General features: G+C 38.0%; 8 protein-coding genes and 1 pseudogene across 15 annotated transcripts; 4 read left to right on the top strand and 5 right to left on the bottom strand.

Moving 5' to 3' along the window:
• The window catches only part of LOC112194127, a 20139-nt pseudogene extending 14650 nt beyond the window's left edge, over positions 1-5489 (bottom strand).
• Positions 5490-17527: 12038 nt separating this feature from the next.
• Positions 17528-18025, top strand: LOC112194126 (uncharacterized mitochondrial protein AtMg00810-like). Its single transcript, XM_024334382.1, has one exon. The coding sequence runs from the start codon at positions 17528-17530 to the stop codon at positions 18023-18025; it is 498 nt and encodes a 165-aa protein (XP_024190150.1).
• A 2393-nt stretch (positions 18026-20418) lies between these two features.
• On the bottom strand, positions 20419-21006 carry LOC121052266 (tropinone reductase homolog). The gene is made up of 2 exons (XM_040516956.1): positions 20713-21006; positions 20419-20589 (listed from the first exon to the last, which is right to left on the bottom strand). The coding sequence occupies exons 1-2, from the start codon at positions 21004-21006 to the stop codon at positions 20419-20421; spliced, it is 465 nt and encodes a 154-aa protein (XP_040372890.1).
• A 7570-nt stretch (positions 21007-28576) lies between these two features.
• On the bottom strand, positions 28577-30309 carry LOC112195001 (tropinone reductase homolog). Its single transcript, XM_024335280.2, has 4 exons — positions 30120-30309; positions 29781-29988; positions 29363-29689; positions 28577-29250 (listed from the first exon to the last, which is right to left on the bottom strand). Exons 1-4 carry the CDS (start codon positions 30194-30196, stop codon positions 29080-29082), a joined length of 783 nt encoding a protein of 260 aa, XP_024191048.1. The 5' UTR covers positions 30197-30309; the 3' UTR covers positions 28577-29079.
• Positions 30310-31872: 1563 nt separating this feature from the next.
• On the top strand, positions 31873-34140 carry LOC112193712 (tropinone reductase homolog). Its single transcript, XM_024333940.2, has 5 exons — positions 31873-32050; positions 32183-32390; positions 33220-33436; positions 33539-33648; positions 33762-34140. Exons 1-5 carry the CDS (start codon positions 31974-31976, stop codon positions 33930-33932), a joined length of 783 nt encoding a protein of 260 aa, XP_024189708.1. The 5' UTR covers positions 31873-31973; the 3' UTR covers positions 33933-34140.
• Positions 34141-37911: 3771 nt separating this feature from the next.
• Positions 37912-38633, bottom strand: LOC112194125 (sucrose synthase 2). The gene has a single exon (XM_024334380.2). It carries the CDS (start codon positions 38631-38633, stop codon positions 37929-37931), a length of 705 nt encoding a protein of 234 aa, XP_024190148.1. The 3' UTR covers positions 37912-37928.
• A 5423-nt stretch (positions 38634-44056) lies between these two features.
• Positions 44057-45350, top strand: LOC112194124. Its single transcript, XM_024334379.1, has 3 exons — positions 44057-44486; positions 44833-45007; positions 45125-45350. Exons 1-3 carry the CDS (start codon positions 44057-44059, stop codon positions 45348-45350), a joined length of 831 nt encoding a protein of 276 aa, XP_024190147.1.
• Positions 45351-46039: 689 nt separating this feature from the next.
• LOC112195176 (ultraviolet-B receptor UVR8) lies at positions 46040-49655 on the top strand. Of its 5 annotated transcripts, none has more exons than XM_040516208.1 (11): positions 46040-46400; positions 46501-46574; positions 46666-46750; positions 46980-47117; positions 47225-47461; positions 47640-47855; positions 48134-48177; positions 48568-48750; positions 48949-49039; positions 49124-49187; positions 49282-49655. In XM_040516208.1, exons 1-11 carry the CDS (start codon positions 46202-46204, stop codon positions 49331-49333), a joined length of 1383 nt encoding a protein of 460 aa, XP_040372142.1. In that variant the 5' UTR covers positions 46040-46201; the 3' UTR covers positions 49334-49655. The 5 variants fall into 5 exon arrangements, with proteins under 5 accessions (XP_040372142.1, XP_040372144.1, XP_040372141.1 ...); XM_040516207.1 differs by having other exon boundaries at positions 46043-46400; positions 49147-49187; XM_024335547.2 differs by having other exon boundaries at positions 46050-46400; positions 49144-49187.
• On the bottom strand, positions 49505-54743 carry LOC112195175 (transcription factor bHLH155). Of its 4 annotated transcripts, none has more exons than XM_024335541.2 (11): positions 54511-54743; positions 53957-54433; positions 53295-53501; positions 52749-52842; positions 52626-52667; positions 52397-52500; positions 50934-52137; positions 50731-50838; positions 50121-50261; positions 49897-50022; positions 49505-49811 (listed from the first exon to the last, which is right to left on the bottom strand). In XM_024335541.2, the coding sequence occupies exons 2-11, from the start codon at positions 54052-54054 to the stop codon at positions 49722-49724; spliced, it is 2214 nt and encodes a 737-aa protein (XP_024191309.1). In that variant the 5' UTR covers positions 54055-54433; positions 54511-54743; the 3' UTR covers positions 49505-49721. The 4 variants fall into 4 exon arrangements, with proteins under 4 accessions (XP_024191309.1, XP_024191308.1, XP_040372140.1 ...); XM_024335540.2 differs by having other exon boundaries at positions 53957-54364; XM_040516206.1 differs by having other exon boundaries at positions 50934-52130; positions 52441-52500; positions 54511-54741.
• Positions 54744-70413: the final 15670 nt, after the last annotated feature.

Below are 70413 nucleotides of genomic sequence, written 5' to 3'. Positions count from 1 at the left end.
GCTTTACTCTTTCTCTAACACTGTAATACTTTAGATCAATATGCTTGGAATTATTTGACCTTTTGCTGTTCTTGCTAAAGAAAACTGCAGCCTCATTGTCACAATAAATCACACAATGTGACTCAATACTTTGGTCTGCATGAGAAAATTCCTAATCCAAAGTCCTTCACACACAGTTTCATATACTGCAATAAATTCGGCTTGCATAGTAGAAGTTGCAAACACGATCACTGAATATGATCTTCTGTTACTTACCAACTTGCTTCTCAATGGACAGAACAATATGCAAAACGTGATAGTAATCAGGGACCAATTCATCTGTATATATATGAGACTTAAACCTCAATAAGCTTCCCATTAAAGCATTGCTTGTCGGTTTAGGTTTCACTGTTAGATTCCTAATGTATCACAATCTTGTAGCCTTTCTTGTAGACTAAGCAATGGATTACTATCCTTAATGAATTGATACACTGCTTCATTAAGTTACTAGTATTGATTTACAGTTTGTATCCATGTTAAACTAGGTTTGACATTTAGCTAATCACCAATTACTTTATGATGATATGTGTTAAGTCCATATTTGATCTAACATCTTTAACTATTGAAACCTGCCATTGATAATTTTGCTTCTATATGTATGCGCGCAACTCTCTCAGTCTCTCTGTTACTCTGTATATATATTTGCTTCCTTTACGTGGTTAATTGACAGGCAAGAAAGTTGTTAACCCTGTTTGAATGTTATAAGCAAAGAATGAACCAAAATTTGGATGTGGGGAAAAGCTACGAAGCTGTGTATTGACATAAACCAAAGTGTAGAATTATTAAGTGTGAAGGCGAAGGGAACAGACAACGTATTCCCCTTCAGTTGCTAAACCGTGTAGAATTTTTTGTCAGTTAGTTAGGGATGGTCAATTCAATATGTAGATTGGAATATAGAATCATGCTGTAAGACATCCCTAGATCTAGTTTATATGGTTAACCTAATAACTACATATACAAGGAGGAACCTTTTTTTTTTGGGTCAATGAGGAACTTGTTTGATTCTTTTAGAATTTCACTAAGAGATACATTTTTTTTTAAATTTTAAGGGATTTTTTGTGAGGCCTACTTTTCGATCGCATTTCGGCATCTCGATCGCTCAGTTTTTAGGTCCTAATGTATAGATATTTTCTGTAAATTTTCAGCCAAATTGATGATCATTAAGATATCAAAGTAGATTAAATTAATTGACAAACCGAATCTGTCCAACTTGAACCGTTCATACTTATAATTGTAAATCGTAGGAATGAATGCCTTAACAATAATCAATTTATCTGAAAATTTGTGGAAGTGATCTACTCATAGAGACTTCAAAATTAAACGGTTAAGATGCCGAAATGTGGTCAAAAAATGGGTCCCATAAGAGATCAGTAAAATGGCCAAAAAAAGGGATCGCTTAGTACGTGGAAGGGCCATATATAGAGAAGCTCCTTATTTTAAAAATTTGAGGATTTTTACTACTTACTTGTATATGACCTAATCCAATGATTTCAACAGTTGATCCTTTAGATTCCTATGTAAGAATTGTGTCTACAAAAAAATCAACCAAAGTCATAATCATTGGGTCATTCAAAATTGTGTAAACAAATATAGTCCGTTAGATAAAAGTAAAACGAACATAGTTCTAATCAAATAGTTAAACGTTTTCCGATTTGACTAATTTATTATAGGATTTATGTGTGTATATAACTAGAGAATGAATGGTTTAGATTATTAAACTAGATGCTAAAAATAAAAACATCATCACATTTTAAGTTTAAGGAGGTTATCTCTAGATCCTCCCTATACAGACAGACAGACAGACACACACACACACACACACACACACACACACACACACACATACAGATGATCCGGATTATGGGACACATTATTTTACATAAATTTTTACACACACATACACAGAGCATCCGGATTATGGGACACATTATTTTACACAAATTTTTACACTTCTTTTTAGCGATTAGATCTGTTAATTTCAATGGTCTTGATTAATTTCCCTAATGATGTGGCGAGTGACATGGAATTAATTTTTTCCTCAACCAAAAAAAAAATTAATTACAATCATTTTATAAACATAAAACTAAAATAAAAATTTCAAGAATACAATGAGAAGAGCATAAGACTTATGTTCTTCAGAAAAGAAAAAAGAGGAACCAATGCGGTCGGAGAAGACAACAAATGTTGGCAACATGGGTTTGAATTTGGGGTGGATTATAAAAATTAGGGTTTTTGAGTGAACTGAATCAATTGATGAAGGCGGTGGTGTGTTAAATAAAGAACTAGGGCTTCAATTTGATAGTCCAATAATTACAATCTGGGGGAAAATTGTTAGCGTTCATGTGGGATGGTGGTAGTGAACCCAGAATATTTGCTGAACATGATATTGGTTGCTTGGTGATAATGATAATTACATGAACTCTTAACAAAAAACATTGCTTTTGTGATGGTGTGAGTGAGGCAAATTGTGGTAGAATAGACTGTTTGCTTCAATTCGAATGACATTGAAGTTCTCTTCATCATCTAAAGCTAGCCGTTTGGCCAGCTCAATCAAAGACTCCTCCATTCTACAAACCAACTAAAGAAAGCAAGACACCCACCACACCACTCGCACTCCTTGCCACACGCGCGCGCGCGCGCGCACACACACATATATAGATATAGTAAAGAAGGAATGAATGGGAAGGATGAGAGAACTCTAGGAATTGAAACCCTAGACCAAACCCTTACTCATCCAGTGAGAAGGGACATAAGTTTTTTCAGGTTCAATTTTCTCTCCAGAAAAGTTTAACTTGAATTTCTTTAGTTTTTTGGTTGATGATTTTTTTAATTTCATGTCATTTCCACATCATGAGGGAAATTAATCAAGATCGTTGAATTTAGCTAGATCTATTGGCCAAAAAGAAGTGTAAAAATTTTGTGTAAAATAATGTGTCTCATGATCCAGACCCATACATATATATATATATATATATAAAAGTCATTCTAGTGAGAGAATCCTTGTTTTGGCCATTTTAAGAGATCGCTCATTAGACCTGCTTTTCAATCACATATTCACATCTCAACCGTTCAGTTTTTAGGTCTATATGAGTAGATCATCTCTGCAAATTTTCAGCCAAATTGATAATCATTAAGGCATTCATAACTGCAATTTACAATTATGAACACGAACGACTCAGGTTAGACAGATTCAGTTCACCCATTAATGTAATCTAGTTCGGTACTTTAACGATAATCAACTTGGCTGAAAATTTGCAGAAATAATCTATACATTAGGACCTAAAAACTGAATGATTAAGATACCAAAATACGATATAAAAGTGGGTCCCACAAGGTATACCTTAAAATGGCCAAAGAAAGAAATCTCTTAATAAGAGGACCCTCGATATATATATAAGGGTGGAGCCACAGTGGAGCCTAGTGGGTCCCGTGACCCACTAGAGTTTTTATTTTATTTTTTATTCTGAAGTATCTGGTTACGTATACATAAATTGGTTTGATTGATTTAATGTATGGTTGCTCTAGTGTAGTGGATGCTGGCATGATCCACAATATTTAGGTGTTGGGTTCGATTGGTATTGGTTGTTGTGCTGGGTTTTATTTTTTTTTCTCTTGATCTGAATATTTGTGTTCAAACATCTTTTGGATATTAACACTACTTTTATTCTACTTTTAAATTATTTTTTAAAAACTTTAGTAGTTATTAGCTGATTTATTTTTTATTTTTTATGAAGTTTTTTTTTTTTTTTTTAGAATATTTTTATGAAGTATTAGGAACAACAAAGCTAGCTAAGAACAATATCGTTGGTACATGAAAATGAGCAATTGATGCCTAATTGTAGGGCTCTGCAAATTAAGTGCATGAGAATTCTTTAATTAAGTTATAACTGCCCCCTGTGCTCTGCAGACCTTAAAATTTTATTTTAATTCATATTGAGAACTGAACTAAATATTCATGTTCTTGTTGCAGACATAGCGATTCCTTAATTCATTGTTCTTGCTAACAAAAATAAGTTTTATAAGTACCCCACTTCAACTCAAATCCTATATATATATATATATATATATATATATATATGCTGCAAAAATGGCATCCTGCTTAAACTGGTTGGTTGATGTTATTCTAATGATTTCTTAATAAAACAATTAATAACACTATTGACTTAATGGATGGAATTGTTGATTCATTTAGAATGAACGAAAGGTTTGATTAATTGACATTTTCTGTGGATTAGTTATTTAGGATATCAAATCGCACGCAACTAGCATTAACACTAGGACTCTACTTCCTAATTATAGTCGTATGTATCACGCATTTGACAATGTTAAGATCGCACTTTCTCAACCCTAGAATAAAAGCTGATCTCTTCAGTATTCTAAAAAATACAAAGACCCATACCCGGCCGTCAACTTTCTTTTTGTTAAACGCTGGGACTATCAAATTTGTATACCAATTTGTATATATGAAGATAAGTGATACAGTGTTTCAGTTATAGGTTTAGGTTCAAAGAACCGATCACTCCACCACTTGGTAAAGACGTTTGGCACTCAAAATTATATATCCTTAGCAATATTGAACTCGTTACTACTAGATTAATATAATTTTTTTTTTTTACTACTATGAGACGCATATTACAATCACACAAATCAATCAACTGACGTACCTAACTATGGACGAACTCGAGCATGAAGAATTGAAGATACGTACTAATTATTCCAGTGAAAGAAAAGGATGAGTGGATGAACCTTCAATTGAGGGCTAAAGATCAAGTGATTTTCGATTAACCATGCACGTCAAAAACTTACAAGGTTGACTTTGATGAATTCAATTCAATAAAGGTCGTTCAACTTACCAATTCTAATTAAGTAACCATTAATAAAAGATAACAATGGTAAGGAACATGTACGGCGGTACTAAACGGATGGTACGTGTGATTGAGTTTCTGGATTGGAGTAGCTTATTGCCGAAGTTAGAAAAATAGAAATGGAAAACCACGCACGTATAATTAACCAAATAAAAAAATCGCTGAGTTATCTAGGTTAACTGTTATCGAAGAGTACCAAAACCGCTTACTTTTTTTTTCTTTTCGATCCGGGTTCCCTGACCCCACAGCCTGACTCTATCGAATTATCGATTGAAACCATGGCGGCGCCGTCAGTGCAAGATCCAAACCGCCACGACCTGCATCACCAGTAGCCCAAGCTACGCTGCCGCAACCTGCATCACAACTAACCAAACCATCCCCGATCCCAGCCTTGCAAACCACACTGCCAACGATCAAGATCCATTACGCCGGCGGTCCAAGAAACCTATAAGCAGGGATAAAATACCAGCCCGGACAACACGACCATCATCATCTCCACCATCCCAGCAGAAACAACTGACAAAACCAGAGAGAATCCCCCGACGGTGTCCCATGGTAGTTCTCCCGTCCGGCAGCATACCCCATGACAGCGGGAGGTCAGAGACCAGATCCAACGTCCAGGCGCCGCCGGAAAAGAAGAAATTTGCAACCTGAAGGTTTTAGGGTTTAGGTGATCCTTTGAGTTTATTCTCCCCAAAACCGCTTACTATTAGATTAAATACAAAATAATTACAAAGTGTAATTTTTTTTTGTATATTCCAGAGCCATGGATTCTCAATACTAAGTTTGCAAATCTCTACCTGGGATTCAACACTCTCTGCTTCCTTCTGTGCTTCCCTCTTTGCTTTCTTCTTCGATCTCTCAGTCCCTTCTTCTTCGATCTCTCTGGTTTCTTCAAGATTCAAGATCTGACGTTTTTGCAGCAATGGTGGCCACAACTATAGTCTCTCTTCTTACCAATCTCTCCAGTATAATCTCTGTGAAGCTCGATGACAACAACTACCCTACATCGCATTTTCATATGCACTCTCTGCTACGCGGCCATGGTCTTCTCAAATTTGTTGCCCAGAAAAAAAATTTATATATAATTTATATATGTCGTTGGTTATAGATGGATTCACTGTTTCTTTCCAATGTCAATCGAACTGGTGTACTGGTGGTTAATAATAGATGGATTCTATTATTAATAATATCAAATATTCAAATAAAAATATATTAAATAAAATATTTCTTCCGTCTCTAAAAGTAATAGAGATACCTTAAATTGTCATTGGCAGTTATTGTCCATGTGGCAGTGAATAAGTAATAGAGACGGAACTTTTTATCTAAGTGTCTCTAATAGGTTTTAGAGATGCAACCTATAGGGACGAAAGTCTAATTTGTCACTCCTTCTATTAGAGACAAATTTAAGTATATTTTAGTCACTAATATATTTTTAGAGACGTTTTGTGGCTGTCTCTAAAATATATATTTGGTGTAGTGCACTCTTGTCCATCACAATACTCCATTTCTGATGATGGTCATCTTACCTCAAATCTGACTGAGGATCTTGAAGAATGGCTTGAACAAGATTGCAATCTCATCTCCTTGATTACTGCTACTTTATCTCCTGAAGCCCTTTCTCATGTTGTTGGTTGCAACTCGACCTTAGAGGTATGGACTACTCTGAAAGATATATATGCAACTGTGTATAGATCTAATGTGCTACAATTGAAATCTACTTTACAATCCATTGAGAAAGGTTCAGATAGTATTGATAAGTACCTACTTAGGGTCAGGAATGTCAGGGATCAACTTTCAGCTATAGGCGTTAAGATTACAGATGAAGATATTATGATACTCATACTTAAGGGTTTACCATAAGAGTTTAGTACAGTTAGAATGATGATTAAAGTTAAGCATGCCCAATCTCTATGTCTGAGCTTCGATCCTTGCTTCTTGCTGCTGAATCTGAGTTAGAAAATGAGTCCAAGACCCTTGCTTGACCATCTATGTTACGTCCCGAACCAAGAATTTGCAATTTACTTTCGTATTAGACGGTGAATTGTTAAATATTTTCAATTTTGAACCTTTTTGGATGTTTTAGTGGCCCTAAAAGTTGACTTTTTGTTCGGGTCAAAATTTGAGGAAATGTTCTTCACGAAAGTTGTAGGGGACGTTAAACCGAGCGCGTGGTTATGTGGTTCGTAAAAATCGGACTTCGTATGCGAAAGTTATGGCCGAAAGTTCACGGTAATTTTTGATTAAAACAGAAAGTTACCTAGGGTAGGTTTCCATTTCCGGAAACCCACCCTTCCCCTTTTCTCTCTCCTCCCCCCCGAGCTCTCTCTTCCTCCGGTTCGCCCCATTCCCTTCCTCCTCCGATTGCCGGCGATTCCGGCCACCCCAAGGCGTGCCACCGGTCATTCCAGGATCGCCTCCTCCCTCTGAGCACCCCAGCAGCCTTGGTTTTCCACGATTTGGCCGGAAAACCACGGATCGAAGCAAAACCTCCTCCGGCTGCAGTTTGGGACTTTTGCCGATTCCCGGCGATTCCAGCCACCTCCGGTCCCCATCTCTTCATCGAAGGTTTGGTTTTTGCCACTGATCATTTCCCTTATGGCCTTGTAACACGATTTGAAGTGTAGAGGCCGGATCGAATTAGGGTTCTTGAATTTTCTGGGTTTGTGTTCTTGGATTGATTTCGACTGTTTCTAGTTGTTATTTGGAATTGTTGTAGTTATGAAGTTGAATCAGTGTGTTGAGTAGGTGTTGTATCTGAAATTTGGTGGCCGGAGGTGGAGGTTGGCCACCGGCGCGTGAAACCCACGCACCGCCACTGTAGGTGGCGCGTGAAACAGGGTTTTGGCCGGAAATTGTGACTGTTGAACATGTATTCGATCCATTTTACATCTAGTTAATTAATCGAAGCTTGGAAATCGATTTGGAAGTGATTTGAATATAAATTTTGATGGTTGATCAAGAAAATTGGTGAAATTATTAAACGAATTATGAGGAATCCATCCATCGGATTTCCTCGGTTTGGCTTTGAGCCTATATATTAAGGAGATAATATTATTGAAGAAGATTGGGAGAAATTGGGCAATGAAAGTTGATATTAGGGTTGATTTTAATTAATCCAATTTGGTTTTCCAACCCGAAATTAAAGTTACGAACGTTATATTGTACAGGACGTGAGGAGGATTTTCTCGAGGAGGGTTTGAATCGACGGCAAGCTTAGCCGTACTTTGTGAGTGGACTTTTGTTTTCAAACAAGTGATGCATGCATTTACTTATTAAAGCTTGATTTATTTTATTAACGTATTTTTTTCCGAGCATATAAAGTTAATTGCGAATTATCTCATGGAATTACTTTTAAATATTGTTTCTCATGAAGTATTTATGATTTGTAACGGTTGTGAGTTTTGGATATAAAGTATTTATGCTCGGATTCGAATTTATTTGAGACTTTACTTATAAATTGAGTTTGGTTAAAATAAATCTCTATGATTATTTATTGATTACGATTTTGGCATTGGGAATGCCTCGTTAATTTATACGGTTTTTACGTAATTCCAAGTACGGTTGGGAATCGTACTCGTATGTTCTTTATACGTGGGACTTGGGGAAGCTTTAAGGATTTAACGGTTTTTAAACCGCCATACCTAGGGTCGTTATTTATATATTATATTACTGGCTAGCCTATTATTACTCCTCCCTACTTACTATGTGTTCGTACGTGAGTAGAGGAGAGCATGGGATGCTCAAGAGTGTGGGACACTCCGACCCGAGCCAATAAGGCTCCCTTCTTTCGTATGGTGAAAGTTCTTCCCCATATTTTAATATGATTTGACTAGCGGGGCTAGTCCGATTTATTTTATCCAGCGGGGCTGGAATGGTTTGTACGAGTTTTGGGTTTAAAGAAATACGTTTTATAAACGTTGCATGCATCGAGACTTTATATTGTAAACTTGTGGGAAAGTATAAATTTATCTTCATTTATACTTATTTATTTTGTCCACTCACTCTAACGTTTTTATGTACTTTCCCCCTGGGCCCTTTGGTTTAAATTGCCCAGATCACAGTGTTGCGGACCGGCATAGGAGCGGAGACTAGTACCACCTTTGTCATCCATTCTCAGTAGGTTATTGATTAACCTACTTATTGTATTATATTCCGAGTCTATTCCTTAGATTGCTCTGAATACTTGTTGAGAGTGGATTTATACTTTTGTATAATTATGTGTGTAAGAGTGGTTTATTTTGGGAGATTGTTGAACGATTGAGTTGCTGGGTTGTATTTGTTTAAGATGTTAAGATTGTGGAGTTTGATGTTTATACTTGGAAAATTATGGAATGTTGCTAAGAAGCAGGGTGGCTTCAAGCATAGCATTTAGAGTATTTGAGGAGTGTTTTCAGCAGGTTTAGGGTTGCCCATTTTTAGGGGAGGTTCTGTCGAATTTTCTTGAAAAGTGGGTCCCGCAGGTCCACCTAGGAGTTAGGAGGGTAATTCCGGGGTGGGTCCTGACAATCTATGACTGCCATGGTAGCCAAGAATTCTTCTTGTTCATCTGAGTCTCAGGATGCTAAGGGCATCTTGCCTACACCTACCTATCATGGCTATAACGGCCTTGCTGCCTTCCATAATGGATTTAGGAACAACAATGGTGGCAACTATGGAGGTTTTAGAAACAATAATGGGGGAAATAATGGAGGTTTTTGAAACAACAATGGTGGCAACTATGGAGGTTTCAGAAACTATAATGGCGGAAACAATCCTAGTGGTTGGAATAATGCTTACAAAGGAAACAATGGCTCAAGAAACTTTGCCAACAAACCAACAAATGGATTTCAGAGTTCCAATGGCTACAATGGACACAATGGTGGCTTCAAACCAATAATTATTTGTCAAATATGGGATAAGCCAATCCACTCTGCTCAAACTTGCTGGCATCTTAGCAAAATTCAAGGCAATATGGAATCTCCCTCAGTCATTGAGTGTCAACTCTATGGCAATCTTGGACACTCTGCTGCTGAATGTAATCAAAGACAACAGTTTGTCAGTCTTCAGGGGCAACACACAGCCATGACAACCTCCCTCCAACACACTCTTGCCACACCAACTCATAAAGTTTGGATCACTGATTCAGGAGCTTCCTCACACATGACATATGATATTCAAGCTCTCAATAATGTCACAACTTATGTAACTGGTGATCATGTCCAGATAGGAAATGGTGCAGGTTTGACAATCAAGCATATTGGCAATGGTTCTATCTTTCTTAGTAAGCATGCTGTTCTTGCATTGAAGAAAATTTTGCATGTTCCAAAGCTTGCAACACAATTCTTATCTGTTTATCAGTTATGTAAAGATAACAATTACAGAATGATATTTGATGAATTTTGCTTCTTTATACAAGACAAGGTGACAGGCAGGGTGCTATTCCAAGGTCTCAGTGAGCATGGCCATCCCATCCCAGTCTCCATTTCCAGAAACTTCACTACTAGAATAATGCTAATAGACATCATGTCTTTAAAATCAGTTAGGATTTCAACTGATGTAAATTGTGTTTATAACATCGGTTCTAAAAAATCTGATTTCTATAAAATAATTAACATCGGTTCTTATGCTGAACTGATGTCTATACTTTTCAAACAAAATTTAAAAAAAACGCGGAAATGTACTAAGTCAAAAATTAAGGAAGCGGGACCAAATTTTTAACTCCCTCCCAACACTTAAGTCTTTCCACGACTGATTGACTAGCTAGGTTTTCCTCTATTTTTCCCCACACCGGCCGCGATACAGAAACACCGCAACCGATCATCCTCTTTCACCCACACCGCGACCGATCGTCCTCTTTCACTACACCGCGATCGTCCTCTTTCCCCCGTCCAGTAACCGACGACCTCTTTCGCCTTCTCTGGCTCCGATGGTTTGATTTCCTCCTCCTTGGCCGCCTCCTTCTCTCTCATCTCTCGTCTGAAATCCAGCGAATCTCCCAATTGCTGAGATCGAGAAGCCGAAGCCGGAGCTGCAGTGGCCGTCTGTCCTTTCTCTTTCCACGGGCCTCCCCTTCTCAGCCCCTCTCTTCGACCGTCGAGGCGGCGACGGCCATCGCTCTCATCGACGGTAATTTGCTTGAATCTATAGTTTTCTGGGTTTTTGATTTCGTAAATTTGATTCATGCTTGTGCTCTCTTTAATTCTGATTCAATTTTCGTTACCCATATAACGGTTGGAAATAAGATTAGACTTTTGTATTTTTCTGAATGTGATTTTAGGCACTTCTGAGGCAATCACGGCTATTAAGGAGCAAGAGAAGCAAATTAACGATTTTAGACAACATTGGTGGGATTATAAGACCTTCAAGGTACTTATCTAAGCTTCGACTAGTACTGAGTTACTGGATTTTCAGTCCAGTGAACTTTAATAAGATATTTGGTGCTGTGTTTCAGATTGACGTTGTTATTGGGTCCACCGAGCTCCGGCAAGACGACGCTACTATTGGGAGTATTGGCTCTCGCCGGACGCCTTGGAACTGGTCTTCAGGTAGTGGTTTATCTTGCATACTCATGACTAAGGGATCTTACTGGTTGGCCCTTCCGTTTTTAATTCATTGTATGAAAAAGTTTATGGGGATGCTTGAATATGAAAGCTCCATCTTACTCAATCAAAGTTTAGTTTCTCTGCAAATGTACGGGGCAGGATCTTACTGATCTTTGTACCACTTTCTTTTCCTTTTATTGTTGTTTTGGTTGTCGAAAATGTTGAAATCAGATAGTATGTCGAAAGAAAATTTATCAATTTTCAAGAAACTACTAATATCCTAACTTGGTTCTTTGGACAGCTCTGAGAGGATTGGATCTGTGGACTGGCTTTTTTCACCTTGAGGCAAATCAAAGCTCCCACTAATAACTTTGATCCTGTAAACAACATTGGGGAAGGCAATTTTGGTTGTGTCGACAAGGTACTGTAGTTTTCATTTACCATCTCTGATTATAGGCCTTGATTTCATAATGATTGAAAATTGAATAACCTGTTTAATGCAGGGCATCTTATTGGATGGCATTACAATTGCAGTTATAAAGAGAAAATCATTTAATTAAACAGTAATTTTCGTTCTTTACTCAGAAATCAAGCAAATTAGAGAAAATGAGAAAGAGAGTGGTTTTGGTTTTTGATTGATTAGTCAAACACAAGCTTGGCACTCGGCCTTTGAAAACATAAATTTTGATATTGTCAGCTTTGTTGTTTCTAATTCAGCTAAGCAACTAGAAATGATTTGAATTAAGGTGTTTATATATGTATGGGGGATTTTGTGTTTGAGAATCCAGAGGATACTTTGCAGTCATGGCACATTGATGGTTATAGTTTTAAATGTTCATGGGTGAATCAACTTTTCTATTTCAAAAGTTCAGATTAACTATTTTCGCTGTTTGTTAAGTTTCTTAAACAATATGGTTTTGATATGGACTGTATGGATAGTGGAGATTGGATATGAGCAAGCAGATTAAGATACAATTTGCAGGACACTATTTCACATTGCATTGTTTAAATAAACTCAACTATTCTTAACATGACAAATTTTTTTTGGCAAACTTCAGTAGTAGTTGTCTTAATAACCATGTGTTTATGGTTCATTTTACTGTGACTTTTCTAACCTCAATTTGACATTTCACAGGTCTATCTAAATTCATGGACTGCAATTTACTTACCTTTGGACAATGTGGGAACGTGGAATGTGAGATATGAGAATTGAGCCCGACAGTACTTAGGCAGTCCTGCAAATTTAACTTTTCTCAATCATTTACTTTTAATATTTCTGTTTAGGATGATCTTAGCATATCATGAAGACCAATGCTGTGATAAGGGTTCTCTCATGCAATGTAATTTGGAATCAAGGTAGTTACATCTGTCTCTTACATATATTTATAAATTGTTTGTTACTTAACTCTAGTGTTTTTTATAAGCTCAGTGCAACTTCATTCTATTTTTATTCTTATTTTTTTAAGCGTGTTATTGGGGCTGTACTGTAAGTCATGAGCTTATCTGAGTACTTTACTGGTTAGTGCTGCTTCTCAAATCTCAACTATATGTAGGATAGCAGTGCATTTAATTTTAGGAAGTCCCAGCTATGATGCATTAGCCAAACATATTACTTCTATGCACATCAATATATTTATGGCTACTACATTTATGTTTTACCTCAAGGAAAATGTATTTAACATAGACAAGCATAGGCTTCAGAATGTTTTAATTTTTGTTGACATGTTAAATGCGATTTTTTGTGCCTCCTTGATATGTTGATATGTATTACTGTGGATATTTACTGGGGATTTTTGGCAGGAAAATTATTGGCAGGATATTTGTCTACTTATTGGTGTACCATAGAGTCCTATCGATCTCTTTAAGGGTTTGCATGTGTTTACTTACACATGTTATTGATCTGACTATTGTGTACTGGCTGGCTGCAGGGTTGGAGAGGTGTGGAAAGAGTTGCAGGTTGAGATGGATAAACTATTTGAGACCAGAACTTAAGAGAGGCTGAAATCTGAGAACCACACACAATGAAAGGAAGACATTGAAGATCAGCAGCTCTCCACTTGTTAATAGTTTCCAAAGTTAGTGATAGGTAAACAATTTTACTAGTTTTTGTTCAAGTGTTTGAGACTGAGAGGAATTTATAGTACTTGCATTGATCTTTTCCCCTTTGACGTATATGTTATAATAATGTTATAACGATTCAGACTTTAAAAATAAAAAACAATTCCATTTAGCTTGGCTTGGATAGTACTGTACCTCATCTCAACGGAATTTATGCTTCTGAAGGATGGTTCATGAGGTTGATGGAGGGAAACAGGCAATTCGTCACAAGAGACCCAGAAAAGGCTCACTTATTTTATCTTCCTTACAGCATGCGCCAATTGGAGTTGAAGCTTTATGTACCTGGTTCACATCAAATTAAACCACTGGCAATATTCCTCAGAGACTATGTGAACATGATTGTTGGGAAGTATCCTTTCTGGAATCGCACACATGGGATAGATCATTTTCTTGTTGCTTGCCATGACTGGGTTGGTAATCTTTGATCCTTGTCATTTCCTTGTTACTGTCCCACGAAGAGTACCAAATTCCTGATGATCTGTTGTACTGTTTTGTATGTCTTTAAATATTATGTGTGGATTGTAGTAATTGATCTAGAAAGTTGAAATACAAAATTAGCATTTTTTTTATGAAGAGCAACATATACAAGTTCATGCAGCTGTTATACAGTTGTTTCATGGTTAGTATCCCGAGTTCTTTGAACTGAAACATGGATGAATATTTTCTGGGATGACGGGGTTGGATGCCAAACTGAAAATTCTTACTGCAGGTATGCTTTTAATGATAAATTTAAACCCAGTTTGTCTTTCTGCCTAAGTTTATGTAGAGTATGGTTTCCTGTTTCTTTTAAGTTTTGTTTTGGATTCTGATTTTGGGTCTTTTTGATGCAACAAATCTGATATAATTAAAGAGCATAAAGGTGAGGCTAGGGGCGATTAAGAAGAAGAGGAACGCTGTGCTGAAGTATCTGAAGAATAATGTTGCTGTTCTTCTCAAGCCTTCATATTAATGTATATGGAGGGTTAAGTTTCATGGCTCATTAGTTTTAATGTATATGATGTGTCAATTTTATCATTGTTTTGCTTGGCCTTAATAGAAATTAATACATTCCCTAATATTTAAAGTACATTTGAATTTCATGTTATTTGTGGATCAACTTTCTAGTACCAAATACAGCAGGAAAGGGATATGAAAAAAACATCAGTTACTTATGAAGAACTGATGTCAGAAAACACAAATTACATCAGTTTGAAAACAAAAACTGATGTCAGAAAAGAGAAAATACATCAGTTTGGAAACCAAAACCGATGTCAAGAATGAGAAAATACATCAGTTACCAAACAAAAACCGATGTCTAGCATTACTATGAACATCGATATATAAACAAAAATGATGTCTAGTATAAATATAGACATCAACATATAAACAAAAACCGATGTCTAGCATTACTATGGACATCGATATATAAACAAAACCGATGTCTAGATTACTATGGACATCGATATATAAACAAAAACCGATGTCTGGTATAACAATGGACATCGATATATAAACAAAACCGATGTGTAAAATAAGTATGGACATCGATATATAAAGAAAAACCGATGTCTAGAATAACTATGGACATCGATATATAAACAAAACCGATGTCTAACATAAATATGGACATCAGTTCAAACTATACTATAGAATATAGATTGAATGTCTAGTGAAATATTATGTACCAAACACACGAAAAGCTTATGAACCACAAGAAAAAATTTATGAGAACCGATGTCTAAAATATTATCAGACATCGTTTCTAAATCAGAAATGATGTTAAAATGGATAATTGTATTGTTAGACCTATATTTCATTAAGCATCTAATGCCAAAATATGAAGGTTTGGCAATAGCTAAACACACCAAAATGGTGATCACATTAATGTTTTTACATCGGTTCTGGACCTTAAACCGATGTCTTAGTTTTGGCGATCTTTAACATCGCCCACTAAGACATCGGATTTTTTTTTTTTTAACATCAGTTGTGAACTGATGTCTATGACCTTTATCCTAGTAGTGCTTGTTCGCACCATCTTCAACCTCACACACAGCCTTTCTTGGTTCCAAAGTATCTCACGCACTTTGGCATAAGAGACTTGATCATCCATCCAATGATATTACTTCCCCAATGCTAGCAAAGTCTAATGTCAGTTCATCTTCTGATTTCTCTAGTAGTATTTGTGAGTCATGTTTAGCTGGCAAATTCACAAAATTGCCTTTTCCAAAGTCTAGTACTAGATCATCTATTCCATTTCATACAGTCCACTCTGATATATGGGGGCCATCTCCTTATGTTTTCATAGAAGGTTACAAATACTATCTCACTCTCATATATGATTTTACCAGATTCTGTTGGATTTTTCCATTACATAATAAATCAGAAGTTTGTTCCTTGTCCATTGCCTTTCACTCCTTCATTTCTAATCAATATTCTACTTCTATTAAAATTTTACAAGCTGATGGTGGTGGTGAGTATATAAGCCATAGACTTCAAACATTTCTCATCAAAAATGGTATTATTCATAAAAAATCATGCCCCAACAAAATGGCCTTGCAGAAAGGAAAAATCGACATATTATTGTTGAAACAGCTCTTACACTTCTTCATCAAGCATTTCTACCTCCCAAATTTTGGTTCCATGCTTGTGTCATAGCAGTGTTCCTCATTAATAGAATGCCTTCTCCAACATTGTCTATGTCCTCACCATTCGAGTTACTTCATTCTAAATCTCCATCACTTGAATCATTAAGAGTTTTTGGATGTGCCTGCTTCCCACTTATGAAACCCTACAATACCAATAAGCTTCAAGTGAAAACTGTCAAGTGCATTTTCCTAGGTTATTCACCTAGATACAAAGGGTTCATTTGTTTTAATTTTTCCAACTCCAAATTCATTATCCAGACATGTTGTTTTTTATGAACAGTCCTTTCCACATCAATTCATACAGTCGAGCTCATCAACTCCTTCTGCTCGTAGTCCAAGTCCTCCAACTCCATTTCTTCTTAGACTTCCCTACAAGCCTCATTCATCCACACACCACCATGCCTCACACCTCGACAAGTATTGCAGATGTGACTGCTCATGCAGATGTTACAGTTTCCTCCCCACTCTCTACTGTCCCTGCTCTTGTTACTATAAATGATGCACCAAGCTCATCCACTGATCCTAGTTTATTTCCTGGAGAAGTCTACATTCCTATATCTGCTGCTGCAAATGTCCATAACATCCAACCTCAGTCCACAGCTAGCTACTTTAGTTCTCAACACTCATCTGCAAGAATGGCATATACAAAAAGAAGGCTTTTGTTACCTCCATTACCTCTTCTCCTGAAACTGTTAAGCCTCAGTCCTACAAGAAAGCCATGATGATTCTAGTTTGGAAAGAAGCTATGCATGAGGAATTCAATTCTTTTACCAAACAGGGAACCTCGACTTTGGTTCCACCTCACCGTGACGAAAATCTAGTAAGTTGCAAATGGATTTTTAAAGTTAAGAGAAACTCTTATGATTTTATTGCAAGACAAAAAGCCAAATTGGTTGCAAGGGGATTTAGCCAAGAAGAAGGTATTGATGATGCTGAAACCTTCAGTCTTGTTGTCAGGCATACCACTGTTAGATTAGTTTTGGCATTAGCTGCCCAATTTGGTTGGAAACTTCACCAACTCGATGTTAAGAATGCCTTCCTACATGAAGTATTAAGGGAAGAAGTTTATATGTCTCAACTGCCTGGTTTTGAGGACTCAGAGCATCCAAATTATGTATGTAAGCTACAAAAATATCTATATGGCTTAAAGCAAGCACTAAGAGTCTGGAATGAGAGGTTTACATCTTTCCTACCTCAGCTAGGATTCAAGTCCTGTATTGCTGATCCTTCTCTATTTGTCAAGAGCTCGAGCTCCTCTCATGTTTACTTACTCCTCTATGTTGATGACATTATCATCACTGGCAACAATGCTAATGCAATTCAACAAGTCAAGTCTGCTCTTCAATAGGAGTTTGACATGAAAGATTTGGGATTGTTGCACTATTTTCTTGGTCTGCAGATCACATATGTTCCTAATGGTGGTCTATTTCTTTCACAAACCAAATATGCCTCTGAAATCCTGCAAAAAGCTGGTATGCTGGATTGTAATGCAAGCATTACTCCTTGTCTTCCCAATTCAAAGTTGCTCCGAGATGAAGGTGCTCCATTTATAGATATAAAGACTTACAGGAGCATTGTTGGCTGCTTGCAATATCTCACGTTTACACGACGTCCTGATATTGCTTACAATGTCAACTCAGTTTGTCAATTTATGCAAGCCCCCACAGATGTTCATTTTCTTGCTGTGAAGCGTATTCTTCGCTATGTTAAAGGTACCTTGAACTATGGTGTTACATTCAGGAGAGCTCCGCTTGAATTGAAGGCCTATACTGACTCTGACTGGGCTGGCAACCCTAATGATAAAAGAAGTACTACAGGGCTTGTCATTTTTCTTGGTAACTGTCCAATCTCATAGAGCTCACACAAACAAATTTCAGTTTCTCGTTCTTCCACTGAAGAAGAATATAGAGCAATGGTTGATACAACATCTACAGTTCTTTGGATTCGGCACTTTTTACATGACTTGCAAATTCCCTTGCCTTCTGCTCCTACCCTTCATTGTGACAATGTCTCTGCACTCGCTCTTACCTCCAATCCCATCCACAACTCCAAAGTGAAGCATGTCGAAGTTGACGTCCACTTTACTCGGGAGAAAGTTGCACATGGTGAACTGGCTTTGAAATTTGTTCCATCCCTTCAACAGATTGCTGACATCCTCACTGAATGCCTTGACTCTCCTCGGTTCATATATCTTTGTGGCAACCTCATGGTTGGTCCTAACCATTCGGTTGAGGGGGGATGTAGCAATGATCAAACTAGTGATGAAGTCAAAGTCAACAATCAAGTCAAGGCTTCCCCAAAGTCCACGTGTAGGGCTGAAATTGTTCAGCAAGAAACGAAGTTAGCTGAGCTTAACTAATTAGGGTTAATTAGTAACTAATTATGGTTAATTAGTAACTAATTAGGGTTAATCAGTTACGATTAATTACAGGCTTTGGAATATAGAGACAAGCATAGCTACAGTGTAATACTTCAAGCTTAATCAAACAATTACATCACTATTCTCAATTCTCTCTCTCTTTCTGTTACATCCTCTTCTTCTTCAACTTCTTCTTTCATCCAAACCCTACTTTCAGTAGACAATTGGTAGCACTTGCAATCGAACGCTTAACAGCTGTTGGATTTCATACCCAAGAAAGAAGAAGAAATGAATAAAAAATTGCAGGTAGTAATTGACTATCTATACTAATGTTTTAAAAGGCTGAGGCGTAGCCGGGAGAGCCTCAGCAAGGCATTCGCCTTGAGGCTTAAGGCGTAAGCCTTACGTATAAATTAGTTGTATTTATGTATAGAACTAGTCTTATATATAGAACATGTATTGTAACAAAAAAAAAACATTATAAATTGTCATCCATTCATAATAAGCAAGTACTAAAACCATATGATTCAACAAAATCACCATATCTAAAATAAATCCAAAGATTTAAAGTTGAAAGACCAAAGAACAAGAACAATTATTGAAACCAACTTCATCCTTGGAAATCATCATCCTCATCAATTAGAAGATCACCATCCAAACTATCTTCACCCAAACTATCACCTCCATCACTATCATCACCCAACTATATACACTGACCTCACTCTCCTATAGATTTGGAGGAAAAGGCTCTGTGAGTAGTGATTACATTGTTTCTATTGTGCTATTCTTTATTTCTTTTTATGTTTCATGCCTTTCTAAAAGAGATGATATATAGAATCTAAATTAGGAAAAACAAAAGCATATATGTATCATATTCTTAATCAAAACACAATGCCATAAACCGTATTCAAAATATCACCACAGTTAATAAAAACAAATGGAGACACATATAAGACTCCACATATCTGTAAATTTGTTTCAACCAGCTAAAACTTCAAACTAATCATCAATTAATGGTAAAGGATAGAGAATTTAGCTAAACTGACAACATCTAATTTCTCTTCCCCAACTTGATCATGTGATTTAACTCTCTAAAACTCATGAGTAGGTGTTGAGGAACCCAGACTCAGCAGGAATTGGGAATTTGGGATCGAACTAGCAGCTAATCTTTCAACAATCAATTTCGATCTGTTTCTCAATATAAAGTCACGGACTCATGGTTACTTCTGCTTCACAGTGCCATCGAAAACAGTTCATGTTCAATTCCAAAGAAAAGAAAAGAAAAAGAAACACGAAATATTGCAGAGAAACACGAAATATTGCATTGCAAATCCAAATTTCAATTCCAATTGCACATAACAAAACAAAGAAACATGAAATCCAAAGAAAACAAGGAAATCGAAGCATGATCATACCTTAAATTCCTTTTCTTCAAATCGAACTACAACTCTCCAACTCTCTTCAAATCGAATTTATTTCTTCCTCCAATTATGCAAATAGTCTCCTTTAGAACCAAATTCTTGAGAAAACTTATGGGCTTCATGATTTTATCAAATTTTCGAGTAGGGTATTGGGATCGGCTGCTTTGAGAGTGAATTTGTGGTGGGGGGCGGGGGCTGCGACTGATTTGGGGCTTGGCTAGACTTCAGAACTGGACCTAAATGAATTTTTCTCCCAAAACATCAAAACAACGTCGTTTTGGTGTTTTAAAAAAAATAAAAATCCCAGGCGTTCGCGCAGGACGCCTTAAGGCTTGCTTTGAATGCCTTCCACGCCTCCATCTCCGCCTTGAGAGCCTCTGCGCCTCATCTGCAAAACAGACTCACTTTTCTTCACGCCTCACGCCTTTTACACTTCTTTTTAAAACATTGGTCTATACAATGAGTTTCCTAGAAACTGCTAACTGTAAATCCTCCGTCAACACTAACAACTTGTCCATTGATGTAAGAAGCAGCAGGAAGGCAGAGAAAAGTGACCAGTGACGATATTTCATTAGGCTCAGCAATGCGGCGAATCGGAATTAGACCTATTAGCTGTCTGAAATCGTCAGAATGATCATCCTGTTGAAAAATGAAGTTTAAATGTAAGCTGTTATCTCAAAATAATTATAAACTAGCTAGTATAACATAAGTAAGCTAGGTTAAGTTCTATTATAAAGTGGAAGGTTTGGAGAGGAAGCCTACATTTTCAACTTTAACGCCGGTGTTAACTGCCCATGGTGTTACAGTGTTTCTGCGAATGCCATCTTTTGCCCATTCACATGCCAAATTCTTCGAAATTTGGATGACGGCACTTTTCGTTGCTGCATAGGCAGATAGTCTTGTTAGAGCTTTTATACCGGCAATGGAGGCGACGAACACAATACTTCCATTTCCTGAGGCCGTCAAGAGAGGATAAGAAAGCTGACAAAGATGGTAGGGAGATTCAACATTTGTACTCATCATGCTTGACAAATCTTCCAATGCATATTCTGACATTCTGTAGTACTTCTCAGTGCATTGTTTACCTGAAGCAACATAAAGGACATTGATTAGTTAGTCTTCAATACAACAATTAGATCAAGAATGAGAGCGAAATTAATTTAAGGCGCCAACTTACAAGGATGTTGAGTTTGCTGTTAAAGACAGATGAAACGGTCTTTATGAGCTCCTCCCTTTGAGATTTAGAGGTTAGGTCACAAACTGAACCACTCACTTTGAATCCCCGGTTCTCCCATTCACGAACCCTCTCGTCAATCAGTTCTTGGTTACGAGCGCAGGTATGGACTGTTGCCCCAAGTCCTGAAACCTGCCATTGGTATCTAGTTTTGCTTCTGTATTAGTTTAGGGTTTAGAAGGCAAAAGCTGTGTATGAGTGTAATAAGCAGAGAACGCTCAGGATGTGTGGGTACTCGATGAAAGCTGTGTATATATAGTGCATTCCTGTCGTACACCGATATTGACATTAACCAAAAAATGGATTTATAAATTTTTGAAGAAGAAATTCGGACAGCGAATAATTGCATTTCCTCCTTAGGCCGAGTCAAACTTTTGGTCAGCTATACTTATGGATGGTCAATTCTGAAAATTGATGGGAGCATATATAGAACCATGTCAAACATATATATGGCATCGTGTATATATAATCATAATCGAGGAAGAACTTAATGGGAATTCTGTTAACGTGTGTATATATGCAGTAACCGCTGCTGCAAAAATGGCATCGTGCTTAATTGATTTGGTTAATGCTATTCTAATTCTTTCTTGGCAAATAAGTATACTAATTACGGAAGATGTACGGTACCGGTACAGAACGCAAGGTATGCTTAGTCGACTCTGTTGAGTTGATTAATTGGCATGCAGGTAGGATTAGTCAGTTGTTAATTAGTTCTTTCTCAACCCTAGCTAGCTAACACTGATATTATTCTCTCCCGCATCTCTCTTTTCCTCAAGACCAACCTATTGCGAACAAAAGAGCCATATACCCACTTTCTTTATGCTTTTTCTTTTTTGTTGGTTAACATTGGCGAAAAAAACAAGGGGATAGAGAATCCTCTTCCCAAAATTTATATATGCACGTAGTATTCGACTAAATGATCAATTCGTATAACTATAGTGTGATCGAATACTGAATCCATCAATTAATATACTCGAATAAAAAGAATGGAAAATTTTACAATATGTTAGGGCATCTCCAACAGACTAGTTATTTCAACAAAAAGTTATAAATTTGGCTAATTTGAGATAGTTTAGCACTCCAGCAGAATAGCTATATGAAAGTCAAATTTGGCTTTTGCTAAAATCTCTAGCTAAATTTAGCTAGGGAGGAGAGAGAAAATAACAAAAAATTAAACACTCCACGTTCAATTTTTTTAGTTTAGCTACACTGCTGTAGAAAAAGCTAGAAATTTACTATCTAAATTTAACTTTTAGATGATTTAGCTAAAAAAATAGCTTTTACTGTTGGAGATGCTCTTAATGTATGACATGCATATAATTACCTTAAAGTAATAAAATGAGTCATCAAAATAGTAATATTAGTCCTCATAGTGATAACATGAGTTCTTAAAGTAATAAATTTTCTTATTTACCACATGAGTCCTCAAGTGGTAATATAATTCTTCAAAGTTGTAAAATGAGTCCTCAAAATAATAAAACTAGTTGATGTATGAGAAATGTTAATATATCATAGCATTACCCAAAAAGAATAACCCTTCACTTAGGGGTAAGCATCCATATAAAAAACTTATATTAGAAATTGTCTGTGAGGTTGGCTTTGATTTATTGCATGAAGTCAATAACGGTCATCTTAGTTGATTCCGTTAATTGTTATTCTAAGCATCCACTTGTAGAAAGATAATCATGCATACTAAGGCAACGAACGCATGCTATTATTACCCAATTGAGAAACGTTAATCTGCCAAATATGCGTAGCTATTGTAAGATTTATATATCCAATTGGATATATAAAATTGATTAACCAGATGGTCTCATTAATCGGGTATTTTAGAGACACTTGACAGCTCTTGTAATTTTGGGTGTATCGCATTATCAGGTTTTGAGTGTTCTGCGGTTCCATTGTGCGTCGGGTTTGATCAGGATCAAATTTACTAACAGAAATTGACTTGGCAAATGAGGGTTGCATGCAAGTTTTTCAAGAGTACAATGTAACAGGAATGCTAGTATTATGTTCTTAAACTTAACTTCCAGTCTTCCACAATTCAAAGTGTTGTTTTTCAAGATCCTAAGTGTTCATTCTCACGATCAATATCACCTTTCCAATATTGTTTATATAATAGATCAACCAATTCAGAAACTGTTAAATCATCTAATTACTATATATAACTAGCTAGCTAGTCTAGTGACTTTTGAGGTCCTTTTGGTTACAGTTTTCGAAGTTCCTTTACGTACAAATGTATTATGTACTGCTCATTCATATCTTTGGTATGCGGTGCTGAAATGTAAGATCTGGAGTTTGCAGAGAAGTAAGAGAGAGAAAGAGAGTGAAGAAGATGAAGAATAGTGACTGATATTGAATGAATGGTCCACGGGATTCTTACATAGCCTTTATATAGAATTAGGCTTAACAAATTCTGTTTTACTCTAACAAACTCAGCTAATTACTTATAGTAACTAATTCTTAATAACCAGTCTTATCATCACACGTGTCAGCCTTAGTAGCCACGGCTGTTGCCTTGCTTACTCGTAAGACTTATGAACCTTGACCATCTTGACCATCACTATAATCCTTACATCCCCCCTCAAACTGATGCAGGGAACCAAGCACCAGGTTGGAGCAGAGATATTTGAACTGAGGAGAACCAAGTCCTTTTGTCAAGATATATGCTAGCTGTTGCAAGGAAGGAACAAACTGAGTAGCTAGCTCACCTCTGGCCACTTTTTCCCTAGTGAAATGCACATCCACTTCCACATGCTTGACCTTGGAATTATGAATTGGATTCGAAGCAAGGGCCAAGGCTGAAACATTGTCACAGTGTAATGTAGGAGCAGAAGGTAACTTGACATGAAGATCATTCAACAAATGTCGCAGCCAAAGAACTTCTGAAGCAGTGTCGGCCATAGCTCTGTACTCGGCCTCTGTTGAAGACCTTGAAACTGAAGTTTGCTTGCGTGAGCTCCAAGAGATTGGACAGTTACCAAGAAATATGACAAATCCTGTTGTGCTCCTTCTATCATTAGGGTCACCAGCCCAATCCAAGTCTGTATAGGCTCTTAACTCCAATAAAGCAGCTCTAAAAGTAATACCATAGTTCAGAGTACCTTTGATGTACCTTAGAATGCACTTGACTGCCAGAAAATGTACTTCAGTCGAATTTTGCATAAATTGGCACACAGAATTGACACTATATGCAATGTCAGGTCTGGTGAAAGTTAGCTACTGCAAGCATCCTACAATACTCCTGTACGTTTTGACATCTTTAAATGGAGCTCCCTCATCTTTGAGCAACTTGGAATAAGGTAAGCATGGAGTGATGCTGGCATTACAATCAGTCATTCCAGCTTTATCAAGAATATCCTTTGCATACTTAGCTTGTGAAATGAATAAACTTCCATTTGGTAAATAGGTAATCTGTAATCCCAAGAAGTAATGTAATAGTCCCAAATCCTTCATTTCAAATTCCTTCTTAAGAGCATCTTTAACATACTGAATTGCAGAAGCACTATTGCCTGTAAGTATAATATCATCTACATATAAGAGGAGATATACATGACAAAAACCAGAACTCTTAATGAATAAAGAGGGGTCTGCAATAGAACACTTGAATCCCAGCTGAGGTAGAAAAGAGGTAAATCTTTCATTCCAAGCTCTTGGAGCTTGTTTAAGTCCATAAAGTGACTTTTGTAACTTGCAGACATGAGTTGGATACTTTGGATCCTCAAAACCAGGTGGTTGGGACATATATACTTCTTCCTTCAAAATACCATGAAGAAAAGCATTCTTAACATCCAATTGATGTAATTTCCACCCAAATTGAGCTGCCATAGCAAGAACAAGTCTCACAGTTGTATGCCGAACAACTGGACTGAAAGTCTCTACATAATCAATACCTTCTTCTTGACTAAAACCCCTTGCCACCAATCTTGCTTTCTGCCTTGAAATGGAACCATCCGAATTTCTCTTTACCTTAAAAACCCACTTACAGCTTACCAAATTCTTATCAGCTTGAGGAGGAACTAAAATCCAAGTTCCTTGTTTGGTTAATGCGTCAAATTCTTCTTGCATTGCTTGCTGCCAAACTGGTATTTCCATAGCCTTTTTATACGAAGAAGGTTCTATAGCATTGAGGTCACACGATGCAGAAGCAACAAATGCCTTCTTTTTGAATATTCCATTCTTGCTTCTAGTTGTCATGACATGAGGATTAACAGAAACTTTAGAAATCTCATATTGAGGGATGAAGGTAGATATAATACCAGCTGTTTCTGTAGCAGGAGGATTCAAATGAATCTCAATGGCTGAGATAGGAATATACACTTCTCCAGGCTAAAGAACAAAATCACTTGAAAAGCTAGGAACAGTTTTATCGATATCAGATAAATGAGAAGGAGTAGATAGCTGAAGTTGCCCTGCAATAGGAGACACTGAACTCTGAAGTTGTACTGCAGGAATAGGCACTAAACTTGAACAAGATTGATCTTGTGTTGATGTAGGGAGGACAGGTGTGGCTAGGTGCTGTGCAGAATGGACTGTAGAACTTGAATTTTTATTTCTAGAAGGGTGTCTAAGAATAACTTGAACAGGATGAGAGGATGATGATGTAAAAGAAGTAGGCTGAGATGACGAACTAAGAAATTGATGGGGAAAAGAAGACTCATCAAACACAACATGTCTGGAAATGATGAACTTGGAATTGGAAGGATTAAAACAAATAAAACCCTTATACTCTGGTGCATACCCCAAGAAGATGCACTTAACAGTTTTGACTTGGAGTTTGTTTGAATTGTAAGGCTTCATTAAGGGAAAACAAGCACATCCAAAGACTTTTAATGACTCCAGAGAAGGTGGTTTTGAGTGTAACACCTTAAAAAGAGAAGACATAGAGAAAGTGGGAGTAGGCATTCTGTTTATAAGAAATACTGCAATTGCACAAGCATGGAACTAGAATTTTGGAGGGAGAAAGGACTGATGAAGAAGAGTAATTGCAATTTCTACAATATGTCTATTTTTCCTTTCTGCAAGTCCATTTTGTTGTGGTGTGTATGGACATGACTTTTGATGGATAATACCATTTTTGGCAAGAAAAGACTGGAAAATATGGCTATGGTATTCACCCTCACCATTAGTTTGTAAAATTTTAATAACAGAAGCAAACTGAGTTGTTACAAAGGAATGAAAAGCAATGAACTTTGAACAAACTTCTGCTTTATTATGTAGTGGAAAAATTCAACAAAATCGAGTACTATCATCTATGAAGGTGAGATAGTACTTAAAACCTTCAATGAATACATGTGGAGAGGGACCTCATACATCAGAGTGAACTATATGAAAAGGTGTAGATGACCTAGTACAAGTTGTAGGAAAAGGCAGTTTAGTAAACTTGCCTGCAAGACAAGACTCACAAACACTAGATGACTCAACAGATTGAAAAGGTACTCTAGACTTTGCTAACATAGACGATGTCATAGCATTGGAAGGATGGCCTAATCTTCTATGCCATAGAGACTGAGTGACTTTTGATCCAAGAAAAGCTGACTCTGAAATGGAAGATGAGTTGAAAAGATTTCTGGAGGTTGACACAGGTATAGGATAGAGTCCATTCTCACTGAGACCTTGAAACAGCACCTTGCCCGTCACCTTGCCCTGTATGAAAAATGAAAACTCATCAAAAATCATTCTGCAGTTATTGTCCTTGTATAATTGATAGACAGACAGAAGCTGTGCAGCAAGCTTTGGAACATGTAATATTTTTCTAAGTGTCAACAAAGCATTTTTGTTAAGAAAAATTGAACCATTGCCAATATGTTTGATAGAAAGACTTGCACCATTACCAACTTGAACTTGATCACCAGCTGAATAGGATGTGACATTATTGAGAACTTGAATGTCTGATGTCATGTGAGAATAAGCACCAGAATCTGTGATCCACACTTCATGATTAGGAGTTGTATGATTCTGCTGCAAAGAAGCAGTCATTGCACACTGTTGACCTTGCAGTTTAGCAAACTGAAGTCTCTGACTACACTCAGTTGCAGAGTGTCCATTTGTGCCACAGAGTTGACACTCAAGAATGTTTGAAGCTGAAGTAGAACCATTGACCTTGCTGAGATGCTAGCATGTCTGAGATGAATGACCTGGTTTGTCACATATCTGACAAACAATCCGAGGCCTATAACCACCAAAACCTCCATTGTTACCAAAGTTTCTGTTTCCATTTCCACCAAACTGCTGTTGATTCCCATTCCTATTCCCATTGTTCCAACCAGAGTTGAAACCATTGCCTCCATTGTTTCTGAATCTTCCATTTCCCCCATTGAATCCATTTCCTCCATTGTTTCTGAATCCCCCATTATAACCTCCTCCATTGTTCCTATAGCCTCCACCATTACCTCTGCCTCCATTATTAAAAGCAGCAAAGCCATTATAGCCATTTTGCATAGGTGTAGGCAAAATTCCCTTGGAATCTTGAGAAGCAACAGAACCATTCTTTACCACCATTGCAGTCATAGAGGTCATAGACATAGATTTTGTGTCACATTCTAACTCAGACTCAGCAGCAAGAAGCAAAGATCGAAGCTGAAAATGCCATGTGGGATAGTTGTTGTCATCGAGTTTGACCGAGACGATGCTTAAGAGATTAGCAAGAAGAGTCACAGCAGTAGCCACCATTGTTGCTCAAGAACAAAAAACTTGAATCTTGATAAGATCGGAGAAGAAAGATTGAGAGATCGAAGAGGAAAAGAATGAGAGATCGAATAGGAAAAGATTGATCTTCTGCTTCAATATGTACCTCAGAAAGTCAAACTACTGATGTTTTTACCAAAGGTCTTCATAACCCAGTGTTTAAGCAACATTGTACCAATCTCAGTGTGCTATCCCCCACTGAGATTGAGGGGAGCTGTTAGCGAGTCAACATGAAGTGCATGGTCTAGTATGAAGTCATCAATCTGCCAATAAAATGTTGTCCAGCTGTAATGCATGAAGTAGCCATCTGTTGCTTATGTGGCTTTACAGTCTGTAATAGCTAGCTACTAGTGTGTTTTTCTTTTTCGTGGTTTTATGTTTTTGTTGCTATAAATAGCTCTTGTGTTGTAATAATTTGTACTGGATTCAGTTTGTGGAAAATATCTCTCAGCTATTTTGTCTGAAACACTCTCTTCCTCTCGGTGAGTATATCGTCTTCTTTCTTAAGCTCTAAGCTTATAGCATCATGGTGGTAATGTTATCATGGTATCTGATACCATGCTAAAATGTAAGATCTGGAGTTTGCAGAGAAGTAAGAGAGAGAGAGAGTGAAGAAGATGAAGAATAGTGACTGATATTGAATGAATGGTCCACGGGATTCTTACATAGCCTTTATATAGAATTAGGCTTAACAAATTCTGTTTTACTCTAACAAACTCAGCTAATTAGTTATAGTAATTAATTCTTGATAACCAGTCTTATCATCACACGTGTCAGCCTTAGTAGCCACAGCTGTTGCCTTGCTTACTCGTAAGACTAGTGAACCTTGACCATCTTGACCATCACTATAATCCTTACATGCGGAACGGTTTGATATCATTTTTCTGGAGAGATCCTCTTATTGTGTAATTGGAATGCAATATATACGTTGTCTGATAGATGTTGAGCCATATGACAAACTATTCACATTTGGAAGATCTGAACAATTCTGTACGTATGCATATTCAACTGAGGTGTATTTACAATTTTTTTACGAAGTAGTATAAAATATACACAAAGACCTTCGACATTTTATTGTTAACAACTGCACCACAATTTACTGATTGTGAAGCTGGTGATTTCACCAAAAAAGAATAAAGAATGTATGGAGTACTGTTATATATAGAAAATGTAGGGATTGACTAATTGGCAATCCTACATCGAGTTTCCTAAAAACCGCTGACGGTAAATCCTCCATCAACACTAACAACTTGTCCATTGATGTAAGAAGCAGCAGGAAGGCAGAGAAAAGTGACCAGTGATGAGATTTCATTAGGTTCCGCCACGCGACGGATAGGAGTTCGACTTATAAGCCGTCTGAAGTCGTCAGAGTGGTCATCCTGGAGGTAAAATGAAGTTTAAAATGTTAGATATCTCAAATTCATTAACACATGCAGAACCTTCAAGGTTAAGTTCTATACATATAGTTGCAGGTTTGGAAGGGATGCTTACGTTTTCAACTTCAACTCCGGTGTTAACAGCCCAAGGTGCTACAGCGTTTGTTCGAATGCCGTCTTTAGCCCATTCACACGCCAAGTTCTTTGAAATCTGGATGACGGCACTTTTCGTTGCTGCATAGGCAGATAGTCTAGGTAGAGCTTTTAAACCAGCAATGGAGGCGACGAATACAATACTTCCATTTCCGGAGGCCTTGAGGAGGGGATATGCAAGTTGACAAAGATGGTAGGGGGATTCAACATTTGTGCTCATCATACTTGACAAATCTTCCAGATCATATTCTGTAGTATTTCTTAGAGTGACTGTTGCTGCATTATTTACCTATATACACATACATTTATACATACCAGCATAAGTACACTTGGTTTAAGAAAGGTGGAAAAAGAAAAATAATGAAACCAGTGAAGCTTACAAGGATGTTAAGTTCGCCGTCAAAATTAGAGGAAACAGTTCTCATGAGCTCCTCTCTTTGAGATTTAGATGTGAGGTCACTCACTGAGCCACTCACTTTAAAACCCTTGCTCTTCCATTCTCGAACCCTCTCGTCAATCTGTTCTTGATTACGAGCGCAGGTATGCACTGTAGCCCCTAGTCCGGCCAGCTCTTCCACGATGGCATATCTAAAGCATACCGAAAAATTGATATGGTTAGTTCTGAGATTAACCAAATAAGATACCCATCAACGAACTAGTGAACATGAATTCAGAAATACAGAAATGTTTGGTATGAAGATCGAGAAGCAAAAACTAACCCAATGCCTTTAGTTCCACCAGTGACGAGTGCGGTCATACCCTTCAGAGACCATCTTTGGCTGTTGAAACCTGCCATTGATCTTTTTGCTTCTGTGTATTTGGTAGTACGTACTGGAAGTTCGGGCAACAAATTAAGCTAGCTGCGTATTTCTTGACTTATAAGAAAGAATTAATGAGCTGATATGTGGATGACTGTAATCTACGAAAGCTGTGGGTATATATAGCTATCTTGCAGATCACCGTTCTTGAAATACCAGAATTTTAGATTGATCATGAGCAAGAAAGGATCAAACAGCGTACTGGCCCCTCCTATTTGGCTGAGTCAAACTTTTTATAAATTAGGAATTGTCAATTCAATACATTGATGTTATTGGTGGAAGTACAGAACCATAACACGTCAAGAGTCTATATTCTTGACTATGTTTATATCATAATTATCACTATTTTTGTGAAATCAACTTTAGATTCTCTTATAGCTATTACGTTTGCAGTTTCATCTAACAAGGTCATCCGTCGTAAAATGTACGCTACAGCCTACGGGTATAGAACAATAGGGTATAGTTGACTTTGTGGAGGTAACCCATACTGCCACACTTAAAATTAGCATGGTCGTACATTCACCATTTGCAAGCAAATGAAAGTATTGTATCATGAGAAACTGAGTAGTTAAAAAAAAAAAAAAATTACACATGGGATGTTCAGGGTACTAGTAGTCAGTTGAAAGAGAAGTCCGGCCTAGAGGAGTTTCATTCAATTTGAGCAATTCCCACTTTTATATGTTATTTTTGTTGGTTTAAGAAAAAATAAGTATTATTTTACTTCAACCGCTTCCTGTATAAATGTACAGGAAGACTACTACAAACACATGTTTCACATATTTTAATTTTTTCTGAAATCTGAATATACCATAAAATAGAAGGTCTTAATTATGACTTATACTTCACAGATTATCCAAGCCTCAATTTTCTAACCTTGAACTTGAAGAAAACCTAGCACTAGTTTAGATTTTGATAATGAGTGTTCTTCTAGTGTTATATATATGCTAGGTTTTCTTGCATGATACCAATTGGCCAAATTTTCTGCTTACTTGGTCAAACCACTAGAGCTTACAAAGATAGAGTAGAATTCTTACTTTGAAAATGTAGGTAAATGACCAATGACAGTATAAAGATGACCATAATAGGAGCAAGCCGTATCTGAAAGCTAAAGAAATTGAAGCCAACGGATAATTAATTGCACTAGGTCAACTAAGTTCCAAGAGGTCAACAACACCATGCCCTTCAAATTTTTTTGTTAATGCTATTATACTATCAAATTGAATTCTAATATATCAAATGATCGATAATTAGAATAACATCAACTGAATCAATTAAGCACGATGACATTTTTGCACTAATACTGATTAAATACATTAATGTCATGTAAAGAAGTCCAGTTTACGTTCCTCCTCCTGTATTGAATCGAATATATGAACAAGGTCAACCCTATACAGGAATATATAAATATTTGACATAGTGCATGGTTCTATATATTACGTTCAAATTCAATATATTGAATTGACATTTCCAATCACTAATTGAACAAGAAATTTGACTCAGCCCAAGGAGGGCAAAAACGCTGTTTGATCCTTTTTTGTTCTCATTAATTAGATGATTTTAATATTTCATTTGGTTCAATTCATGTCAATGTCAATATCGGTGTCTACCAAAAACCCTATATAAACACAGCTTTCATAGCCTATCTAAACACCCACATATTAGTTCTGCTTCATTATTATTCATACTCATCATACAGCTTACTAATTTCTTTCCCCTACCTGTACGTTAACCAAAACCACTTGAACAAACAATTTAATGGCGGGGTTCAACAGCCAAAGATGGTCTCTAAAGGGTATGACCGCCCTTGTTACCGGTGGAACTAAAGGCATTGGGTGAGTTCTCTCTTCTCGATCTTCGTCAATCGTTTCTGTATTTTATAATTCAAGTTTCACCAGTTCGTTTCTCAGAATCCTCCGTATGATTTGGTTCCAGGACTAACATATCAATAATTTCGTATGATTTAGATATGCCATTGTGGAAGAGCTAGCCGGACTCGGGGCAACTGTGCATACCTGTGCTCGCAACCAAGAACAGATCGACGAGAGGGTTCAAGAATGGAAGAGAAAGGGGTTTAAAGTGAGTGGCACAGTTTGTGACCTCACGTCCAAATCTCAAAGGGAGGAGCTCATTAAAACTGTCTCGTCTGTCTTTGATGGCAAGCTCAACATCCTTGTAAGTACATCTCCTTGATACACACACACACACACACACTTACATACACAGTCCTTCTTGGCTAAGGACATCCCTTAACTTAGCCTTAGGAACGGATTTCCAGTTTTTGACCACTTTTCGATCACATATTCACATTTTAGCCATTCAGTTCTTAGGTCCATAATGTATAGATCATCTCTGTAAAATTTCAGCCAAATTGATGATCGTTAAGGCATTCAAAACTGCAATTTACAGTAATGAACACGAACGGTTCCAATTCGACAGATTCGGTTCGTTCATTGGTTTAATCGAATTCGTTACCTTAACGATCATCAATTTGGCTGAAAATTTGTATAAGTGATCTATAAATTAGGACCTAAAAACTGAACGGTTAAGATGTGAATATGTGATCGAAAAGTAGTCAAAATATGGAATTTCGTTCCTTAAGCTAAGTTAAGGACCTCCTTAGCATAAAAGACCTACACACACACACACACACATAGGGCCCTTCCACTAAGATATCCCTTTTTTTGGTCTTTTCTAGAGATAGGGCATTAGACTAACTAATCCGTCACATTTTGGCATCTCAACCATTTAGTTTTTAAGTCCTAATGTGTAGATCACTTCTGTAAATTTTCAGCCAAATCGATGATCGTTAAGGTATCAAACTAGATTAAATCAATGGACGAACCAAATCTGTCAAACTTAAACCGTTTACACTTATAAAGTTACAATCTTAAATCGCCATTTTGAATTTGTCAATTTTAAAACACTTGCAAAAATAGTCTAGCAAAATGAGATCGAGAAACTGAGAGTGGAAATAACATTTCATTTAATTATGTATATGCAGGTAAATAACGCTGCTTCAGTTACCCTGAGAAGAACCGAAGAATATACTTTAGAAGATTTATCAAGTATGATGGGTACCAATGTTGAATCTTCTTACCATCTCTGTCAACTTTCATACCCTCTCTTGAAGGCCTCAGAAAATGCAAGTATTGTATTTATCGCCTCCATAGCTGGTGCCATAGCTCTACCTAGACTATCTGCTTATGCAGCAACAAAGAGTGAGTCATAAATATCTTAATTTCTTAAGCAAAAAACTATTTTCTGTTATAAACTAATTGATGAGCTTAATTCACTAATCGTTTTTTGTTGCTATTTCGTAGGTGCTGTTATCCAAATTTCAAAGAACTTGGCATGTGAGTGGGCAAGAGACAAAATTCGAACAAACACTGTAGCGCCATGGGCTGTCAACACCGGTGTTAAAGTTGAAAATGTAAATATGCCCTCCGAATTAACCTACAATTTGATAGATTTTATTAACCTAGCACAATTGTGTTTTGAGACCTATATCGATCTAACATTTTAAACTCCGTTAATTTTTATTAGGATGATCATTCTGAGGATTTCAGACGATTAATAGGTCGAACTCCAATTCGTCGTGTTGCTGAGCCTAATGAAATTTCATCCTTGGTCTCTTTCCTCTGCCTTCCTGCTGCTTCTTACATCAATGGACAGGTTGTTAATGTTGATGGAGGATTTACAGTGAGCGGTTTCTAGCATACAGATCAATACAAGAAGATGCCAATTGCCAACTTTCTTTATTCGTTGTATGTGGATAATTAGTCCCTCCAATTTGTTCACATTTCAGGTTTAAAAAAACCTTTACCTAACAGTAAAAGTGCATCACATTGTTGGCGAAAGATGTGTGATTTGGAGTTTACTTTCTAGAATTTATTAATAAATTCGACAACTTAGTTTGAATTCAGCTAAAGCTGAACTCTACCCAGTTGCTTAGATCTTTCAAATGCAAACACTATGGTTGTCCAACATTCTACTTGATAGCTAATTCTGCAAGGTTTACCGAATTTCCGTATTAGCTAATTCTGTGGTGCTTGATAGACTTCATGAAAAGGTGGGGCTTGGGTTATGGTGGTTTCTGCTGCATGGTTGCTGATGAACTATAGGTGTGTTTCATTTATATGGTTGATGCGTTACTGCATATCCTTCTTCTATTCATCAGTTTGTAACTATTACTTAGTGCTCACTTTGAGTACTTTACTTCATTTTGTTCTCAGAGAGGTTTTGGTTCCTGTCCCCCTCTCTCTTCTTCTATTTTCTTTTCTTTTATTAATAAGGGCTAAATATTGTTTACTACCTTGTAATTTGGGTCCAAAATCAATTCAGTCCCTAGACTTTTAATTTTATCAAAAACACCCTCAGACTATGATTTCTCATCCGATAGATCACTTCATCATGATTCCGTCAAATGGAGCTGTTAAAGAGATGACGTGGCATTCCAACTTATCTCAAGTGGGTCCCACATGAAAGGCAAAACTTCCAGAATTTCAAAACAAAATTTCAGAAAAATAACAAATTTATTTCTCGGTTTCTCCCTCATCTTCCTCTGCAATATCTTCTTAATTCTTTATATTCTGAAGACACATAGCAGAAGAATTCTCTCAAGAATCATAACCTAAGCCAAGTCATGGTGAGACAAATTCATCACCCAAAGCTGTACCCAAACCAAAATCTCCCTCCACTATCAAGAATCAGTATATATATGAGGCTTTAGCCAAGTCAACCCTTCCCTTCGACAATTTGAAATATTTCTGAGAACATTGATAAAAGTTCAAGAGATATTTACTTGTAGTTGTGACTGTGGGGATTGTGGATATGTATCTAATTCCTCCGCCATTACTGTCTTCGTTATTGCTTCCACTGAGAGATGATACGATCTCCGAGATCGTAACAGTGAAACGACATCGGTGCAAAAGGAAGGAAAGGAAAAACAAGAGGAAAAGCTAAGCAAATAAAACTGATATATTTCTTTGATAACTCCATACAATTCCTATCAGCTATTTAAGCAAAGAAAGCCTCCAGAGGTAATGGACTCATGTAAGGAAAAGCCCAAATAGACCCAAACAACAATGATGGCCCATGTACAAAGATAGAGTCGTAACATTTCCACCCGCTCAAAGAACAGGCTTGAGAGCTTGACCTCAAGCCTGATTTGTCTTCCAAAACTTGTCCCTGCTTCATCATCTACGTCACCAAAAATTATCTTTGACATCTAAGGATCCAGAACTGTAGATATTGCCAACCACAAGAAGATTTTATCCCAATACCTGCCAAATGCATGGAGTGAAGTTCCAAGAGCATAATCAAGGATGCTGACTAGCTGGACAGCCCATCATATTGTCAAAAGCAGACCCCAACTTGTAAAAGAAGCAACCATAAATGGAGACAGGAGAGAAAAAATCAAGGTAGAAAATGAACAATGTGCTACCCCATTGCAGAAGATGATGAAATGAGCCTTGAACCGGTATATTCTTATGCAGAACCCATGATACCATAACATCTTGTATCTTGAAAATAGCATCAGGCCCTCCAACTCTATACATTGCACCAACAGGACTCGACAAACCAAGAACTAGTCCAGCCAAACCCCAGAGATCTTCGAGAGAGTTATTGCAGTTCTCTTTTGACAACTCAACAGTTATACTGGTAGTTATATCATGTCTGATAGGTGGGAAATAAGCAGAGGAACTTTCCAAAATATCAGGAACCACATGAGTGATCTCTCTTATCATGCATAATGATTCCTTAATTACGTCACCGAGCAGGTCCCTTTCTGACATCTTGTCTAGGGTGCTTTTGCTACTACACATCACCTCAACAAGTCTTGTTATATTCTCAAACTCCCACTTATGATCAGTAACATGTAGGCAATTTGAGATTAATCCAAGAGAAATTGTAGCAGACCATTTGCGGTATTCATGCTCGGGCTAGACCAACCAATTTAATAAAAATTTTGAGGCAGTTGCTTTACTAAGATTGGAGATAATTTCTCTCCCCTCAACACGTGCATAATAGTCTTCATCAATCCATAAAGGTAGAATCACAACAAGAATTTTATGCACATAAAGACGTATCATTGCATGTGAGACTGATATCAGCAATGCACCAAGAATCATAAAGGTGGAAAGTGGAATGGTCCTCCATGCAAATATCCCCATTGATGCACTTGAGCCGAAGGCAATTGCCAATGTAGTTTGATCAAGTTGCACACCCCGAAACTGTATTTCCCTGAGAATCTTGATTACCTCCATGTGGTCTTGCTTCTGGGAATAGACAGAGATAAAGGCATTCACTGAAATCACATTTGGGCATGAGATGTTATCGGACATTTGATGGCCACTTTTTATATCACCAGACTTGACACATGCTATAAGCAAATTAATATATGTGACCTCATCAAGCTCAAAGCCCCGAATTTGTATTCTTCGAAGATATGAACTTGAGATCTCAGGTAGATAGTCAACAATCACTTGAGCATTGTCTCTAGCAAATTTAAGACCCTTTTTGCATCCCCCATGATACAGGATAAAAGCAAAGGTGAACACCACAGGAGCGTCTTGAGGGTGACTGACCAGTGCCATGTGAAAAGCTAGGAGAGCTACCCATAAACTACAGTCAGAAGGTCGATCAACTGTGACAACTTTATCCAAATTAAAGAATAGTTTCATCAACATCGTGGAATTATGAGGAAACTTCCTAATACTCTGTTCATCCAAGTATGCTACATGAATTGGAAGTAGAACTCTGAGTAGATTGAATCTCCAAAGCAGACAGAGAGATGGCTCAGCAGCTCCATAAGAAAGCATATAGTTCATTTCCATCATAATTCTACTCGTTGCCAATGTCAAAATGGATGAAGAAAACATAGATATAGTTGTCTCGGTTTCTTTTGGAATTGACAAACTCAGACAAGCAACAATTCTTAAGCCACGTAAAATTCGTGCGCAATCCTCTTTAAATGACAACTTGGCGGAGCCTAACAACCGTACCTTTAAGGATCTCAAATCTGCCATCCCATTTGCATAATCAAAGATTTTATTTGATAAAGGATCAAAGAACAAATTGTTAATTATGAAATCTCGATGCATGCTGTTTCTCCAGCGGATGAAATCTTTCTTATCACAACCCTTTGGCATTTGAGAGAAAGTAACTTCTTTATCAGAGTGTTTCACTTTTACCACCGTTTCAAAACTGGATACCTCTATGACAGAACCTTTAATATGCACCATACATGTAGCAAATCGTTGTCTGACAATTTGTGCACTATGGAACTGCCTCTTGATCTGCTTAAGATTAGATGTAGTGATCACATCAAAGTCTTTAGGAATTCTTTTCAGGCCCCCATCTGTAATTTTCTTCCAGTAGCTAGGATCCTCCTTACTACATTGAAAGAAATCAGCCACAATTGCAGCCATCTGTTCAGAGTGATAAGGGTCGATATGATATCCGAATATACCGTGCTCAATGATCTCTGCAGGACCACCGTGGATTGTGGCAAATGTCGAAAGGCCACAAGTCATGACCTCCACAACTGTGAGTGCAGGCTGAACAAAAGCACCTCCAGTATCTGCAATGTAACGATATAGCTCACCATTACGTGCTCGGTTAGTGTGGGAAGATATCCATCGAAATTGACCTTTCAAGTTGTACTCCTTAATGAGAGCATGCATCTTTTCAATCTCATCGTATTTTTTTCTAGTAGATATCTGAATCCGGATATTTTGTTTTCTCCAAAGCATGCGCGATGGTGCACTGTGTAACCCCCATTTTATAAGCCAACAAAGATGCAACAAGATTTCCATAACTGTAATTTCCAATAATAAAATCTGGATGTCCCTGTAACTTAGCAGTAGTTTCACCTGCAACATCCTCAGCAAAGGTCTCCAAATAAGACCATACATCAAACCTTGATATCCATTTACGAAGAATTCCATTCTCTGATCTGAAAGGAACTCGCAGAATATGGCTGTGCTCTGTTCCAGTGACTCTTTCTAGCCGCTGGTTGCATGTAGTTTCAGTGACTTTTTGGCGCCTTTCATTCTCGAGGGCACACACTTGGTCCAGTATATAGACAACCTGCCCATCGGTGTCTGGTAAGCCTAAGACATTCTCTTGCCCAAAGTATCCATGTGGAGACAAAATGACATCATTAAAAACCATTGGTACTTTCCCTAGAAATGTCTTCAAGGTAGTAGGATCAGAAGCCTTTACGATATCTCGGAGAAGATGTATCAACTCCAATACCTTTGCTGTAGTGTCTCCCCAACCTCGCTCAAAACCCAATCCTTGTAATACATATTCAAACTCACAATAGGGTGGCTCAGATGGAAGTGTAGAAAGATTATCCTCGGCCGTAACCAAAGCTGCTTGAAGCTTGGATATGCTCTGTAACCAAATCATGGCATCATAAACACTCAACGCCTTTTCCTCCTAACCATTTCGGACCAAAGAAGTAGTCAGAGTTTTCCACGAGAAAATGTTCCTCTCAGGCATTTTTAGAAACAATTCTCCAGCATCCATTAACCCTTCAGCTTTACAGTAACAACCCAATATAGCATTCCATGAGTACAAATCTGGCCTAGGCATTGTATCAAACAGGTAGAGAGCATGGTATTCGAACCTTGCATCATTCACTTCAACGTCATTGATAGACCATGGTTTAGCTTGGTGAATGGAGGTTCCATCACTGGCGTTCTCTTGGGAGCCCAAGCTACTGTTGTAGCAAATGCCTGCATTTCTATTGCCATCATGTAACGTGAATCTCCGTGGTTCGGTCTGCTTGAACAACCAAGACGGTTGGGCCACTGGTTCTGGATTCACACCATGAATTTGAGAATTCACCCCGTCGTCACCCCCCAAACCCGCTAGCTTAGTAGAAATGTTGGTTTCTACCATGTGACCCGTCTCAAGTTCGAGAGTAATTGAAGAAAGATCTTCATTAGCCACGGTTGGAGTTGAAAATTGGGGATCTTCCAAGTGTTCTACAAGAGGAACTCAGAGCAGTGGAGGGATAGACTGCTTTGTGGGGATGAAATGAGGCTGGGTAGGTGGGTAAGGGTAATAGATTTCACTTGGATGAGGGTGAATTGGAATTAGAGGTGATTGGTGTGTGGTGTTGAGCAGCCCAGTACTTGTGTAACATTGGTTCGGAGAACATGGGTAATTGTGTGGCAAAGCTGCAACGGTGCTCGATTGAGCATGATTTGCAGAAAGGTGTGGAAATTGGTGAGGAAAAACATAACCATTGATGATTGTGTGGGAAGGTGGTGGTGGTGGTGGGTAGCTTGGTTGAGATGGAAATTGTGAAGGAGGTGGTGGGTAGCAAGGGCTACCATGAGGGTGATGAGAATGAGCGTCTTAACACCCACCGGATATCACACTGCCGCATACCGCCGGACTCACGGGAAACAGGCCCAGGTGCGGGCTCTGATACCAGTTGATACGATCTCTGAGATCGTAACTGTGAAACGACATCGGTGCAAAAGGAAGGAAAGGAAAAACAAGAGGAAAAGCTAAGCAAATAAAACTGATATATTTCTTTGATAACTCCATACAATTCCTATCAGCTATTTAAGCAAAGAAAGCCTCCAGAGGTAATGGACTCATGTAAGGAAAAGCCCAAATAGGGCCAAACAACAATGATGGCCCATGTATAAAGATAGAGTCGTAACAAGAGAGCACGAAGTCCTCCCGCCTTGTTCTTGTCGCCTCTCTAGCTCCGATTTCTCTCTCAGGCTCGACACCCTGCCGTTCGGAGATGACAAGCCATTTTCGTCTTCGAAAACCCTCATCACCGGCGGCGGCGTCTGGACCATGAGAACAGATCTGATGGGAAAGAAAAAAAAATCCCAAATGTGAAAACATACCAATGAATCCAAAAAACCCCCCAAAAACTCATCGATGAGTATAAAGATATCGAGTTACCAATGGATTGGCATCTTATCATAGATTAATACTTTAATTATTTTATTGCTTTCATGTTGAATCATCAATTAATACTTTCATCGAATCATCAAATCACTTTGGGATCTATCTCTGTTTTATTGTTTTCATGCTGAATCATTGTTTCAGCTGGTTCCATGGATTCAATGGAAATTGTAGATTTTGTGCGTTGCAGACTCTTGCAGATGAAGATGAAGTAGGAAGATATTGAAGAGGAAGATGAGAGAGAAATTGAGAAGAGAGAGTGAGAGACAGAAATGAATTTGTTATTTTTTTGAAATTTTGTTTTGGATTTTTGAAATTGTTGCCTTTTATGTAGGCCCCACTTGTACTTAGCTGGCATGCCCACGTCAGCTGCTTAACGGGTCTATATGACGAAATCATGATGGAGTGATCTATCAGATGAGAAATGATAGTTTGAGGGTGTTTTTTGATGAAATTAAAAGTCCAGGGATTGAATTTATTTTGGACACAAACCACAATGTAGTAAATAGTATTTAGCCCGTTTTAATAACATAAAATAGAGGGATGGGCAGTGGGTTCCCGGTTGCGATGACCCCCTTTCTTTCGAGATTGTGGGTGGGTGCTAGTCACCCCAAATCGGCTATCGCAAAGGAACTAATATCGCCTAATCATCTATTTAATTTATTTTTTTTAAAACATTCTACTTAATACACTATAGAAAAATATTATATACACAACCCTAACTACTTAAAACACACCCTTAAAATTTGTTTGTCCAACATTCTTTCCTCTTATACTCCTCTTCTAAAAGACAAAAAGAGAAAAAGGAGGCGATGACCATTGTTGTTGCAACATCACTAGCAAGCCACGTACATATATGATCTCTGATGAACAATCAGAAAATATATATATATATATATATATATATATATATATATATAGGATTAAATTTAGTTTACAGCCCTGAACTTTGGGGTTAAAATCAGTTTGGTCCCTCTCTTTGAGAATTAACCGCTTTGGTCCCTATACTCTCAAATGACATCACCTAAGTCCAAAATTTGAATTTGGCTCGAAACATGACGTCATGTACTGAGTTGGAGCCGACATAGGGGCCCGCTTTTCAGACTTTAGACCCCACAAGGAGGGCAAAATAGACATTTCTAATTTTTTTTCTCTATATTCTCTCTCTCTTTCTCTTTCTCTCTCTCTCTCTCTCTCTGAAGCGGCCATGGAAACAAATCGAGCTTCCTAGCGACCTTTAGGCATCCGCACCTGCAGCCAATCCCAGATCCAGCTCCACCGCACCTACTCGGGTCAGTCATCAACAGCTTCCTCATTAGCTCCAAGTCAGACCGGAAAAGACCCAGACCCATCTATTCTTCCAACGGCAATGACCTCCTCAACTCGAACTATGAATTGAATGGCTGGTTGTGATTATTGATTGGCGTTGTTGCTCTATCTTTTTGGGGTTAATGGCGAGGTCGTGGAGCTTCTTGGAGAGGCGGAGGGTGTTGTGGAAGAGCTCAGAGGTGGCGTGGAGGTTGGAGAGCTAGAGAGTAAGGGCATTAATGGAGTAGAAGAGAGTTGGGAGAGTGAAGTGTTGATGGATCGGGCGTGGTCAGCGTGCCCGAGGGAGGAGAGCTAAGAGAGGAGGTCGAAGTGGCGGGAGAGAACCTCCGAGCGGAGCTGGGACCAGGGGCGTAGCCAAGACAAGGGCTACTTGGGCTACAGCCCAAGGGAAAATTTGGCCCAAAATCGATCAAGTATGGGTATAGCCCAATAAAAAAAATATATATATATACTTCTGCTTGTAGGTCGATTCTCAGCTCTCCCCTTCTCCGGTTTCTCCCCCGTGGGTTGTGGCGCTGTCTCCATTTGCTTCCCCCTTCCAGCCTTCCAGAGTTCCAGAGTTCCAGGTTCGATTTGCTAGTTCCAGCAGTCCGCCGAGCCACGGCCACCTCCACCGCTCCACGCCTGAGCCACCTCCTCCTCCACCGAGCCACCTGCCCACGGCCTACCTCCAAGGATCCACTGCGCTTCTGCGACAGTCGCAGTGCGACTCCTTCAAGGCTTCAATCAGAGATGATGTAGGTCGACTCTCAGCTCTCCCCGTCTCCGGTTCTCCCCCGTGGGCTGTGGCGGAGTGGCACTGTCCCCATTTGCTTCCCCTTCCAGCCTTCAAGAGTTCCAGATCCCAGGTATTGGACTTTTGTTGATTGATTATCATTGTTGATGGGTTGTTGATGATGGGTAATGGGTTGATAATTGGGATTTGGGAATGTTTTGGATTTTTGGTTGATTGATTGTGTGGGATATTCCCAGATGATGTAGGTCGACTCTCAGGAGTCTCATCTCTCCTCTTTTTCGGTTCTCCCCCGTGGGCTGTGGTGCAGTGGCACTGTCCCCATTTGCTTCCCCCTTCCAGCCTTTAAGAGTTCCAAATCCCAGGTATTGGATTTTTGTTGATTGATTATCATTGCTGATGGGTTGTTGTTGATAATTGGGAGTTGAGAATGTTTTGGATTTTTGGTTGATTGATTGTCATTGCTGTAGTGGGAATGGGTTGTTATGTTGTTGAATGTTTGATAATTGATTGTCATTGCTGATGGGTAATGGGTTGTTGATGATGGGTTGATAATTGGGAATGGATCTCTGTATCGGGTTGTTGCTGATGGGTAATTCATTGTGTTAATTGTTATATTGAAATGTATGTATATATATTATAGGTATTGAATAAAATGACGGATCGCCGAAAACCCAAGCGGTACAAAAATATTCTTTCATGGTTTACAAGTGACACTCCATCAAGTGGTACTAGGAATGAAATTGGGAGTGGGAGTGGGAGTAGAAATGTGACTGAGAATTATGTGAATGATGTTCCTATAAACACTGCTCCACCTAGTCCACTAGAAGAGTGTCGTGATGAAAGAATTGAGATAGAAGAAAATGTTGATGTTAGTTCTCTTGAGCGTGATCCAGGAATACGACTTCCAATATGCAAGTACCATTTGAATGAGCGTGCCAATATTTGAAGAGCTTATGTGGTCTTAGGACCATATCAACCTCAGTTAAGCAAGTATCCACCTTCTTTTGATGGAGGTCAATGTCAAAAATTTAATGCCAAATGGTTCAAAGATTGGCCTTGGCTTGAGTATTCCGAAGAGTTGGACAAAGCATATTGCTTCCCGTGTTTCCTCTTTGATAGTTATCCATCCCACCATCCAGCATTCACTAAGTGTGGGTTTCAAGGTTGGAAGAATGTTATGTCCAAACAGTCTGGCATTCTTGGTCACGTGGGAGGATTAAATTCCCCACATAATGCTGCCATGCATAAGTGGGAGACACTAAGAAACCCATCTAAGCATATTGAGAGAGTGATTAGCACACAATCATCACAAGAAGTAGCAAATAACCGACTTTGACTTATTACTACTATAGAGAGTGTAAGGTTGTTAGCCCACCAAGGATGTGCTTTTAGAGGGCATGATGAATCCATTGATTCATCCAATAGTGGAAATTTCAATGCAGTAAGGAAGTCTTTTGGAAGAATGAATATAGAAGTTCAAAAAGTCTTAGAAAATGCTCCTGGAAATGCTAAGTATATTTCTCCAGAGATTCAAAGACAAATTGCCAATATTCTTGCCAACAAAGTTAGAACCAAGATTCGTGAAGAAGTGGGAGATGCCAAATTTTGTATCCTAGTTGATGAAGCGGTTGATGCATCTAATAGGGAGTAAATGGCTATCATTCTTCGATTTGTTGATTGTTATGGGTTTATTAGAGAACGGTTTTTCAAAGTTGTTAGTGTTGTAGACACTTGTTCTCAAACTCTGAAAAATGAAATATCCAAAGTGCTTGCTCAATATGATCTTCAGGTAGAAAACATGCATGGCCAATGATATGATGGTGCTAGCAACATGCGGGGTGAATTTAATGGTTTACAAGCTTTGTTTCGTGAAGAGTGTCCATCTGCATATTATGTGCATTGCTTTGCTCATCGCTTACAATTGACTTTAAATGCTGCAGCTAAAGGAGTGCATGATATTTGGGAATTTTTCTCTACTCTAAACTTCATTGTAAATTTTGTTGATTCTTCTACAAAACGACATTCAGCATTAAAAGTTATCAGAGAAGAAGAAATTGTAGAGTTAGTGGCTGCTGGTACACTTGGTACAAGAACAGGGGCTAATCAGGCTTGCACTTTGCAACGAGCAGGGGCTACTCGTTGGGGTTCACATCTTCGATCTATATCAAGTTTGATTAAATTATTTGGAGCCACCCGAACAACTCTTGCCGAATTGGTTGCAAACGGACCAAATAAAGTACAAGGAGAAGCAAAGAGTGTAGGTAAGGCTATGGAGCGTTTTGATTTTGTGTTTTGCTTGCTTTTGATGCATGATGTCATGAGGATTACTGACTTTCTTTGTCAGTCATTGCAAAAAAAAAGCCATAGACATTTTGAATGCTCTAAACTTTCTTTCAATAACAAAATCAAAACTCCAAGATATGAGAGAAGATGGTTGGGATAATTTGATTATGAGGGTTGCATCATTTTGTTGTGAGTATGATATTATTATGCCGGATATGTCTTCTCCTTACAAGAAAGGTATAAGGGCTTCTGAACAAAATATTACAAATGAGCATTATTATCGGGTCAATATACTTAATGCTGTAATAGATTTTCAATTGGCAGAGTTGGATAGTAGATTTCAAGATAATTCGTTGGAGCTTCTTGTTCTTAGTGCTACATTTGATCCTCGTGATAATTTTGTTTCATTCAAATCTGAAGATGTTTGCAATCTTGCTTTGAAGTTTTATTCTGAAGATTTTACATCATCTGATATGTATGCTCTAGACATGGAGTGTGGGTATTTTCTAACAGATATTCAAAGGGATGCAAGATTTTCCAACACAAATTCTGTGTCTGATTTGTGTCGGCGGTTAGTTGAATCAAGAAAGTCTGCATTCTTTCCTATGATTTACAGGTTGATTTTCCTTGTTCTGACTCTGCCAGTTTCTACAGCAACAACAGAGAGAGCATTTTCATCTATGAACATCATAAAAAACAGACTTCGAAATAAGATGGAATATGACTTTCTTGATGATTTGATAGTTCTCTACATTGAAAAAGACTTTGCCGATAGTATTGATAATGATTCAATGATTACTGAATTTGAAGTTAGTGGGCCTCGGAGGGTACGATTCAGATAGATTTATGTTTGTAATTTTTAATTTACGGGGTTTTGGTTTTATGTCCCCCCCCCCCCAATTGTATGTTTTGAATAATAAAGGCGTGAGGATGAACCTCCCACTGGGTTCCAAACCTAAAAAAAAAAAAGAGTTCTTCGCAAAATTTTTGTATGTATAAAATTAGCCCAACCCTTCTGTCATTCCTGCCATGGTTGGGTCTTGAGGAGGCAGATGGCGCGTTGGAACTTTTTGGCAGTGGAGGCTTTTATCTGAAACGAGAGAGAGAGAGAGAAGAAAACAGAGAAAAAAAAATAGATTAAATTAGAAAGGTCTATTTTCCCCTCTTGTCTTTTTAGAGATCCACTATTCCACTTCATGTCGGCTGTTGTTCCAAATGGAATTAAAGCTTTAATCAATTTTTTTTTTTTGACGTGAAAGATTCAATCAATTAAGAATTCAAAAATTAAAGATTACTAGATTAAACGCATAGGTGGCACCCATCTGACCGTGGAAAATAAACATCCATATGATCCAAACGAATATCCGCTTGCCACGCGGCATGCGCTGGTGGAGTTCTAATTTTCCCCCGCCACTTGAACCGTAAAACAATTTATTAAAACTCGACCTCGCGGCACTCCACTAGAGCGCTTCACATGTTAAGTCGGCAATGGTCCTTCTCTTCCAGAAAGTTCCAACACCCCCGTGCTTTAAAAAAAAAAGTATAGTGGCCCAGATTCTCCCACGTGTCATCCCACGTGGCACTCGTTACATCCTGAAAAACGATTCGCCTCCATTTTCTGAGTCCGTCTGAAACTTCGAACTAAAGGCCGTTGCTTTTAGTAAACGGAAATTCAAAAACTGAGCTAGCTCCGATGAACGGGAACGAGGACGTGAAGATGGAAAATCGCAGAGAAGCTTTGGTGTATATGTCGGGATATTTACCGGGTGTCTCGCCGGAAAAGTCGCCGATGCTGTCTCTGGAGCCGGTCCAGTTTCCGAGTCCGATGGACGGTGGAGATTCGTGGAGGGACGTCTGCGGTGGCGGCTGTGGATTCGCTATGGCCATCTCAGGTTTGATTCTCGAGATCTTGACCTGATTGGCTTGGTTTAGTGCTCGTTCTTTCCATTCCTGTTGGATTTTTATGTGAAACAATGTTGTGAATTTGATTAGAGAGTGGGAAACTGATAACTTGGGGATCGGCGGATGAGGAAGGACAGAGCTACTTGGTTGCGGGGAAGCATGGGGTAATTCTGTGATCTTGTAATTACGGAAATGAGTTATGAATTTAAACTCTTTGGGATTGATTTTGGAGTTTTGTGTATATATGGTGTGAAGGAGACTCCAGGGACATTTCCTCTCCCAACTGAAGTCTCACTGGTCAAGGCTGCTGCTGGTTGGGCCCATTGTGTTTCTGTTACAGGTACAATTTCGTGGCCATGTCCCGGGTTTAGGGATTGTAGGATCATGTATTGGATATTTGTAAGGGAGATTTGTGTTGGAAATGAAAGGATTTGAGTAGTTGAATTGATTGATGTGATTGCTTTGTATCTGTTGCATTTAGTATCTGTGTGCATTATTAGTAATTTTATGGTTCCCCCATCGGATATGAGTAGAATCTGAATAAAAGTTTCTAAATTTTTAACATACAGAGACTGGTGAAGTATATACATGGGGGTGGAAAGAGTGTGTTCCCTCAGGGAAGGTATTCCATGATTTGGCTCTGGTGGGAAGTATTGAGAAGGATGCTACAACTACCGGGAAACTAAGTTCATTACCAGCTGAACAAGGTAGGTCTGAAACCTAGGTTTATCTTTGAGAAGCAATGGGGGAGATTTTTTTCATTTTTTTTTCATTCTGAATCAATGTCATTTGAAGACTTCGTTATGTTAAGCAGGAAGATCATTGTCTCAAGGCTTCAATTTTAGTGGTGAGACAGTATCTCATCTTGACAGCAAAAGGGCCGGAGAGGAAATTGCAAAGCGAAGGAAAACTTCGTCAGCTAAATTAGAACCTGAAAGCTCAACAGCAGCTGATGAACTCTTCATCGCATCGCCTTGTCTTGTAACAATGGGTCCTGGTGTGAGGATCACTACAGTTGCTGCTGGTGGACGCCACACTTTAGCATTATCAGGTAATACCACGAGGTCAGGGGCTAGCAAGGCCCTGTATGCTTCTGATTTTTGGGATAGTTGCTATTTCCGTGTAGTTACACCATATAGTTTTGTAGGTTGTAGGAAGTACGACGCTTTGGAAGATTTTTGATGTAAAGCAAGACACCTGATGCATCATAATTTTAACCGAAGTTTCAGATATGGGACAGGTTTGGGGTTGGGGCTATGGAGGCGAAGGACAGCTAGGTTTGGGTTCACGGATGAAGATGGTCTCTTCTCCTCATCTCATACCCTGCATCGATCAATCTGCTTCTGGGAAGGACAAGTTTTCTGCAGTATCTCAAGGATCAAAATTTCCTGGAAGTTATGTGAAGGAAATCGCTTGTGGGGGTCGACATAGTGCAGTAATAACAGGTCTGCATTTCATGGCTGGTTTTATACTAGTCATTGCTTAAAGTGTTAACATTTTTACCAGAGAAACAAGAAATAATCCAGGGATTAGTTCCGAAGGTTGTCTGTGTGAAAACAGATTTATACTTTTTCTATATTTTTTTTTTACTTTGGCTAGAAGTGCAGCAGTGAGATTATTCTTGGTGGTTCTGTTGGTTCTCTTAATTTGATGAGAATCAAATTTTATGCGATCGTCTGCATATTTTTTTCATTCCCATCATTTATAATTTTACAATGCGCAGATGCAGGAGCACTGCTTACTTTTGGCTGGGGCCTGTATGGACAGGTGAGCTTGCTATGGTAGTCAAGTTGTCCTTCATTGAGTGAATTATGTTCTGCTGCACCCTCATTAAATTCTATTAGAGTTGGGAGTGCTACTCACTAGCTGTTCAATTGGAATAGTATTTTTCTTATTTCTGTGTTTGCTGAGCCTTAAATTTAATCACCTGATTCCCTATTGTTCATGTCTGAATGTGGTGCTTCTACCTTTCTTTTGAGAGGCGAAAAGCAAAGCCTTACGAATTCTCAATACATGGAGAAATAGGAAAAAGAAAGAGAGTTGTTTCGCTTGTGTAACGAGTCCCAACTGCTAGCAGTCATCTCGTGCCTAAAGCATGAAATTTATATATATATATATATATATATAATTATTTTAAAAGTTTTTCTATTGATACAGTGTGGGCAAGGGAATACGAAAGATCAGCTAAAAGTTACTCGTGTGGAGTCATTAGTGGATACTAGAGTGAAAAGTATAGCTGCTGGACTATGGCATACTCTCTGTATATCTGTTGATGGCCGTGTATATGCTTTTGGGGGTAATCAGTTTGGACAATTGGGAACAGGTGCTGAGGAAGCTGAGGTAGGATCCACAGTTTTTCACTTTATTAGTCTGGAATGGATGCATTAAAATAGTGTTTTGACTTGGATGCTTTTTGGTCCAGGCTCCTGTGCAACTTTAAAAAATCGGCAATTTTTATGCTTTGTTATACCCTTCACAGAAAATTAATCTTTGCAGAGGAGTTTTTTGTGAACTAACTGAACTCATCTACTACTTCAGACTCTACCTAGGCTTCTGAACTCTTCAAGTCTGGAAAATAAGCATGCCAAAGCAGTTTCCTGTGGAGCACGCCATAGTACTATACTGACGGGTAAGGCCAAAGAAACTAACAAAATTGCTCTTTAGCTCATTTGGTTTTAAATGGTTCAAAGATCTCAATCTGGTATAAATACAGTTTCATTTATTTGTTTGCAGAAGATGGTCAGTTATTTAGCTGGGGATGGAACAAGTATGGGCAGGTATGGTTCCTAAGTTCTATGATCAAATATTAAGCTACAAACCAATATATTGCCATACGTTCTTGGTAACCTGTTTAATCCTGTTTGAACGCAGCTTGGTCTGGGTGATTCTGTGGATAGGAACATTCCTTGTCAAGTTTCTATAGATGGCTGCTTGCCTAAGCATATTGCATGTGGCTGGTGGCACACGCTATTGCTGGCGGAAATACCCATTTGAAGTGATGTCCATTAGAAACAGAGACAAGAGGATGACAGTTAGGATTGACCGACTAGCGGTCTGTGTTCTTAAATGCATGCTGTTTGTGCAGAATATAACATTTTATCAATACGTGCGTGCACGGAGGCTATGAGCTTTGTATTCCATTCTTTGTAGTTTTTTGAAGCTAATAGTCTTCAAACAGCAAATAACAGATAAATCTCTCTTGAGTTTGTACACAAACAATATAAGTACTTCTAGTGATTCATATACATTGCACGAGATATTTCCTTTGTCTTCTCTTTTATTATCTGGTTTACAATACAGGAGACGGTGTCTCAGATCTTGCTTGATAGGGAACCTCTTCTGCGTTGCAGTAGATGTAGAAGAGGCCAAAACACATCCATTCTGTGAAATCCTCTGGGAGCCTGAGCATATTATGGGAAAATGCCTTTAAAAAGGAGAAATAAGCTTCAAATATATTTCACACAACGTAGTGTTACAAAACTATACCTCAACAACAAAATGTGCCCACAAGTTGTTTGAGCGGGTTTCCATCACACCCTTCAACACTGTTAACTCCAACCGTCTGATAGCTTGGGCGATTTCAAGAAAGAGCCCGTGTTCATCACATAGCATCTGCAGTAGTGAATAGTAATTGGAGTTGGGTGAGATTTTGCTAACAGTGGTATTGGTTTGGAAAATTTTAAAGTGGAGGTAAATTGTAATGAACAAACCTCTATGAGCATATGCCCTGGGTGTTCGAGATCTTCCACTACAATGGGACTAATCTGGAGTTCATTTCCAAGTTCAAAAGCCCTGCTTGTGCCATTTGAGGAACCACTTGGGGTCTCATTTGTGTTATTGCAATGAGGTGCCTGCAGCATCATCTCAGACTAAGTCAAACTTGTAATGCAACTGATAATTTGGTAAAATAAAGGATAAACTGCAAGCTCCTTGAAGAGAATCATCTGTAAAAGAAAATGCAAGTCCTCACAGAAGTTGTTTCACTTTGATACTCTGTTACACATGAACAATAATAGTTTCACACTGTATGCAGAATTCAAGTTCAGGGGATAACAGTGGTGCTTGTGATGACTGTTCAGCGATATTCAGGTTTAGTTTCTCAAATTATTTTACAATCTTCCTAAACGCTCCAGAGATGAAAAGCTATGAACATGAACTGTTCTCTTGTACAGGCACTATGTTAACAATTCCTACTGTTATACTCATGGTTCCTCAAACTGTATAGTTGACAACAGTTACTGAAATTCATACAGCAAGATATCCTTGCTTTTGAAAAAAAAAAAAAAAGACATACATGAGACATGAATTAACTTTGCATACCTCTTGATCTTGATGTGCATAGGACTTCAATTTTTCAGCTTGGTTAGTCATGCTTCTTAAATACATCATGTGTTTTATTGTTCGGTCCAAAAGGCCATCAATGCTGCACTGAACTTACCACAGATGAAGAATTCCTAGTTAGAAAAATATATGTAACCATGTACTGCCCCACAATAAATACTGAAATGTAAAACAGTACAAACCTTGGCACCATTTGGGACAAGTTCTCGAAGTTCCTTGACACGATCCTGAATCAGTTGTCTATCTCTTGGTCTTAGCTTTGGGCTATTGCCAGGTTTGGCCCTTCTTGCATTGGTGCCGGACAACTTCTGTTCCCTTTTAGGCTGAGTAGGAGTGTGTCCTTTTGTTCCCTTTTCTTCCTGCTCATCGTCAACCACAGTGTTCATCATGCCTGTGAAAGAAGATGAAGTCTTGCGCGTGGCAGGCAAAGCAGATGTATGGCTCCATATCATTGGTTCACATTCCATCGGACCGCCCTCTTCAAATTTCAATTGTTTATAGGAAGCAGAAAATTGTCTTGATGAGGTTGTACATGATTTAATACCATCTGATATGCTAGATGATGTGTCATCTTTGGCTACTGAAGCTTCCAAGAGGTTCTCAGCATCACATCCGTTGGAAAACCATGGTGGGTTAATGCTGCTAATAAGATCTTTCTGCACACCAGAGCTGCTACATGTATCATCAATGGAGATGGATAAATCCCATAACTGTTCATTGGTTTGTCTCTGGAAAGATGTTCCAAGTGCTTTGTGTAGCTCACTAGTTTCAGGAAATTCAAAGAAATTATTCACACTGTTGTGCCTTGTATCATTATTGAATTTGAACAGTTGTTCTGCTGCACTTCCAGCGGTGTTAGAATTGAAACCTCCAAAGGATTCTCCAAAAACTCCAAAATTATAACCACCATTCTGAGAAAAGGCAAAAAGTTCTTCCTCCTGACAAGACAACCCAAATATCTGATTTTCCACCATATCCAGCACACTAGTGTGTGTAGACTGATTGACTGTATTTGCTTCTCCAGTGGAACAAAATGCCGGAACACCAATCTCACATTCACCTGCATTTTTAAGAACTGATGGATCTATTCCAAAATGTGGATCTTCAATGGTTGGAAATTGCATGAATTGCTCCAAAGTCGACAGTAGGTTATCATTCCGTCTGTTGTTGCCAATATCTTCTGACGTTTCAACTTTCAGTGGGTTAATGCCAACAGTTGATGACTCATATGTGTTCTCCATTAAACCAGATAAAAGTGACCAAGAATATGGAGCTTGAATGCCCCTATTTAAGTTGGAAGGTACAGCTTTCCCCATGAGATTGTGAATATCATTGAATCTGTCTTTCATAAAAGCAACTACTGCCAGATCTTCATCAACCTGAAATCTTGATCGGACAAGAAAGGTAAATATAAGATAATCTACAATCAGATGGACGAGGGTGCACTCACAGACACATATACAATGCGATACAGACACTAGACTGAGAAGCAACACAAAGAAATTACTTTCCCGAAGGGGAAGAACATCCCAGATACATGCAGCATGAGCTACAACATACAAAACTGCTTGTAGACTATTCATTTGGTAAAATGACACCGGAACAGGGCATATATTGCTTATCTAGAAAAGGATGTGACACTCACAACCAATGCAAGACATTTAGATTAAGTTTAGAATGAGCAGGCACCGTTTCCAAGGAGCCAAATTGCAAAACTCCATGTGGAAGTACAGGTACAAGCAAAATTGTCTGCATGAAAAATGAAATAGTTCAGCAGATTTTCAATCATTTTGAAGTAATTACATACGGATATTGAGCAATAAAATTCTCAAGCATGCAGATGTCACTAGGATTTTGACTGCCAAACAAGTTACCTTGACGCCCAATGCAAACTGAAGCAACCACTCATCTGGACACTGCAAATAAAAGTATACATCTTTCAGATAAACTGTTCAGTACTTGCAGAATTATCATGAACTTGTTCTACTAAAACTTACATCCGAAACTAAGTTAGAGTCAGATACGCTGGTGCGCAAACCATCGAGGAGCACCCAGCTATGGTTTCCTGTACTTGCAACCTCACCGACTACCCTGAGAATTATTCAAATCCACAGTGAATCAATTTTCAAATTTCCAAAAATATGAGAACATGAATATTAAGGCATTGTATAGCTTGCTAGTATCTCTTTAAGAGACAAAAATTGTGCAACGTAGGGTCAATTACGATGGCTCAATTTTTATCAGTGCCTTGTATACATCAGTGTGTTTGTCAGGAGAGAGAATCTGTGGACAAGCACAGTAGTAAAGGCGATTTTGCCCAACCGGAGTGTTAGGGACTGATGGTGATAAATACTGAAGATGACATAAAGTAAATGTCTTTAAGATCATAATTTTTAAGGTCCAAAATGAACTTACCAACCACAAACTTCTATATTGTTGGTGGAAAATATTGGTAATTTGATATTTTCAAACACATTTTGAACATGTATATAGAAAATTTTTGAAAAGAATTTACAGAGACAAGGGTCAAGATAAGATTGTACCCCTTTCCAAATGTGTAATGAAGATGTGACATATCGGCCACTGCCAGTCCAATTGGATACCCCGCAGATCCACCTTCATGCATGCCTGTTGCACACTTCTTAAAAGATATCTCATTCGCCTCACCAAAGTAGATACTATCTGTTGCACGATCCACAGTTTCTCTTGGTTTTGGTTGGTGACAGTACCCATCCTCCCAGCTCAAAATCCTTTAGATAACAACAAGACTAAAAAGCATCATACTGGGAATCATCAGTAGCTTCAATACTCATGGCATACAGAATATACTCGCACTAATAAAACCACTGGGATGTCAGAACTCAAGTCTAGGAAGAAGCTAATTTTCATGAATTGTAGATTATATGTTTCGTTTATGATTCTAGAAGATGAAAAGCAGCACAATATTAGACCATGTTTGGCAGCACCAATAAAATCAGGAACCTAATGGCGATTTTAACAAAAGAATCTAACACATAAGAAAAAAGAAAAAAGAAAAAACATCTTGATCATCATAGAGAAAAGTTTGAAACTCGAAAATGTTAAAAGCATTTTCATGAACAACTTTATCTCTGAATCCAAATCATGCCAATCACAATGAAATCAGTACAAGTGCAAAAATTCTTATCAAAAACCGAAAGAATGGCTCAAAGAAAAAACAACTCACAAATCGGTCTGATGCTTGAGCTTCCAAAAGACCCCATAAGTCCAAAGCGAATTGCTGCAGAGGGTCTTCAATAACTGCCTCAGAGCAGTAGTCCCCATCTCTTTTCAACTCTCTCAAAAGCTCAAATTAAACTAACAAACACAATCAATCACATTCAAAAACCACAAAACACAGAGAAAACACTCCCTAACTGCCCCGGTACGAAGCCCGACCCGCCTGTTTAATCCGTAGCCCTGCTCTTCTCTTAATCGGAGGACCAGTCGAGAACAGTTCCATCACTAAACCTGCTCTTTGCTCTCGCTCACTCACTCACTCACTTACTCACTATCACTATCTAAACTCAACTCAATCAAAAAACAACCTAAACAAACCGGGAATCAACCGCCAAAGTTTCGGCGTTCATAATTTCTGCAAAGACCAAAGCAAAAGGCGTCATTGACTAGGACCCAATAATCCAACTCGCGCTGTCGCAGATGCCTAATCATTCGAAAAAGAAAAAATTGACTGAGACTGATCAGCTACTTCAAGAAATGACAAAAGTTTGTTAGCTTTACCTCTAGAACTGAAGAAGTGGCTCCTGTTGTTCATATTCGTTAGCTTCCATGACTCTCTCTCTCTCTCTCTCTCTCTCTCTGTATTAAGTGAACTCTGTGTGGAAGCAATCTGGCCTTTTCCGAACTCCAAAAGCTCAAAACTCTCCAAAGGACACAACACCCGTCGCCAGAGGGGTGGGGGGTGGGTATGAGTTTATATAAAAAGTTGCCGCCACCGGAGAACCGGTCACGTTTAGTTTTTTGGGGGCGGATTTGAAACTTGTTCAAAGTCAGATTCTATAATTGGCTTTGAATCATAAGTGGGACTGGGGGCCCACAGATCTGTTTTTTAATGGGCCGGAGGAGGGCCCGTGATCTGGTACTCTGGTTATAGGTATTAATAAACAAACAAAGAACAGGAGGGGATTCGAGGTAAGCGCGTAGGTAGGCGAGCAGTGAATCTGGCTGAGAAAACTCGCGCCTTTTGGCGGGTTCTCTGACGTGGGCCGCACCTGCCCCCAATAAACGACACGTTGCACCATTAAAAGAAATATATATATATATATATATTATAATTTTGGACCTTCGACTTTTCTTGAGAAAAAATATTCTGTCTTTGAATACTAAAAGTGTGTTGGAGGCGAAGCTTTCGCGATCAGGACAAGAAACAGTGAGTTCCATTTGGTAATTCTTGTTTATTCAATGTCATTATTATGGTTTTAGTGTGTAACTTTCATGCTTTAATGATAACCATTAGTGTTTTTAAGTAGAGTCATGGATGATTTAAGTGCAGATTAAGCTGTATTCGATGCCCACCAAAGGGTTTCTGAATTTGGGAATGTCTTAATTAGTCTGAACTAGTGGAGTTTACGAAAAGTTATTAGAGTCTATGTTTAGTTATTCTACCATGTGTTTTACTCAGTACATGGAGCAGTGTTGTATATATAGTTAGTAACTATATCTGTTTTGTTTATCATCATTATTTAATGTCAGTGAAACTTGAATTTGAGACTTCTTCTTTGCTGATTTTTATCCACAAGTTGTAGCTCGCCAGTAAAGTCACATAAATGATAAATAGGTATAGGGAGTTTTGTCTACTCTAGTCAACGTACAATAATACATGGATGAAAAAATAACGTAAACGTAACTTGAGAAGGGATATAAGATCACCATTTGATCAACAATGACAGAGAGATAGTTACATTACTAGTATATTAATTAACAACTTTCAACACGTAGAATTAATACAGATAAGTAGTCGAAGTTTTCTAAAGTTTTATATACGTACAAACCCTTCTAAAGCTGATAATAGTTGACTTGGCTATAAGTAAACTGATTGATTAAGTGCACTTTGCATGATTGCGTCTAAGAAATGAAGGTTAGCCACTACAAATTAACTCCAAATAATGAATATTTATATTTCAACTATACTCACTTAATAGACATGAGGTAGGCGCCATCGACATATTCTTAAGCAGTCGAGTGTTGACTTCATTGCAAATTGTTGCTATTGGTTCTGTGATTAGTTTATTAAGTTTGGTTGGAAGATACCAGTGTATATATACAATGAGACGAAGTGGCAGTTTATGTGCTAACCCGAAAACAGTGTTGAATTTGATTTAATTCAAAAAGACAAGTTTGGTTTGTGAAAAGTTTCATCTCGCATGTCGTGGCAGTTAATTAGCTTAGCAACAATTGGACCGACCATGTATTTCTTAAGCACAACTCATTAGAGTACTGCTGGCAGCTACAACAGAAGTCAGCTCTATGAAAATTTATAAAGTATCAAATAATCTTTTGGTGTCTCTTCCGAGTAATGATATTGTTTTTCTTTTGAAACGGCCAAGTAATGATCTTATTAATCTGGAGGAAATTATGTAACTACCAAGGAAGATGCCATTTATGTATGAACCCATGAAGTACGAATCTGATGAAGGAGAGTGATTGGGAAAAACTCAAAAAATAGAACAAGTATTTGGCTATTCAGATATGCCTAATGTACAGCATACAACCTAGCAACCCCTTTGATTATAGCTTTTACAACTGTTTCGAAAATTCACGTTCAGAATACATAAAAGGTGGAGTGAGTGGTTAAGTAATTTTGTATAATTTTAATTTTGGTATTTTGGATTTGACATTATTTCTCATCACATCAAACAGATTTCCTACGTTTTCTAATATTTAAGGAGTATTTACGTCAAAATTGTCAATTATGTATATATATATATATATATATATATATATTTTGCTCAGGTAGTTAGTTGTTAGTAACTTACACACCCATGCAATGGTATCCCAGAGCCAGGACACCTGAACCGATATTGTGGCGAAAACCAGACTAATCCACTGCAGCACAGACGCACGAACCCAAATGGTACCTCAAATCTACTGGCCATGGGGTGAAGTTGGAATTCAAACACTAGACTTAGGGGTTTCAGACTAGGTCGTTCGACCAACACACCACACCACGTGATTTGTCAATTATAATGACAAACTCTTTTTTCTTAAATGTAATATAGATTATACAATAGTTTAATAAGATGGCTTGACATAATTTTATAATAAAGCATAAATTTGGATGAAGGTGACTAAAGAGTGTCTAGCTATAGCTTGGTTATGAAAAGTTCAGAGCGGGGTAGGGTCATATAATTTCACAATACTAATCATATACTTGATTACAATTCTTTTAGAGGTCATACAATGGGATTAAAAAAAGGTTAGGTAAAGTATAGTTATCCATCGATAAATCGTTACATGGGTAACAACGTAAACTTCGGGGAAACCCTGTTCTTGTTTTGATGACGTTTCTTTCAGGAGCCGGAACTAATTCGATAAGTTCTGCTTATTACTTACAATCTAAGCTAAGCCTCTGATGACATCTTGTAGCCAATAGACTACTGCCGACATAGTTTATCAAGTCATAGCAGCCAAATTGCTGATGACGAATTGACGATCAATAAAAACGACTTATATCTAGCTAGTCACTTGGTTTATATGAATCTCACATCAAACGTAGTAATTTTCTGGGCCATTCTCATTACTTAACTGCTGTATCGAGTTAACATTTCGTCCATTTATGGATTCAGATTTACGTATGTAACCACTCAGCGTTGAAGAAATGAAAACAAAAAATGTAAACAACAAATTAAATAAGGGAAAAGGAAGTCCGGATATTACACTTAATTATAATTAAGAACGTCGACCGACAATTCCACAACAGAGAGAAGTGAGAAGTCATTGGTCCGACGGCTATATTATAGAATTGCCATAATACGAACACGTGCGTGGGGCTCACATTCAATTAGACATCTTGTAATTAGTCATTTAAGATTAGGGTTTAAACAGTGACAGATTAGGGTTTACACAAAGAAAAAAATAATAATAAATACAAGATCAGGGTTGGTTTGTTTGATTTTATTTATTTATTTATTTATAAGGTATGTTTGTTGGTTGAGATTTGAGAATCTAGAGATAGTTTTCAATCCTTTAAAATACCAGTGTGCTTATTGAGCAGCTGAAATACACTGCAGCCGCGCACCTCCAAATTTGACCAACAGATCGATTATTAGTACTCGACGCTGATATATTAGGGTTTTGCTAAATGAAAAGTACTGGGTCTAAGATCGATACACAAGCCCCAAGGCGCATTCTGAAATGAAAAAAGTGTAAAACAAAAAAGCGTAGTGCAGTAGTAGTAGTGCGGAGGTGGAGTGTAAATGAAGGCACCAGACCAAAAGGAAGCATTCAACAGAGAAAGGGCACCTTCCTCTCCTCAGCTTACTAGCCAAACCCTAATCGAATCTTTCCCTTGCTTTCACCACTCGTCGCTTTCTCCGTTGAGCGTACGCGTCACAGATGGGGCTACTGGTTAGGCCCGCGCTACAGTCTATCTTCGCAGGAATTATTGCACAGTACTGAGACAAGGGTTGCTTTGTCGGGGAGAGACACCATACCTCTTTGTTTCTTTTCTTTTCCCTCTTTTTTCTTCTTCGATTCGTTTTGCCTCGTCTTTATTCAATTGAATCTGAACCTAATGCCAAAGAAGAAATTCAGATCGTCCATGAATCATGTCATTGAGAGAAAGAAAGCTCCAGGTGGATGAGAACGATAGTAAATTTGACCGATCAACATATGTGGAATGTGTCGATATTCTATTACGTACGGTGATTGCCAGTGACCGGAATTTTTCTTCGTGATAATGAAACATGAAAACTAATTTGCTTAGTTTGATCTCGGTTTTCTTTTGGTGAAGTTCATCGAACACTAAATTGTTCAAGGAAAATAGCAATTAAATATATGTTTGGTTACCGTCACTAAATATAATAGAGCTAAGGTTACTCCAAGGATCGAGAAAACCCTAGCCTTATCTTTTTGGATGGCTAAAAGTCTAAAATGGTAGGAAAATCAATTCTTATTAGCTCACCATGCCTGCCAACTATTAGTGCAGTTCGAATTCCCCTGGTGAATAATAGATCCAAACCCTAAACCCGCAGGTCCAGTTTCATCAAACTTTTGCAATTAACTGAATAACTGCCCTCGATATATCATGAGCTAGCTGGGTTTGTCATTTGTTTATCAAAATGACCACTTACCAAAACTAGTTGCATCTCTGAGTTTCCATTTCCCCCTTCAATTTATGAGCTAGCTAGTCATGCATCTCTCTTCCCCTTTTTCTGTAAACCCTACTTTCTTCTTTACACAAAAGCTGCATACATGTTCTTTAGGTTCTGGGACCATACATAGATCATATGGAAAATAGCGCCTACATGGATAACAATTAATAGAGCCTGTACAAGTCTACATGGAGCGCAGTAGATACATGCCTTTACAAAGACGAATAAAACAAAATGATTTGCATTTATGCAGTAGAGTACTATTCCTGAATAAGACAATTAACTACTGCTTTGCTTCCCCAATAGAGCGGGCAATATTTGAGCACGCCTGCGCCCCACTTGAAAAAAGTCTCTCGACTTCTAAACACCCTAAATCCTAACCTCAACCTCAGCTTGTTTATGAAACAGGGGTACAAAAGGAGGTTCTAGCTTGGTCGATCAATGAAGTTCACCCTATTTGGTCTGCAAAACAAATAGTGGAAGGTTCAGAGCCTTTCAAAGTTTCAAGTGGCCGGTAATCATCTATTATGGTCCAGGAACTGGAAAAACACAATAAGTACTACTTGAAGCTTTCATCAGTTAGTGGAGAGAGCATGTGCAAGAGACCACACTACGAATTGTGAGGGAGTAGGCTAGGGTCATGATGATTGGCACGAGGGCTATACATGTATAGCTTAAAATTTCAAGAATTTAGCTTAGCCAGGCACGTGACATTCTAATCTAATATGAGGTTTGGATATTGGTTTATTAATTGAACCATATTGTCATGTAACATATATAAGCTTAAAAGATCGACTAATGATAGCATGCAATAGCGCAAAGCAATGGCTCGGGCAGGGTCACCAGCGCAAGGCAAAGTATGGTTAAATCATTATAGTACACCTTCTATTTGTTTATAAATATCAAAGGTTGAGATGATGTTGGGTCATTTACATAATCAGTGCATAGAATAATTTTAAAAATTAATATTTATTATTCAGGTTGAAGATGAGTAAAATAATAATTGCGCACAACAATAAAAGGACTCGTGAATGTAGATTTTGCAAGTCTCACTGCTAGAGACATGTATGTCAAAAGTATTACAATTTGTTCATCTTTTTTTTTTTTGAAAAGCAATTTGTTCATCTTTAACACACACAAATATACATATAGAGAGAGGATTTAGAGAGGACATCCTAAAATTTGAAATATGAGGATGTTTTTAATTTTAGTATTTAATTTAATAATATAAATCATTAATTATCTAGTTACATAATGAATTATATAAAAAAATTAGTTAAATCGGAAAATGTTTAACCATTTGATTAGCACAATGTTCATTTTAATTTTATCTAACGAATTACATTTGTTTACACAATTTTGAATGACCAAATGATTATGGAATGGTTAATTTTTTACAGACACAATTCTTGCATAGAAATCTAAAAGATCAATGGTTGGAATAATTGAGTTTGGTCATATCCTAGTGGAAAATAGTAAAAATTCTCAAATTCTTAACATAAAGACTCTCTCTCTCTCTCTCTCTCTCTCTATATATATATATACAACCTTGCTCGGTGCGGATATCCGCACCTAAGCAAAATGTACGGATTTCCCATTTTTACCCACTCTCCGATCATATTTTCACATCTTAACCGTTCAATTTTTAGATCCTAATGTATAGATCATCTCTACAAATTTTCAGCCAATTTGATGATCGTTAAGGCATCCAAGAAGGGCTATATATATAGCCCTTATATAGGCTCGCTATAGAGAGGACCTCTTTACTTTAAGAATTTGAGAATTTTTATTATTTTACACTAACATATGATTTAATTCAATAATCTCAACCGTTGATCCTTTAGATTCCTATGTAAGATTTGTGTCTACAAAAAATCAATCAAATCCATAATCATTTGGTCACTCAAAATTATGTAAACAAATGTAGTTCGTTAGATAAAACTAAAACGAACATTGTGTTAATTAAATGGTTAAACATTTTCCGATTTTGACTAATTTTTTGTAGGATTTATGTGTGTGTATGTAACAAGAGAATGACTGGTGTAAATTATTAAGCTACATGCTAAAAATTAAAATTAAAATCCTCACTTTTCAAGTTTAAGGAGATCCTCTTTTGATCATATATATATCAACAGTAGAAATGATTGAATTTGGTCATTTATTAGTGTAAAATAGTAAAAATCTTCAAATTCGATCGTAAAGTAAGAGAGTCCTATCTAGAACATGCTTACACACGCACATACATATCATTGTCAATCTTCAAAGATGTTTCCAGCCAAGAGATCGACTTTGCTGATCTTTTAAATCTGCCGGGACAATCATGCATGCTTGTAACATTACCATGATCCTCACAACATCGAAATGGCCAAACACTGAATCGAGCATAACTGATGAGTCAGTCAGCCTACCATTCGATCGGCCGAGGCTCAATGAAGCAATGTGTGGTTCACGAGATCGGCCCGGTCCATTGCACGGTGCAAAACTTTAACCTAATCCCTCTCCTATATATGAGGAAACAAGGTGGCTAGCATTTCTGTCTGTCAAGCAGAAGTTCATAAGCGGACTGTGACACAAACCGCTCAAATGCAAAGTATGTCTGCCACTCCAAGCTCAAGTTGGACAAGGCCTGAGATGATACAACAGCAATTAGAGGCTGACAATCTCTTGAGGCCCAATGATATGGTCCAAGATTTTGAGTCATTATATTTTCAAAATGAATAACTCATGAAAGTTCAATACATAAGTTCATGCTTTCAATTTTAATAGTATAAGTCTGGATTGTAGTAGAAGATCTTCTTTGTAACTTTTCTGTTTTTCCAATGTTCATTGATCCTCCATTGTGATATTTTATAGCACAAACTAAAGTCGTCAGGCTCATCGATCACTTGTAGCTTCACTGTGAAGGCTACATTCTAACAGACACACATCACACTAGTAGATAATTTGGCGTAGCCCCTTCTTTTCTTCCTATATAGACATTAATTTATCCCATTTAGACACATCATATCATTCTCATGAGAGTAATTTATCCCATTTAGAAATAAAAGTAATGGTGTCACTTCATTCTTTATTATACTACTCTAGGTTAAGAGATTATGGATATTGATGATCATCGATCAATAAATCTTGCAAGAGAAGATCGCACAGGCTGTTGCCTGATCTCCCCGCCTCTTACAAATGAAAAATGCAAACCATACAATATTTGTTCCATAAATATTCAGAGATTCTAGAACAATTAATTCTATATTTGGAATTATTGATAATTGTCAATTTAAAATCCACTATGATTGGAGATGAAATCCAAGACGTTGACATGAACCTAAGCCCTGATGTTGCCAGAACCAGTTTTCTTATCCAAGTGGAGCTTATATTGCATTTGATTTCAGAAGGGATAATATTACCACATCAATTGAAACGTTGACAGTGTTAGAAGCTTGGTGTCGCCCCCAGATTAATGCTCCATTAAAGCTTAGTTTTTCTTTAGCTTAGGGTTTGGAGTGCTTTCGATGACTGCCTTGAAGCTACAAATTCAAATGGGAAAAGAAAACGACACGATCGACGAAGATTGAAGATTGATTTGCAGTCGTGGGATTGGTCGATGATGCAGGCAATGACTTCATCTACGACAGAGACAAATATATGAAGAAGTTAGAGTGATGAAGCTAGCTGTACAATGATTCATCCAATAGAGATATCTATGGTTGACGAATGACGATTTTTAATTAGAATGAGAATTCTTAATAAGATTGATTTGATGTATGGCCGGTCTAAACGTTTTACTTCGATTTGAATTCAGATAAAATTAAATAAATATTGGATTTGAATATTGTAATGATAATTGCACTAGTTGGAATGGTTAATTAACTAATTAATAACTAAGCTGATGGTTGATACTAACAATAGAGTAGAAATTAACTTGCGATTGAGAATGACTATGATAGCCAAAAAGTTGCAAATTTGCAGTTATCTAGTTAGATAAATATTTTTTGGCATATGGATGTTCAAATTTTAATGGAGTACATATTCAGGTAGCAGAGATGGGTAGGCCATCAAATATTACTGCATTTTGTCGATTTGTAGATGATGTAGTACAATACATATTTTCTGTCATCTACATCTTCTTGTCCTGTAACTTCTCCGAGAGATCATCATCTTTCACCAAAAAGTGAGAAGGTTATCACTTGGGCTTGAGATCCAACACTCGGAGTCATCCATCTTAAGTCATTTTCAAAAGATTGTTTGAGTTATTCACTTTTTTTTTTTTTTTTTATAATCCTTAGCCCACTCTATCCTTACATATGTCAGTGAAAATCAAACTTATAACTTTTATAATGTTGGAATTATAATTTATCAACAAGTCACAACTCACCGACATTATTTGAGTTATTTGCATACTATTTACCCTTTTATAAATATCTATTCGAAATTTCAAATTCCATACAAATTAGGTAATTATTACCTATACTAACGCTCTAGCTCCCTATGAACAGTAACATCCATATTGATTTACAATTTTATTCCTCTTTGTTATTTTATTACGACTATGCCATTCAACCTTCAAATAGTGAATAGTAATATTTGTGTTATTTTACTGTTTTTCCCCTCCTCTAAGGATCCATCACCCACTATAAATATATGCACATAATTTCAGCCTTAATCTATAACTCACACCATTCAAATGGTGTGTTGGCAGTTTCTAGTCTATACTAAAGCTCTAGAGTCTATGAATAGTAACATGCAGTATTTATTTACCATTTTGCCTCTCCCTCCCAATTAAATTACCCACATAATCCAAGCATATAATTTAGGCCTTAATTATTAAATTAGATATAGGAGTGAGACAAGGGAAGATTTTGATCTCATAACTCACACCATTCATATGGTGTGTTGGCAATTTATAGTTAATTTGAAATAGCTAACTTTTTTTTGGACGAATAGTTGATAAAAATAGATTGATCATAAAAGGTAAACAGTTTTATATTTCTAACCTTGAACTGTGTTTTCAGCAAACCAAATATGGACACTTTATAGATAGGGCTAAATACTGTTTAATACCCTATGGTTTGGGTCGAACATCAATTCAGTCCATCGACTTTCAATTTCATCAAAAACACCCATGCGTTATCAAATCTCGTCCAATAGATCCTTTCGTTATCATTCCGTCGATTGAAGCAGTTAAGCTGCTGACGAGGCATGCCATGTCAGATCATGTGGGCCCCACATCTCAAGCAAATTTCCAAAATTGCCCCTGCTTCTATTCCACCTCCAGATCCAGCGCCGTCATGCTACAGGGGGTTGAGAAATTGCCTCTCTTTGGATTAAGGTAATAATGTATCTGGATTTCCTTTAAAATCATCACTACCCATAAACCCCATCAAAACCTAGCAATTTTAAGACCCACCCTTTCCTTTAGCTCTTCGGTTTCACCTACCTCATCCATGGCATCTTCTCTTCACCCAAAGCCGATGACCTTCCTCAGACCAGTATCCTCACAACTACGCCCACCCCACCGTAGTAGGTGTTCCTGTACTGTGAGGCCACAGCTGGAACTGATCGAAACGGACCTTCGGCATCATGGCGTACCTTCCCCTGGTGGGGTACCGCTTCCAGAAACTGGTCGATTTGCAGAGGATTTCAATAAAACTCTCGTACTTGACCTTGACTCCCATCCGAGTCAACTCCGCCCAGGGCTCGGTGGCTGGCCGGGACTTGTCGAAAGTGGAGGAGGCGAAGAGGGAGCGGTAGACATAGCTGAAGGAGTGGAGAGGAACGCGTTGCCAGGGGGCCGAAGTGGAGGTCGGAGTTGGTGAGGAAGAGGAAGGCGATTTTGGGCTTGGTTTTGGAATCGAGGGAGAGGCGGGTGAATGCGGATTTGGATCTGACGGCGCGGGCAAAGAGGGCTTGGTCGTCGATTTTATCGGCCGAGGGATCGGGATTTGGTTATTGGGAGGGAGGAAATGAGGGGAGAGGAGGAAGAGGAGGAAGGCGAAGGAGAGTACGATGGAGAACATTGGAGAAGACGAAGAGGACGACGAAGACAAAGAAGAAGAAGATCGAGGGCATGAAGAATTACTGCTTCTACTGGTGAGACTGGTTAACTGGATGTGGTGGAGCCTCAAGGCATCCCTTTCTCTTTGAGGGTCTGGAATTGTGGAAGACTAAGAGCAACTCTCTCCCTTATTTGTGTGTGGGTTTGGGCTGAAGAAGAAGACGAAAGAGTGGTGGGTGGTTTCCGCGACCCTTCTACGCCGAGGTGGCTTTGGCGCTCCCGAGAAATGGGATGGTGGAGGAGATTAGGGATGCTGAGCTCGCAAAGGAGAGCGGAGGGAGTCCAGTGGGATGGTGATAAGGGCCTGACAAGGGTTGACCAGCGGATTTGGGGCTGTGATATGGGTTAGAATAGAGTTAGGGTCGTTTTGGAAATTATTCTTCATGTGGGACCCACTTGTGCTGAGTCGGAACGCCATGTCAGCAGCTTAAAGGCTTCAATTGACGGAATGATCTATTGGATGAGATTTAATAACGCATAGGTATTTTTGATGAAATTGAAAATCGAGAAACTGAATTGATGTTCGACCTAAACCACAAAATACTAAACAGTATTTAGTTTTATAATATCCGCTCTACAAATGTCCCTGCCCCTACTGAATTTATTGGTGGACACTAGACACCAATATCGAATTTAAAAGTCTCAAAAACTGTTCAGAAGGAAGATGCGAGGATATGTCATTTGTTCTCATATACAGTTTTATTCGACTCGGTCTAACCCATGTTTTTGAAGGAGGCGGTAACATATAAAACTATAGGCAGCCATGCCAGGGGATGGTTTCATTGAACCTTTTCTTAGATGAAGAAATATAGATATAATCATGCTGTATAAATAATATTATTTATCGTAGACAACCAACTATCATCTGGCTTTGTATCACATTCTTAATTAGACGTGGCGCCTGCTAAAATCATTGTTAAGTACACTTTATCGATCAAATACCTTGCTTTGAAAATCAAATGTGATCAAACACAATTAAAATATAGTTGATCAAGACAGCTTGACAAACATTGGTGGGCAATGGCGCCATTAGTTTGATGAGACCCAATTAATCTTCTTCAGAAAGCTCATAGAAAACCACTGAAACCAAACCAAACCAAACCTTCCCTACATAAAATAATTAACAAATTCTGGTAAAATAGAGGATAATAGAGAGATTTGGTAAGATGTAAAATGAAAGAATGTGGTGTGGTTTGGATAGAGCTTTCAAAGTCGTCGTGCGGGTTTGCGTTCAAGTCTTGCGTGGCTTGGCTTCAAGAGCTGGACTCCAACCTCATTCACTCCACGTCACCGATTCATGGCCATCTCTAACCCTTTTAAAACCCATTTGCCATTTCTCAACCCTCCATTATTCCAGAACAAACTAAAACCCTAAAGTTGAGTCCCTCAACCCGATCACAAGCACTTCTTTTTCTCCTCTTTTGTTGATCTCGGAAACCAAAGTTGCAACGATGGAGGGTTTGATTCCATTTGTGTATAGAGCAATACTGGAATACAAGAACAACAATAAACAAGATGCAGGTGGTGTTTTAAGCTCATCATGGTTCAGCGAGTCGCCTTCTGCTGCCTATATCCGGCTTCCCGGGGATTCGGGCCGGTTCCAGAATTCGGATATTCAGCGTTTCATGTCAGATTATAGTGGGATTAATTCTGCGCCTTCTTCTTCTGCTACTGCTCAAGTTATGATGTCTTCTGGTGTTCAATCTCCAGTTCGTCGTCGAGTTGCTATATGATGACGATCATGAACTCATGGTTGGTGACTTGCATGCCTGAAGAAAGCTGAAGGTGTGCAACCTGGTCAAATATGGTGGTGGGTTAAGTGATAATGGTATTTACTGTTTAGATTTTTATTCTGGGGTCATAAGTTTGAAGCATTAAGGGTATGGAAAACCCAAAGGGGGCCATATGCTTAACCTTAACTTGGTTTGTTGTAATTTGTTAGTGTGAATGTGAATGAAGGTATGGAAAAGTCAAATGTAAATGTTGATTGTAAATTTGTAATGCTTGGGTAAAGTTGTGTGTGAATTTGTGACGGCCGAAGGGGCCATATTAGTAGCTGTTAATTCAAGTTGGCAGTTGTTTGTAACTAACCATCTTCATTTCTTTTCCTTCTTCTACTAGTTCTACACGCTTCTATGACATTGCGTGCAGCCGTTTTATTCTTAATAATTTTTCTATTTTTTATGATAAAAGAAAATAAAAGAGTAGCCTCTTAGCACGTGACATGCGCATGACCATTTTCGTTTTAAAAAATTATGTAGTAAATCGTAATTTTTCTTTTATGATGAAAAATCAAATAAGAAAAAAACTGAAAATATGCAGTTTCAGCAAAAAGTTGTTGTAGAACCATTATGCCCTTAGAAAATAAATAATTTTGTTTTCATATAACTTTTTATTAGATCTCTACTACTATAAATGGAGTCTATCTTGTTGCGCACACACAAAAAAAAAAAGTCTATCTTTTTTTAATTTTTTTTTGGAATAAAAATGGAGTCTATATTTGGTATCAAAGAGATTCACCAAATTTTAAAGTGCCCATTATACTCTTATGTAACATAATTATCGAATAAAAACCAATAAAATATAATTAGAAAAAAGTGTAAAATTGAAAAAAAAAACAAAATCACCACTATTCTATGTCCCTAAAAAAACTTACCATCAGTCGACCCGTTTTTCATTAACCTCACAATATCATCCGCGGGAAACGTAGGCACGTGCCTAGTACAAGATAAGTTTGGTTTTTATTTTTATTTTTTATTTTTTTTTTATTTTTAAATTTAACCATATTAAGCCTTGTTAGCTTAATATTAATACAATTGGCTAGGGCTGGATTCAGTACAAAACAGAGACATTTTCACTCAAACCGTTTACCTAACCAACTTCTGTCGGTATACAAATTTTCGAACCATTTCCGATTCGACATAGTATGTATACCGACTTTCGGTTACCGAGATTTTGGTTGGTATAGATCGGTTTTGGCAGATTAGTGGCCAGAAATCAGTGATGCAATTGGGCTTCTTGTTGGAGGTTTCGTTGCCGGAGCTCGACTACTCGGAGGTCATGGGTCAGGAGATATTTGATGCAATTGGGTGAAAGTGATAAATTAGGGCTTTAATCGGGTTTGACGAGATAGAGAGAACTTAGAGAAGCTTATGCCTACCAATCGTTGGCTCTGTCCTCCATCGAAGATTCAAATTTGAATCATCTCATGTTGGAGTTCCCTTGGAGATGAGAACGATTTGATGATTTGATGATGCTAATTTGATGATGCTGATGATGGAGAAAATTAAGTAGGAGAGGAAGGAAAAAGAAGAAATAAGAAGAAGAGGAAGATGAAAGAACTGGAAGAATGAACTGGGAGAAGAAATTGATGGAAGATGAAAGATGGGGAGGAAGCATTTGAATATGATGGATTGATCACTGATGGAACATGATGAGAGCTTCTTTTAATTTTTAATTTTTTAATAATTCTATAACTTAAGAAGTAATAAATATAAACTTTGTAATATATATAATGAGAGTAGCTCGTGCTCTAGTGGGTGAGAGCTGAGCTGTTGCGTTAGAGGATAGGGGTTTGAATCCCGCCTCTAACTAAGTTTTATGTATTTTGTGGTATGTATACGTGTATACGGTCAGTACGGTATGCACATCTTCATACCGTAGCCGAGTCGAAAGCCTAATTTGGTACAACTGGGTTCGGTAAGCCGAAATATTCGGCCCATTTCGGTATGGTGAGGTTCAAAACTCAGCTGATTTGGCCCGATCGGCCCAAATTGCCAGCCTAAAAAGTGGCAACCCATGAATGGTGGGCTGGGTGTAACTAGAGATAGAGGAATAGCCGATTACTAGGGAATAGGGATAGAGTTTTATTTGAATAGGTTGCCTTTTTTTCTTTTTGAATTGGAAGGAAGTGAAATACCTTTATTACTGAATCATACGATTACAATCATAATGTAAGGCACTCAAACACACTCTGAAGTGTTTGAGAATCATTATTCATGAGCCTATGAGCAAGTATTGGAGGTGCGAGAAGCATGTTGAATACCAACTGAAGGCAGTTCATAGACCGGAGACAAGCTTTGATATCATCCACTAAGTTGCCTAGAGTTGTTAAATTTTTTACCATCCTCACATATAGCCTTTACTGTCAATAGACAATCACTTTGAACTATTGCATTCCAAACTTCCCTGGCTTGCACCTGTTTCAGTCCGTGTTTAATTGCAAGAAGTTCCACAGGTGTAGCAGAATCGAAGTTTCTTTATGGTAAGCAAAGCCGGCAATAAACTCCCCTTTGAATAGGTTGCCAGTTGCCTTCAGCCCTTGACTTTTGCCCCTAGTATGGTAGTATTGAAATAGAACTTCACAAACCACGTCCAAGCAAGTGGCAAGTGGAAAACTTTTAGTGAAGACCGAAGCGACAACCCTTTACACAGAGCAATTTAAAGAACGAACTGGATAGGTAAGTTATCAATTTGAATAATACATCTCAACTACATACTATTTTATTTTGTTTAGAAAGGGTTCGCATTTCCTTGTCAAATAAAAAAGAAAAAAAATGTGCACTAAGCAAATGTGGGTAACCCATCACACTTGAATCCGACATCTTTTGATAAGAAATCTTTTTTTTTATAATCTTTTTTGTTTTTTGAAATAGATTGGAAATCTTTTGGAAGACCCAAAACTATTCTTCATCGAAATTTTCTGATGACTAAACAAAATCGAATTGCTTTGGATCTGAAAATTTCCAGCTAAATTATAGCATTTCTTGTGCTTCTGAGTCATCAGTCATCCAACGGGATTAAGAGGTTAAAACTCCTCCGTAGTTATGTCTTCTAGTACAGATGTCAGATCATCATCACTCTCCTTACAAATGGTGTTCACCTAACGCACAAAAATAATGGTTGGGTCCTGTACATTGGGGGACAAATTGTCCAACTTCCGAAGTTTAAAGCATTACTCCACATTCCATTTGAGCAGGCCATATGATGTCCCTCAAATTTTATAACAAAAAGAAAAAGGGTATCTTTTTTTTTTTAAAAAAAAACCCACCCCATTCCCACCCTTGATGGGGCTCGAACTCCTGACCTCTTATATATGAGATCAAAGCCTTACCACCCCACCAAACACACACACCCTAAAAAGAAAAAAGGGTATCTGAAACCAAGTAAAATGGAATGTCAATAATTGATACGAGAAGAGCCTTGTAACTTAATTGTAAGTTCAAGTATATCATCTAGTGAGGATCTATAGTTGGGATGTCC

Source organism: Rosa chinensis, chromosome 3 (genome assembly GCF_002994745.2).
Source record: "Rosa chinensis cultivar Old Blush chromosome 3, RchiOBHm-V2, whole genome shotgun sequence".
In the NCBI taxonomy this organism is placed as follows: domain Eukaryota; kingdom Viridiplantae; phylum Streptophyta; class Magnoliopsida; order Rosales; family Rosaceae; genus Rosa; species Rosa chinensis.
Note: the sequence above shows the minus strand (reverse complement) of the source record. Positions and strands in the feature narration are given on the sequence as shown.

Excerpts from the sequence above, each read along its gene's own strand:
- LOC112195176 (XM_024335547.2), top strand. The coding sequence starts at position 46,202 with ATGAACGGGAACGAGGACGTGAAGATGGAAAATCGCAGAGAAGCTTTG. Across the intron at positions 46,575-46,665 it reads TGGTTGCGGGGAAGCATGGG|GAGACTCCAGGGACATTTCC; the intron begins GTAATTCTGTGA and ends TATGGTGTGAAG. Across the intron at positions 47,462-47,639 it reads CCACACTTTAGCATTATCAG|ATATGGGACAGGTTTGGGGT; the intron begins GTAATACCACGA and ends CCGAAGTTTCAG.
- LOC112193712 (XM_024333940.2), top strand. The coding sequence starts at position 31,974 with ATGGCGGGGTTCAACAGCCAAAGATGGTCTCTAAAGGGTATGACCGCC. Across the intron at positions 32,051-32,182 it reads GGTGGAACTAAAGGCATTGG|ATATGCCATTGTGGAAGAGC; the intron begins GTGAGTTCTCTC and ends CGTATGATTTAG. Across the intron at positions 33,437-33,538 it reads TGCTTATGCAGCAACAAAGA|GTGCTGTTATCCAAATTTCA; the intron begins GTGAGTCATAAA and ends GCTATTTCGTAG.
- LOC112194124 (XM_024334379.1), top strand. The coding sequence starts at position 44,057 with ATGCGGGGTGAATTTAATGGTTTACAAGCTTTGTTTCGTGAAGAGTGT. Across the intron at positions 44,487-44,832 it reads AGGAGAAGCAAAGAGTGTAG|AGTTGGATAGTAGATTTCAA; the intron begins GTAAGGCTATGG and ends TTCAATTGGCAG. Across the intron at positions 45,008-45,124 it reads GCTCTAGACATGGAGTGTGG|GTTGATTTTCCTTGTTCTGA; the intron begins GTATTTTCTAAC and ends TATGATTTACAG.
- LOC121052266 (XM_040516956.1), bottom strand. The coding sequence starts at position 21,006 with ATGTCAGAATATGCATTGGAAGATTTGTCAAGCATGATGAGTACAAAT. Across the intron at positions 20,590-20,712 it reads CCGGCGTTAAAGTTGAAAAT|GATGATCATTCTGACGATTT; the intron begins GTAGGCTTCCTC and ends ATTTTTCAACAG.
- LOC112194125 (XM_024334380.2), bottom strand. The coding sequence starts at position 38,633 with ATGATTTGGTTACAGAGCATATCCAAGCTTCAAGCAGCTTTGGTTACG.
- LOC112195175 (XM_024335541.2), bottom strand. The coding sequence starts at position 54,054 with ATGGGGACTACTGCTCTGAGGCAGTTATTGAAGACCCTCTGCAGCAAT. Across the intron at positions 52,138-52,396 it reads CTAAATGTCTTGCATTGGTT|ATTTCAGGTTGATGAAGATC; the intron begins GTGAGTGTCACA and ends TGTCCGATCAAG. Across the intron at positions 50,023-50,120 it reads CAGGGCATATGCTCATAGAG|ATGCTATGTGATGAACACGG; the intron begins GTTTGTTCATTA and ends TCACTACTGCAG.
- LOC112194126 (XM_024334382.1), top strand. The coding sequence starts at position 17,528 with ATGAAAGATTTGGGATTGTTGCACTATTTTCTTGGTCTGCAGATCACA.
- LOC112195001 (XM_024335280.2), bottom strand. The coding sequence starts at position 30,196 with ATGGCAGGTTTCAACAGCCAAAGATGGTCTCTGAAGGGTATGACCGCA. Across the intron at positions 29,989-30,119 it reads GGTGGAACTAAAGGCATTGG|ATATGCCATCGTGGAAGAGC; the intron begins GTTAGTTTTTGC and ends GGTATGCTTTAG. Across the intron at positions 29,690-29,780 it reads ACGGCGAACTTAACATCCTT|GTAAATAATGCAGCAACAGT; the intron begins GTAAGCTTCACT and ends ATGTGTATATAG.